General features: G+C 37.0%; 1 long non-coding RNA gene across 1 annotated transcript; it reads right to left on the bottom strand.

The window, feature by feature from the left end:
- Nucleotides 1-38,574: 38,574 nt before the first annotated feature.
- Nucleotides 38,575-40,586, bottom strand: LOC139723089 (uncharacterized). The gene is made up of 3 exons (XR_011710321.1): nucleotides 40,155-40,586; nucleotides 39,559-39,703; nucleotides 38,575-38,783 (listed from the first exon to the last, which is right to left on the bottom strand). It is a non-coding gene; the product is annotated as an uncharacterized lncRNA (long non-coding RNA).
- Between the last annotated feature and the right edge of the window lie 31,503 nt (nucleotides 40,587-72,089).

The following is a 72,089-nucleotide window of genomic DNA, read 5'->3' as shown; positions in this document are numbered from 1 at the left end:
TAGATTTACATCACCTACCGCGGCGAGTATTGTTAATAACTGTAGGACTTTAATACGAAGTAAACTAGCATGTTGAAAGGAAGGGATAGACTGGAGTCGTTTATTTTTCAGTAAAAACAAAAGGCTCAATGGAAGAATTCTTAATAACTGCCTTTTTGAAAATACTCAGTTCTTCAACGGGCTGCCGATCGCCTATGAAAGACACAGCAGGTATTAAGTTGATGGTACGTATACTCACACTATTGACCTATTAAATTAGAACCAGATTTTTTTTAATCAATTCGTTTAAATCATTAGTTCATACTTTTCCATAACCAATGATACAAAGAAGGGGAAAAAACACCTAAATATGTACACTATTAAAACATCCGAGTCAGAACTGACCCGGAACTGGGTTCGTTGGGATCACACACCGTTCCGGGTCAGAAATGACAAGGAATGGGGTCAGATATGACCCATTCAGAGTCATGAATTGGGTCGTGGTGACCCCATTCGGGGTCTTCATGACCAAATTCCTAGTCATTTTTGACTCGGAACGGTGCATGACCACAACGGGCCCATTCCCGGGTCAGTTCTGACAAGGATTTTTTTTTTCAGAGTGTATATTTGATTTATATCTGTCGTGTTAATAGAATCTGCACTAGGTGATCAACAGATAAATCATTAAATTCCTTCAGGTTTTTGACAATAGTAAGCAGCAAACTTGAGTAAGGACTGCTCTTTTGATTGTTTACAAACTAATTGATGAAGACAAGTGATTTCGCACAGCGATGTTTTGTCTCTTCTAAAGAAACCTATTCATACACAAATACAACCAGGATATTCGTAGTTCATTATACTCACCTAATGTTCTGTCTATTATTTCAATCAAATTCATGTCAATCATCTCTGCAGCTGAATACCTTAATCGTGATGATTGTGTACACAGCAAAATGACTAGGCCTTTTCAGTCAATTACAACAACAACAAAAATGAAATAAGCATTATATTAAATGAGAAATAAATGATACGTACATGTCGTATTGCTTTCCGGATTTGAGGAAATGAGTAACGGCTGGTAGAGCAAGCAAGAAATCAATAGAACCACTGGAGGCATTTTTCAGAAATTCTTGTTTCATGACACGCACACTAAAAGCAAAACTGTATCAGTCTCTCATAAGGCTTAGAATCAGAGGGTAACTCCAACTCGATGAGAAATGCCTCTAGCAGATTGATACACTTCGTTTAACCTACAGGTTTGAAAAATAGATGAGATAATAATTATACGTCCAGTTTTAAATGTGGTGTGACTGAAGTTCAGAGTCACTGTGAGGTTCTCCAATGCCACGTGGAAAAAAAAAGTTGATAAACGCTGGCCTGCTGGTGCAAACTAGAGAAAAAGCGTCAGGGCTTGCGTGCGGATCTTCTTCTAAACTCTTTAGCTGCTTGCTGCTGTGTGAAACTAAGAGTTGGTGTAAGATGTAACGCCTGTCAAATTTCCTACGGCTTCAAAAATCAAGTAAGACATGACCGATACAGAGTAGGCAGGAATGTAATTAATTCGTTCAGTTTAAAAGTAGACGTCCTCCCAGTCTCTTACTTATTTTGATCGATTGCTTCATTGTCATCTTTTCTGGGATCACGTTTGTTCATTTTTCGTGTTCATACAACAATCTTCATTAGAGATTCACATTAGCGCTTTGTTGGTCCCCTCATTACTCTACACTGTTTCAGTTTTGAACAGGACAATCTTTCTCCTTACGGACAATATGCAAACGTGAAATCAAAAGAAGTTTGTAAGCTGACAAAGCTATCTGTAAACAAAGGAATAAATAAATTACCTCATTTTCCTAGTAATGTAAATAAAACGTATAGTCATTTGCAAATAGAAGTGATATTGGATTCCACCTTTACGTGCGTGTTTGTGTGTGTGTCTGTCTGTCTGTCCTTGAGCGTCTTTGTGTCCGTCCCTTTAGGTGTCATGGAGCCCTACTCTATGCATGCACGTGTAATACTATCATTGAGCTATAAAAGGACCCATTCTTGTAATTCTTTAACATGTGACTATCCATCATGTTATCAATTGAATTGATACTCATGATATAAGACAAAATTGAGTACTATAATGTTTATGTACATACTTTAACGGCCTTCAATATAGGTTAAAGTCGCACTCCATCTGCCCACTGTGAAACATCAACTTGTTTGCCTTTTTTAGATGGTTGCGTTACACACCAGAGTTTTTTTTTTTTTTTTTTTTTAGGTCGTGTTTTTTTTTTCATCTTACAAGATGGCTGGACAGCCCAAAGTCAGCCAGACCATAGCTGCATGCAATGGTCATCCATGGGGTCCAGTAGTAGCCTACTTGTATATAGGCCTATCGTCAGTTATCGTACACCGCCTCACCAGCGTCATGCTCCCTAGTCTTTACGATGAATGTGAGTGAAGCGGGATCTTTTACGTGGGTGGGTTGTGATCCGAATCTCAGAGGATTTTATGAATAGTGGACTCAGTTGACTTTTAAAAATCTGCTTTCTGTTGCATGCACATATCTTTGAACTAGTTTAAAACTTGGCTTCGGATACCGTCTTCTGTTTAACTTGCACAACAAAATGTCATGATCTATGGTAATGGTTGCCTTACTAAAATGAATAAAAGAATAAAAATAATAAAACAATTACCAGTAGCTTCATTTGTATAGTGATGCAACAATTATACCATATAACTTGATAATAGCATGAAGAGGTCAGTGTTATTTCCTAATATCAAATGTTTTAGGGACTACTAATTCATTATCTTTAAAAAAATGTATATTTTTCAGTTCTTTTCGCTTTAATACTTCTTAAATCATTTTTAATCAAATTGTGAACCTGAAGTGATGCTTCGTTTTATAACTCTCCGAGAACTATGCGACATGACGCATTCCTCTGCTTCTATTCTTGTGTGTGTGTGGGGGGGGGGGGTTCAGTGTCGTGACGATTGTTTTTCATTTAATGTGATACCCTTTACTTCAATAGAATATTCAAAACAGTATCAATTACGACACTTTATCCTGGGATTAGATAATTTTCCGAAGCATCGTCAAATACAATGGCTTCTATACATATACTGCATGTGTATGCATACATAGTTTAAATCTATTGAGTTTACATGGGTTGGGGAATTTTTAATTGGTCCATCTCACAACAATCTTTATGACTGATGGATAGTGCAACTCACTGTGTTGGTTTCAGTTTTGAAAATGCAATCTAGAGTTAACTGTCAAGAGGCTTTTAAGAGACAGCGGTGTTGTGGAGGGCTGCCTCCGGCCCCTTGAACAGGCTTTCGAAATGTCCAAACGATGTATTTCATATTCTTTGAAGATAGATGAAGACATGCGCTAGATAAGCAAGTAAGATTCATATATTACTGCTAATTGACTAGTGGTACAAGCACTATTATAATAAATATTATGCAAAACCTGCAAAGATATAGTATAGTTCACATCGTTATGGCAGTATGGAGGGCAAGGAAAGATTACACTTAATACTTCCTTGCTACGTAGTTACTTGTGACAGAAAAAAAGTGTTTCGTCTAATCCAAATTAGTTTATTGCGATCTATTGTTTATAATATAAACAATAGATCGCATTATATTCAAATGATACAAATAAGTGGATCTATATGGACTTTGTTCTGTCGTCATGTCAACACGAATGGACCCCTTTGGCCTGAAGGTCGCCTAATACATCTCATTGTCTTCTGTCAAATCAACTGCGCCGTCATTGGCTCCTCCAACATGGCAGACGGTAAGGAAACCAAACCTTGCATTTTTTGTCGTTGTTGTTGTTTGTATTGTTTTTCTAACGAGTCAGAGTGTCTGAGCTACACCATAACATACTAGTCGACAGTCTGCACATGACAGGATCTCATTTGGCAAGAAGAGACTGGTACTAATCGTGAAAGTATAGGATTAGGATGGGGACTACAAGCCACGCACGACAGGGAATATTGAATGCAATGAAAAAAAAAAGGAAGAAAAGAAATAAACTCCAAAACAAAAGACTCATTTCTGTACAGAACGCCCCGATAATGACAAAATCGGGTTAGATATAAGGAAGACAGGGCCTCTTTTCTCAATTCACACTTTTCCTGAGTTTGTGCTTTCTTTCCAATATTTAGATACGTAAGGATAGTCCATTTGATTTGAGTTATACATCATTTTAAAGCTAAAAGTCTGCTCTTTCAGAATATGTGACCCGCTACAACAAAATGATCCTAAAGTCGGGCGAGGTCGATTATTTGAAAATTGCATGATATAATCCCCTAATCTTTCTGCTTTAAATTGATATATAACACATTTTGTAAAAATAATCGGCTGCGGAGATATCGATGTTTAAAAGAGAGCATGTCGAGACGTCTGGGAAATCGCTGTTTCGAGAAAAGCGCCCAAAAAGTCTTCCTTTCGACGCAATCGCGATCAAGGGACACGCAATTCAGTTTTTACCTCTGGACAATAGAAGGTAAGCCCTAGCAACCCTCGAAGAGTTCAATCAAGCACATCAGCGCCGGCGGTCTCCTCACCAACCAATCAGTGACCAGGATGTGAGAAGCGGCTGAGCATAGCGCACCCCGCCCGCACGCACCAGTAGACTGGGCAGTGTGCGAGCTTCACGCTTCGTTTAGCAGCAAGCAGCAAACTGACCAATGAGATCACTCTGGTCGTTGTTAGGGGCGGAACCTATCTGAGGCGCTCAATCCAAATTTTCAAACCAGTTTCTGCTTCGTTGAAACGCCAAAAAACATGGCTCAGAAAAACGCTGTTTTTGGTCTTTCCTTTGATCATTTTGCTTCAAAATTTCGACAGATGATAGAAGACATGTTAGACTCCAATAATCTATCAAAATCAGAAAATCGTAAGTTTTGACCAGTTTTAATGCTCTGACTTCAAACACGATTTTCACGGCCTCGACCATGCGCGACTTTAGGACCTTTTTGTTGTAGCGGGTCACATATGGTCTTAACTAAAAATTCATGTCTGGCGACTTTTTGTTTGTTTTGAGGTCCAGGGTCACATATTTAGTACCGTCTGCCTAGACATTCCAACATACTCAGTAACAAGCAGCGCTTAAACTGAAGGAGGAACATAAGATGTAATTTCATTGCTTTCAATTCCCAAACTCTACTCAAGATCCTAAAGGGTTCCAAATTGATGTTTACAATAATTGACCAAACTTTTAAAGATATAATGATACACATAATGATTGCGTCCGTATAAGATCGTTATCCACAACATTTTTCTTTCTTTCTTTTTCAGATAATCGTTCATATGCCTGCGACATTCACGAACATTTCTTTATTCAATGCTGTGAGAAATCTTGTCAGGAATGGACGATTTCCTCGTTTTGTCCACGCTTGCATACAGCCCTTCGCATATTATTGTTTGACTGGCTAGCAAAGCTGTTCCCAATGTTTTATTCACCCGGGGGTACAGTCCCTCGCTAATGGTGATTTTGGTATCGTGGAGGTCGCTGATGTTATCAAGGTCTCCACCATCATTGCAATCTTTTCCAAGGTTCAGAGAACGACATTCGGTAGTGTTGGAAAGTGCAATGATTGAAAAGTATAATGCTAACGTCGGTTAAGTGTTTGATGAGTGATACGATGTTATGTTCAGGCCTACATCTACGGCAATATCACCTCGTTCATCTGATATCCCCTCATTAGAAGCAATTTTAGAATCTATACCTAACAAACGCTGCCTAAAATTAGGAAGCGCTTAAAGGCAGCCGATCGCCATCCCTAATGGTACGTAAACTCCGAACGACCGAAGTTTGTGCATGCAATTGCGCAATGCTACCACTGAGACAAGTGTGTGTGTGTGTGTGTGTGTGTGTGCGTGTGTGTGTACGCATCATACACAAACATTGTCACCGCGAGCAACGGTGATTGGAGGAGAGAGGCCAGAAGACGCTGCGGCGTGTGTGTGTGTGTGTGTATGTGTGTGTGTGTGCGTGTACGTATCATACACAAATATTGTTACCGCGAGCTGCGGTGATTGGAGGAGAGAGGCCTCTCTTCATGTGCATGCGCACTGAGAGTGTGCGTCCATTCGGAAGCTCTCGTGGCTCGCTTTGACAGCCATTTTGGGTTAGGAGATAAGCACAGGGAGCTCTCTTGTAGCCTACCGTACTTTCGCTGACCCATTGAGCCAGCGCTATTCTCATTCGGGGGTCACTACATTTGATACAGAATGGGGGAGGCAGCGTGTTGCGCTCGTCTCCGTGCCGCACAAACCACTCGCCACGACTGAGTGTCTTTAAAGTAGATAATTGCTTCTGGAAAACAATCACATTTTCGAAGTTATCAAAAAAAATCTGAAATGTCTGTGAAATTCATATACATTTCCTCATCTAACGAGTCAGCTGTTTCGTCCACACGGCATATAACCCTTCGCACACCGCCAGGTTTGCTAAGGGAGAGTGTCCTTTTGTTTCCTTCAATAAGCCAATTCGGGGTTCCACTTTGAGCATGAGCAGAAAAAAGGTCATCTATACCGGCAGAGCATGTTTGCTTTTTCATTCACTGAAATAAGCATCTGTTATGTCAGGATGTAATGATTATTCTAGTGATCATTATGAGTGGTACTTGCCAGCGCATCCACCTGACAGCAAAAGTGGTATTAGACATTATCAATAGAAAAAGATTGTTAATACATTCAATGCAAAATAATGAAATAGATGCTTTCAAAGTGCTAACTGATGGATCATTCTGGTCACCTGGTCTACGCAAGTTCATTCTTTGTTTGAACATGACTGATGAATTCCATAAATTGTTGATCGGGTAAGCTGAAACACCTTCTCTCGCTTGAAAACTCGTGGAGTGCCTAATCAACTGAGAAAGTCCTAGGAGAAAGGTCATTTGTACCGATGTGCCCAAAAGCTAAACCCCGAACTGGCTTATTCTGCGCACAAGCCATCGGGTAATGCTGTTTTAGCGTCAACACTGCATGCTTTTCGACTTTTGTCCACTTTAGCATACAAATCTTCGCAAATTACTGGTTCCGGTGGCAAAGCTGTTCCCGTTGTTTTATTCACACGTGCGTACAGTTCCACTCCGATCGGGATCTTGGTGTCGCGGCTCTCAGAGAAGTGATCAAATTCTCTCACATCAGGGAGAAGGCTACTTATTGAATCTTTTCCAGGATTCAGAAAACTATGTTCACTCGAGTTGAAAACGTCAGGTTGATATGACCTGTTAGTGGATTCAATTTCCTCAGGTACATGCGGATCCAGCGTAAAGTAATACACGTCTTCAGAAGGCATGACTGTTCGGGGACCTGTATTGGAACATTTACTCTCTTTTCTGTTCGAGCAAAGATAAGGCTGAGAAGTCGGAGAGATAGCTGGATGAGCTGGGTGGTGTACTTGTGCTCTGACTTCGGGGGAGACATGATTGATGTGATCGCAGTCATCGTCTCTATTTCTAGACTTAGCGAAATCTCCAGCTTTGCATGATTCTGCACATTCGTTTTCCAATTCCCCTTTCCATTGAAAAGACATAGAGGCAATTATGGGATCTTGCCTTTGAGTACAAACACCGTCAGATCTTTTGGCGACGTTTAGTGAATTGTAACCTTTTTCGGTAGCTGTAGTGTTCGACGTAATATGGTCGGTCGAGCTCGGATTTTGGTCGGACGTGGCCACATGATACATTTGTACTTGCTGTTTCGAAGCTCGTGATAGTCTACGTCTGTTACACATGGAATGATATAAACAAATAATGGCTATTAATGTAATAATTACAATTAAAGACATCTGTTGGAAAATACAAAATTTTTTGTTAATAGAGATTTTTGTATTATATGTTAGAGCTAATATGAACCGAAACAATCTATTAGTAATATATATACTCACAATCATTTCATATTAAATATTACTTTACAGTACACCGAAGCGCGAACGAAATATTCGTTGAACATAAGTATAGGCACATTGTAGATCTGTGAGTTTATTGTGCATTTTTCGATTAAAAAAAATCACGAAAAATGTGAATATCACAGAAGCTTATACTTCCTTGCTGAGGTTCCTTTTCCCTCCACTCCTTACACACAGAAATAAACGATACTTCGTTGCGCAAAATCTCACCTTTTTTTTATGATAGATGCACCAAGCCACTGAAAGAATGGCAAGTAATACGAGAACGGCAAACAGACAGGTCCCAAGGATGTAACTTATAGTAATATTCTTGTCCTGATCTCCAGAAACTAAAATATATAGCAAAAATTAGATCCCCATCACATTAAGTAAGAACCATATACCACGGAAAATGTGTACAGATTTTACAGCAGTGTGATATGTCATTTTCTATTCATGATTTTACCTTTTATGATCATGACACAAGAGACAATATGAGACATATGATCATTATTATTTACCACTGAATTCCAAGACAGGATGAGAAACCTTTCTTCGTCATACAGGTCAGCCTATTTGTGTAAGTGTACGTACTATAATGTATATGTATATGGGTCAGAATTTTGAACGATGTACAAATGAGCCAAAACAAGGCAAAATTCAAACAGTAGGAAATTCTCCAAATCATTTGTCTTACCGGAAAGAGTATACCTCAAGCGTATTATGAACCCAATTATACTAGGATTTTCCCAGAGGAACAAGTTTTAATTCACCGCGGAAGATAACCATGTCTAAAGCAGCGAACGTCCGTGAGGAATAGTACAGCACATACATTTGAATACCATTTAACATAGTTTGCCAAGATCTGATTCAGTTCAAAATCGTAACGAAATATCTTAAGGGACATGAGTACGTGTCGGCAGAATATCAAACTTGTACTCTTAACCTGTACGTAATGGTAGACAACTGATGATTTAACCAAATTCGTAATTTCTGTTGAAATATTGCTCCTCCGCTAAACACTTTCTCCACGTTACACGCATTTTACGGAAACTCAATTATGTTGACCTCTTATTTCACTATCCCATACTTTAATCCTCACTCCCAAGTAATAACATAGCTTTTTAAGATGTATCTGATCTAGGCAGTCTCTATAACCCAACAAACATAGCATAGTTTTCATCACGGAGGTTCGCATATAGCTCACGGACGTTGGAAACAAACAAGATATTGAACAGTGCAGCTGTTTTGAGTTGGAAACGCATTCTATTCACAACAAACAGCAATTTCTTGTCGAGAACAAACTCCTCTGCAAAATCCTGAATAGATATTACCAATTCTCAATTATAAAAGCTTGTTCATCTTCTCATACTGAGGAATAAAAAAAAAAACAAGTTTTCCATCTCTCGTAAATGAACGTACAAACGTACGTGTAATCTCAGTGACATAGTCCATCCTTGAGAACGAATATATTTAGCAAAATTTCGTTATCACGAAGTAAAGATTCAGGTCCTAGATTTATTATCTGAGGTCTACAATGCAAAATTTGCTTTTAACGAACATGGTCACAGCTAAATATGACAAAGAATTAACATAGAAAAACAACAGAAATGTGCTCCGTTATAGAAATATGAAGTTTAGCTGGGGAGGGCAAACGAATACATTTGGGGAAAAAATCCCTCTGCGTTTTCTCCTTGTGTTATACACTGTTACCGAGAAGAATTTGTGTTATTATATTAGTCAGAAATGATATTAGGTTCGATACTGCGAAGTTTCGTCATAACAAGCCACAATAAGTCCACATAACTTGGATGGATGTTTGTGACTTCGATATTATACAATATGGTTTGTTATAACAAACATTTTGTAGCGCGTCATTTTGGAGGCTCGTTATTCACACAGTTTGTCAATCCGAAAATTGATAGAGTTCGTATAATCATGAAGCTTTTTTTATTCGGCAAATGATAGGAATCTCCGAAGGTTAATCGAAAGGTTTATAATTGGAACATGAAAAATCAGGTTCGCTTATCCAAATGTGGAGAAACAAGTTAACAACCAAATCCTCCAAATTTCAAAACCTCATGATAACCGTTTTCACCTAAACGAATATCAGGCCCATTCCACTTTTAGAAGAACGGACCTAAAAATAATGAACCTTAATACTGAATTTTCGGACTAACAAACTTTCGAAATAAGAATATTTTTTATATGAAACCTCCTGAATTAACTAAGAACATTATTTTATTTTCATTTTCGGAATGACAAACCTTTGGACATTCGGAATCTTTGGAAGAGCGAACGTATCAAAGTGCAACCTTAAACCTATTCTTAATCATTACTTTTTTAGCATGTGTTTTAAAAGTCATCACAAAAGCACAAAAAAATTGACGATCTCTTTATCTCTGAAATGTAAAATTAAAAAAAAATCTTGGAAAGAATTACAAATTAACATTTCTTTTCATTGATGAGTATAAAAAAGCACACCATCTTATGATAAACGGAGGATTTGCGTGTTTACATCAGACAATAATTGTATACTGCATTATTTTTGTTCGCTTGTGACGGCATTTCGATGAATAAAAAATAAACAACAACAACAACAAAAAACTTCTCCAGACGAATTTGGTATGACGGGACTGCACTGGCAATTCTTTTCTCTGTGTGTTGGAGCTCGATCCCTTGTTTGTTTCTTCTCATTTTCATTCAACTGCTTCCACGTCCTTTTGAAACTTTTCCGTTTCTTCTTCAACACGTGCCCATTACAGACTTCTTCCGTCATTATCCTGAATGTGATTGCGAAGCACTTTTCGGATTTGTTTTGTTTTGTTCTGTTCTGTTTTTGTTTTCTGTTTAGTCGCAGCATGTTCAGACTACTTAGGGAATGAGAGAAAAATCGTCGTGAAGAGAAAAATAAGAATGAATTAAGGCATTTGATATCATGATAATTACAGCGAACGTCCGTTATGGAGACCCAAACTGGATCTTTTCTGTTTGAGACGGCAGCTACCATACTCAAAAGATAAACACTTGGAGCATCTATCACTAAAAAGTGGCACTGTTGTTCTTTCTCCTACTATGTAATCCATTGATTTATTCTACCAACGAACATCCGTGACCAATACGTTTTCCGTTTGTTATTACATGTAAATTGAGTGCTGAACGTTATTCACTTTTGGGTATGACCGAGCGGGTGATTTGGTAATTTCAATTTCAATTTCAATTTCAATTTATTCGGCAACTGATTGATACAACATAAAAAAGTGCACATTATAAAAGACATAATATTCAAAGGCCGGGACCCCTTGTAAGCAACTAGTGCTTGTTATGGGGCCCCTTTGCAGCAATCAAACAATCAATAACAAAAATGCAATTAAGCATATATCGAAATTTCTGTCATAAGTAGTAAATTAGAAAATACAGAATTACGTTACAATATACACATAGACATACGCAAGCATACACTCAGTAAAAAATGCAATGCAAGAGATTGGTAAGAGGGTGAAGAAACGAAGATAAAGAAAGAAGAAAAAGTACAGCTGTTGAAGTCTACTCAGTCAAGGATGATAGTTTTTTAAATGTAACACGTTTGAATAGGGTTCTGAAACGAGTAAGTGTAGTACTGGATTTAAGATCAGAAGAAATTAAATTCCATTCATGAGCCCCTGTGAATCGAATAGAATGAGACCTTGCTGTTAAGCGACAACTTGGAACTCGAAGATTATCTTTAGAACGGGTTGAGTATGCATGGAATGACGAATTTGTTCTAAACATGTTTTGAAAAATGGAAGGGAGTATCCCTTTATGATACTTAAACATGAATACCAATACATTAAGTTGCACAAGTTCAAATATAGGAATGATTTTATTTTTAATGAAAAGAGGTAGACTCGGACTTCGAAAATCACTTTTTGTTACAAGCCGTACCGCACGTTTTTGTAATCTGAACAGTTTGTCAATATGAACTTTGTATGTCTTGCCCCAAATTTCACTGCAATAGTTAAGGTGAGGTAATATTAAAGCATTGTAAATAAAAAGCAATATTTTTCTTGGTAAAAAAGATTTAAGTTTAGATAGAATTCCTATACTTCTCGATATTTTAGCGGTGATGTTTGTAATGTGACACTTCCAATCGAGAGACTCATGGATTAAAATACCTAAAAAATTCATTGATTCAGTTCTATCTATAACAGCACTTTCTATTTGTATTGGAGAAAGATTTTGTGGTACTTTCTTTCTTTTGGAATGGAACAAAACATACTTTGTTTTCTTTAAATTCAAAAACAATTTATTGCATTTAAACCACTCATTTAACATACAAAGTTCTTTATTCAATGTAAGTACAAGTGAAGTAACATTTTCATGAGAGTAAAATACCACAGTATCATCTGCAAAAAGTGAAAATCTCAAAATTTTTGAACAATTGATTATGTCATTTACATATACAAGGAATAAAAGGGGCCCAAGTACAGAACCTTGCGGTACGCCAAGAGTTACATCTAATTGAGTGGATTCGACACCATCGACCACCACATACTGCCGTCTATTTGATAAATAACTACCAAACCATTGCAGAGGTAAACCTCTTATTCCGTAGAGATGTAGTTTCGTTAGCAGGATGTGGTGGTCGATGGTGTCGAGCGCCTTTGAGAGATCCATAAATACACCACAGCAATAATTACCTCTGTCAATTTCTTGAAGAATGTAGTCAGTAAAACAAATAACACTGAGTGAAGTAGAATAATTTTTACGAAAACCGAATTGCTCAGAAATTAATATATTATTTTTAGTAAGGAACTCATAGAGCCTGTCATACATAAGTCTTTCTAGAAGTTTAGAAAAAATTGAAAAAAGAGCAACAGGTCTATAATTATCAATATATTTTGGATCATCTTTTTTATGCAAAGGTACAATCTTCGCTGTCTTTAATTTTTCAGGTACAAAACCAGTGCTTAAAGATTTATTAAAAATATCACATAAGGGGTCAACTATGTAATGTATACAATCCTTAACAACACGAGGGGATATATCATCAGGCCCACTTGCCTTTGAAATTTTTATAAAAGAAAACAATTTTAACAATTCATAAATAGTGGTGGGTTTAACAAAAAATGATTCAGCGTTCTCACATGAAACAAACTCTTGGAATGAATGTGATGGGCTGCATACCGATTTTAACAACTTTTGGCCAACATTAATGAAATAAGAGTTAAATTGATTCACAATATCTTGCTTTGAGGAAAACTTACAATTATCAAAATACATATTGTTTGGCATTAAATTATGTTTTTTTCTTACCTAAGATACTATTTATATAACACCATGTTTTCTTTAAGTCACCTTTTACAGACAAGAACAATTCATTATAATATCTATATTTAGAATAACGAATGGTGTTTGTAAGTTTGTTTTTATAATCTTTATAAGCAGTCTTATGTTTTGTGTCTGGATTCTTTAAACTTGCCTTATATAATCTGTTTTTACGATTTATAGACTTAAGAATACCTTTAGTAATCCAAGGTTTCTTACACTTATCCACCTTATTCACATGAATAGTCTTAAAAGGAAAACAGTCATCATATATATCATAAAATTTTTCAAAAAATGTGTTATAACACTCATCAACATTTATACATTCTTTTACATTTGACCAATCGACATTTTTTAGTTTCTCACGAAATGACAAAAGGTTTGTATCATTGATAATTCTTTTACGTACTTCTTTTTTCTTTGAAATGTTATGTTTAATACTTGTTCTGTTTTTTACTATGCCAAATACTGGAAAGTGATCAGAAAGGTCATCATAGATGATTCCGCTGTAAATTTTTTTTTTCAGGGGTGTTAGAATATATGTTGTCAATTAAAGGCTCTATTTGCTGAGATGCGAGTTGGTTTTGTGATCATTGGAAAAAAATGAAAAGAATACATCATGTCTAAGAATTCATTTGTTTTGTGATGGGAACCAGAATTTAGTAAGTCGATATTGAAGTCGCCCAGGAGATAGATTTCTTTCTTTTCATTTTCCAGTATTTCAAAAATATCGTTAATTCTGGAAGTAAAATCTGATATGTCAGTGTTTGGTGGACGATAAATACATGCAACAACAATAGATTTGTCATTAAGGCTAACTTCTATAAAGAGCATTTCATAATTGTTTGATATACATGATAAGTCGGTTCGTAATACAAACTGATATTCATTTCTTACATAAAGGGCTACACCACCGCCAACCTTTCCAGCTGGTCTACAAATATGAACAAGAGAATAATTATCAATATCATACAAACCTAAATTCACTTTTGTGTTAAACCATGTTTCAGAAACTGCTATAACACTGAAATTAAAATCAAGGGAGGATAAAAGTGTGTTAAAAGAATCAAAATTTTTCTGAAGGCTTCTTGCGTTTATATGGAAAAGGGAAAAATCCGAACACTTATTTGCATATTTTGTATGAAAGTCTTCAGTAAACATATATTCACAATTATTTTCGAAATAGTTCTGTGCGTCAGCAGTTTCATTATTGTCTGTATGATGTACGGAATTAATAGTAAAAGGGTTAATCTTTAATGACTGTATTTTGCTGATATCAATCTCAGTAGACAAGTGAAAAAAGCTGCGTAAAGATAGAGAGAATTCATTATCATCGGAAATATGGTTAAATGGCAGGGCATCTGAAACACAGTTTACACACAACCATGACTGAGTAGAGGAAGAAGCATTGCAATTCACACACGCATACATTCACGTACAGAAAAACCTACTGTTAACTAAAGTATACAAATATATATTATCAAGCTGGTACGAGGAATAAATTGTAAAAATGAATGCTGGGATAACTGTTGTAGTGCCCAGCAATGTAGCCTTATTTCTTCCCAGGCAGTAACAATTTCAGACTTCTGATTGCAAAAAAGAAAAAATACAATATGAATTATCTTTAACGTAAATGACAGATCTGCATTCGGCAGAATCAAGCTTCGTCTATATAACGAAAATCAAATTAGAACAACAACAACGAAAAACTTTAAGCAATTCAAGTGATTAAAAAGGAGAAAAAAATCCTATTGAAGGGGTAAAAATTATAACAGTCACTTTTTTACCTTTGCTCTGTAAAAAAAATACTACGTTCGCCAATAATTACGTTTAGAATTATGTAAAAAGTTGATATTGCATTTAGAGCATTGAGTATCATGATTGCACAATTAAGTACACTGGAGAAGTAGATTAAGATATCCGCGATGAGTTGGCAAAGTAAATTAAGGTCGGAAATGCAACAGCGCCGAGGATAAAGAGAAGGCATTTCCTTGCCGAACAGATGATAGCATGATATAACATTTAGTGGCCAGGTTTTTGTGTACTCAGCAGGGGGGGGGGGGGGGGGAGGGGTTCCAATCCAGGCGAGTGCACTGCTGTATGTTAAACCATATGGGGAGTAGGCTGACGAGCGAAAGCCCGCGCGTTTATGATCACGTGGTCACAAAAAGCGGCATCTCGCTGGCATCCAAGGGTTCCGCGTAATCTGGCGTCCTCCACACACATACTATACGCACACACACACACACACACACACACAAAATCCTTGATGCCCTTGACTAAGTGGGTAATAGCTTTTGCTTGAACATAATGTGAAGAAGGTTCCACTGGCAGAGCTCAATGGACGAGAACAACTCGTCGAAGGATCGACCGTGACACCGGAATGAGGGGGGGGGGGGGGGGGGGTGCGATCCACTCGAGTGCACCGCTGTTAGCATCCAAGCCATACATGGACTGACGAGCGAACATGGTTGACTGAGCAAGTAATAGCTCCTGGGCTGGACAACAATGTGAAAAAGGTTCACTGGCAGGGCCCAGTGGATGAGCAAGAACCGTAATTAAGGATGACTTTCCATGCCAACAATAACCCAAGATAGGCTGCAATATATAAACAATGACGTGAAAAAGGAATCGCTTAGTGAGCTCCATCTCAGAATCAATGACACGTTGCGTTCTCATTTCAACTTTAACGGACTTGCACAGCCTTAGGAATTTCCCATTAGGTTCCTGAGGTCGTCTTTGCTCTTAATGGCGACCCTTCTCTCCCCCTGTTTAAGCAGTGCATAGATTCGGCCATCTTGGGTCCAAGCGACCTTTACAGCTTCTGATGATTTGACTGCCCAGAAAAGCTCACTTCTCGTTTTGGTGAGGCTTTCATGAATGAAAACAGGGGTCCCTTGGCTATTCCGGAGCACTTTCCTTGCCCGGTAGATTCTGTCACGAGAGTTGTAGGTCGCAAATTTAGCTATGATCCCCCTGGGTTTTCCGCCATTTCGGCGTCCTAGTCTGTGGCTCCTATCAAGATCTTTACAATCAACTTGTAGATTCATCTTTTCCCTGCATAGCTTTATAATAGTTTCATCAGTATTTTCTCCTTCTGTCTCGGGTATGCCATGAAAAATTATGCAATTTCTCCTAGAATATTGTTCTGCTTCCTCATTTTGTTGGCTCACTGATTTAAGTTTGTTTTCAAGAACAGCAATTCGGTCGTCACGTAGCTTTAATTCATGTTCGAGAGTTGCGTTAAAAGATTCAGCCACTTTATCAGTTATGATTGGTGTTAGTTCAGAAATTACTGCTTCTTTGATGGCACTCACCAGTTTATTAATAGTTTCGTCGTCTTCGATGGCTTTGTGTAATTCCTCGCGTACGGTGCTCGTCAGGCACTGGGGCGCCGGGTTTTCCGCTTGGAGTTTTGTGTTCTGTCCGCGAGTCGGCATGGTATCCGCAGAGCATTAATTCAACTTGTGTTACAAAAATGAGTAAAATCCGATGTCCAGGATCATGAATTGATAAAATCAGAGATATGTAGACGTAGATGACTATAATGATACTCGTAAGGAAAAAAAGTTACACGGAGAATGATGTGCAAAATTGGTGACTAGGCGAAGTAGCAAGCATAAAAGAGGAGCTCACGCAAAAACACGTCCGTTCATGACCACGGTCTTCTGCAATTTTCAGGTATCACTAACTTAATGTGCAGTGGTGTATTTGTAATTATCAGAAATTTCCTTTCTCGGACAGAACGTCCGTGAGTGAAACTTTCAGAACCTGTAACAGTACAAATTGTCTCCAGAACCTCATTAGAAAGAAATGTAAATGCACAGAAATTACAGATTACGCAAAATTCCATTTTCCTATAACTTTGTTTTCAGTGTTAAGCTGTTTTTGTATGATTTGAGAGAAAACAAGGGTAAAATTGCGAGTAAATTTTCAACTGTTTGTTCATCATGATCACATAACGCCTTAAAAATTCAGAAACTACGGCTCTAAACTCATTGTTTACTTTGTAAAACTTTATTTGTCGCTATTGGAGCCAAAAGTTTTAAAGAATACAGGACACTTTCGGGACAAGTTATCCCTATCGGTGGGATTGCATACGTCACGGACGTTCGCTGGAATTGTCACGGACGTTCGTTCTTCTGTTAGGGTCATGTTCCAGGACGCATAAATAATCGGCAGAGAATACCTAGCCTTCCTAACTCTTTCAAAAATTTGAGAAGGTATTGTCCATGCAAATTATAAGAAATTTGGCATCCTTCCAACATATGTATTGCTCAGAGGGGGATGTGGAGGTGAATTTTCAGAGAAAATATTAATTATTTGCTTGGTTTTCGGTAAATTGCATGATCCAAAAACTGCGGACGAGCCTCAGTCCGCTCCAAAAATGACATGCAGCTCCTCGGCTAGAGAGCCAAAGGTAAAATGTACCTTCACCATTAAAGCAAGATGGTGTCCCACTCGAAAACGTTTCAATCATCACGGACGTTTTTTTTTTTTTTTTTTTTTTTTTTTTTTCTCGGAGGTTCGTCTAAAAATATAATTTCGGTTCTTAACTGACAAAGGATGGACAGGAACTCAAAACAAACATATCATCGTGTGGCTAGATCTTAGTTGATTACGACTAAGAACAATATCGCCAATAACGTTTAATGGGCTACGATCTTTATTAGAAAACAGCGGAAGCACGTCCGTGAAGAAAACTGAGTATAATTTTGCATAAAAGAATGTTACGTCCCATGTACAGCCAGCTGACATACAATTTTTGCAGGATATGTTCATTAGGTGGAACACCAAATTTTCGCGTACATTACAGTTGGGACAACAAAGTAGAATTTGCAGCAGCGATAGAAATAAAAGCATCACGGACGTTCGTCTGTTTAGAGCTTTGATATTTCAATTGTTCTCTGTAATTTTATACGCGCTCATAAAGTTCTTATAATTTTGTGGTACATACCCATGATATGTCAGTTCCAGAACATGGTCAGATATTAGATGCCACGTACCATAAACAAGGCAGATCATTAGTTTGAAAAACAAAAATTATTGTGAAAATTGCGTTTTTACCGTATTTTTACGCTTTAAGTCCTTGTGAAATGAAAAATATCAGGCAAAAGTCAACCAAACCATACATTTCCTGAAAGGAAATTTACCAATCTTTGAGATGACGTGAACAAATCAGGTTTTTTAGATCATTCTGGCGTGTTCTGAGGGAAAGAATGTCATAAGGTGCGAAAATTGGCAATTGTACATCGTTAAAAATTCTCACCAATATAATACATACAACAATATACGATACATGTAGGTCTATAATACATAGACTAAACGTCTATTACGAAATCCGTCACAATAGCAGTGCAGAAAATGGTCTATGCGAATGGTGTTGTCGTCTCACAGCTACAGGAATTCTGCTGTCTTCATTATCTTATATGTACTATCCTCGGTCAATCATTCAGGGTGCTAAATATCGGGTCTGGGGCAATATCCCGTGGGCAATTATCCCGAACCTCTCCCCTGACCCTAACCCTATTCTTGAACTCAACCCTAACCCTAACCCAAACTCTAAACCTAAACCTAAACCTTACCTCCAATCTTTACTCTAACCTTACTAGCTAATATTTACGGGGGAGAGGGAGTAATTTCCCTAATACGTTAAATATCAACTGTACTTTATAGCGTGAACACTGTGTACGTGGCTGACCTCAGCTCACATGCAGGTAAAGTAAGGGAGGACAAAACATCTATGTCACGATCAGTGCATAATGTCTGCAATAACCATTGGATTTACAGACAATAATCAGAGGGAAAATATTGGAGAAATTGACTGGACGCATTTATTCTATAAAAAAGACACAATAAGCTAACCGGAAAGAGTAGTGATAACAGCTGGCTTTTGAAATGTCGTTAGTTCTTCAATGGGCCGCTGATTGCCTATGGAAGACACAACAAAATTGGTTTTACGTACACACTGTACAAATTGATCAAGATGTGACAACTGCTTTATCCATCGAGCTTCAACAACATAGAAGGCCCATAGTTTAAAACCATTTTGAGGCCACTTCTCAACCCAGACTTCTCATTACCCATTAAGCTACTGTAATCATAGAAAAATAATTGCTCATTTTATTCTAGGCCTATACCTGTCCGCTCCATAGCTGTGGTGTATAAAGCCACAATCTGTTACTTCCTGATTAGTGTATCAGGCTGATGATGTTGTAATCGTATCTATAGGCTTCTTTAATAATGCACGACTTCCGTTTTCAATTACTTACACATTAATGAAGACAAGCAATGCCACATATGTAGAGTGTGTGTGTGTGTGTGTATGTGTGTGTGTTTCTGAACAAAAACCCTACATATACAACTTGAATACACTAGTTCAAAAACATACCAACTGTGCACTTTGTAATACTCACTTGAGGTCCTGTCTACAATATGTGATGGTGTCGTACTGATTCCAGCGTGAGGCCTCCCATAATCTGAAAAAAAAAGTTAAGGGGTACCAATGAAACTGATGCAACAATAACCAAATACATGTAATACAATGTTTCTGATCAACCACTGATATCCGAAACAACACTATCACAACATCGGTAAGATTCGTTCTATTGCTTGAAGGGGAAGGATGCCTTTCTCGATTAGTTTGAACGTGTACAAGCTGAACATCGCACATTCATCTTTTGTGTCAACCCATCGTGGTAAGGAAAAGTTATCCTTTAAGGGACATTAAACAACAATGCAATGAAATGTACGGTACTGGTTGAGGTGAAAATTCAGCTCGTAACGTTTTGCAAGATATTTAGAATTATATTTAGCATTATCTCACAAAAGTAAATGTTAAAAACCTGAATCCTCACCTCAACCAGAACTGAACAGGCCATTTGTGACAGTGCACCTCAAAACGAACATAAAGTCGCACACACTGATTTTGCGTGAGGACTGAAAATAAGTGAAATGGGTCAACCTAGCCGAACTTGACTTTTTCATATTTTCTGAAAGAGCGGGTCTTCTTTTACATTGTGCTAAAATTTGGTATCATAAAACGGGCAGGAAAGTGTGTTTTTTTAGCAGTTTATCTCGAACATTTTTGGTAGAATAGTGTGATTAGGTGTGTCTTTAGAACCCCTTTTTCATTTCTGAAAAACCTTGTCTACACTCTTCACTTTCAGCTCTAATAACTTTTGAAAGGATAATGCTACTGCTTTGAAAGTTGGCATTAATTATGGACAGAGTGTGTTAATGAGGCATGCTTAATTTCAGTTTAATCTGATAATCCTTTCATTGTTGTTACTCTGGTGGTTTACTTCCTGTTTTTTGTCCCATTCATTGCACAGCCAGCACGGTTTGGTAAAGATTAAGCGCTTGAATAGACACTGTACTTCGGAGCCTCTTTTCTCAGTTCACACTTTTCCTGAGTTTGTGCTTTCTTTCCAATATTTAGATAGGTTAGGAGAGTCCATTTGATTTGAGTTATACATCATTTTAAAGCTTAAAGTCTGCTCTTTCAGAATATTGTCTTAACTAAAAATTCATGTCTGGCGACTTTTTGTTTGTTTTGAGGTGCAGGGTCACATTTAAGATCCAGTTCCTCCTCACTCATGAATGTATGGAAAAAAGGCGCATATTTCATTATAGCAAAATCATGGTCACGATTTTACAAGTGTATAATCAATCCTCTCTGTTTTGACAGCTTCTATATGATCTAGATACGTCAGACATCACGGAAAATGCAATGAATTATTTCAAAAGATAATGAATGAAGCAGCGATTGAAAGAAAATAAGTCGTGCGCCAATTGTTGAGCAAGCGAAACAATGCCCTGAAAGAGGTGAAGTCCCCAATGTTGCCCCATCTTCATTTCCTAATGCTCTATCAAAGTTTGAAGAGATGTTATTCATTTGATTTTCTTTAGTTGTAGTCGTTGTTAGTTCGGAGAGGGGAGATGGAACGAGGGGTGCCTTCTTCTAGAAGACAGATTCATGATATAATAATTTATCACAATATTTGCTCTTCTTAGGCATTAAGATGAATAACTTCCTCATTTCTCTACTCACACTTATAAACTTACTAGGATTACTAGATTTACTAGTACTTCTAGCTTCATTTGTAAATATTGTGTCACAATGAAAGATGAATTTGTACGACAGACCATTTGTTCCATTTTCGACTGCCCTGCAAGACGGAACTGACGCGTTCCAAACAGGGAAGTAAGTCGACCATCCAGGTAGTCCCACACACTGCAATGCCGCGCTGCCATTTAGAAGGAAACCTTCGTCACAAGTAAGAGTCATCCTGGATCCAAAGCTGGTGATATTAGAGTCCCAATAACCATCAGACACAGGACCAGGATGCTTGCAAAACCCTACAGAAACTTTTGAGAAGAAAGAACAGTTTCCATATCACTATAAGCCCTATAAAAAATAACCGAAAACAACTTTACGCAAAAAAGAACTATCGGATCAAAGAAAAAACAAAGAGCAAATGATATGGTATAGCTAGAACCAATTATTTCAGTTTTTTTTTTATCTTTTTCATTGTCATTTCCGACTTGACCGTTGACGCTAGCTGACTTTTAACTAATATCATGTGATATTGTATTTTTGTTTCCTGATGATAAAAAAGTCCCCCATGAAAAAAAAGAACAACAACAACAAACCAACGAATATTCAACTAAAGAAGTGATAAATGCTTGTAAACTATATAAAAAAATCAAATAATTGTGCAAAGCTCAAAGCCAACATTGTACTTAAAGATGCATATGAAGAAAACATGTTGGAATTCAAATTTTTGCATAATATTTCTACCATATTCAAGATTGTTATCACCGCTATTACGGGAATTTTTGACTTTTGTGTATATAACGTTACTGCAGACAATTAGTGCAATAAAGTATCCCAAAATCATTAGTGTTGTAGTACAAAGTCTGAAATCAGATCCACTTTCTGTAATTATGTTCCCAACATGATCAAGCATATTGCCATTTAGAGAGAATAACGAGAATAGAAAAATGTCCTTACTGTAACGAACACACGCTTTTGATACTCACGGTTAAACATACAATGGAGTTGATTTCCTGCCTTAGGATTCCAATAATGAGTAGGTATATGCGTCATGCCAGAAATGAAGTGGGCATACATTTCTGATTGATAACACTCGCAGTTTCTTTCATTAACAATAGCAATGTCATGATTTCCATGTTTTTGTCTGCAGATGGACACACATTCTCCGTCAGAATTAACGTTACGTCTAGAAACATACAGATCCTGAAAAGTGCTACGATCGCCCTTGTAGCATCCAAGAAATCCAGGTTCTGCGTGCACACAGAATGACATATCGGTAAAACTTCATGACATTTCGTTTATGCTGCAAATAGTTATAAAATCACGGAAAACACAAAGTGAACACTTTTTTCCAGTTCATGTATATCATAGAAGATTTTGACAAAAAAAAAATCATATCATAGGCAATTTAATAGGCTGTCAAATGCCCTTTGTAGGTCAAACACAAAGGTAAATTTACGGGTGGGTAATCATTCATTCTTGTCCTCCAAGGCACGAAAGTCAAAATTGTAAAAATTGACATGTTGGCCTTCATATGCAAATGCCCTGCATGGCAATGATGATAATAAAAGACCAATAGTAAATACAATGAGAGACATAAATTAATAGCAAAAGAAAGCGTTTTTTGTTGTTTTGTATGTCATTTTAGCCTCAAGAAACAAACTTGGGAAACTAATAATGTTCTCAATTTCTTTCTTTGAAATAACAATTCTAATTTCTACCATGTTTGTTAAAGGACCTAACTTTAGGTTCCTAAAATTTCTGGTGAGATAATGAGATACGTCTTCTGAAATATGAAAGAGCATGTTATTCCACCAGGAATTCAACCTTTATTTGATGAAAATCGGTTTGGAAATGGCTGAGCCATCCAAGACCAGATGATCGTAATAATAGGTGGGCCCTACCTTTTACAACGATCGCTTTTTCCTTGTTTTTGCATGTCCGAGCCTTTACAAAACTAATCTTTATCTTAAAAAAAAAAATGAATTCCTCTTAAAATGGTACGCTCTGTATTATTTCATAAGTGTTCTTGGCATCTCGCATAAAGTTGAAAGCCAATCCTCACGTCCACCAATATAAAATACTGTACCATCCCTTTAATATTGCTTCGTGATGTCATTGGATTTGACAAAATATTCTTGATTAAGATCATTTTTAACTTTTCTTTATCTTTCGGCCTGCCAAAATCGCAGAGGTTTGGGGTTTATTTTACAGAATATTTCATCGACATAATCAAATGTGACCCTGCACCATAAAACCAACAAAAATTCCCCAGACAAGGAATTTTAGTTAAGGGCAGATTCTGAAAGAGCAGACCCTCATCTTTAACATGATGTATAGCTCAATTCAATAGGCTTCCCTAATCTAAATCACAGAAGAAAAACGGACACTCTGTAGAAGTGTGAACTGAGAAAAGAGGATTTGAAGTACAGAGTCTATTCAAGCGCTTTATCTTTTACAAGCTGTGCGCGATGAAAGGGACAAAACACAGGATGTAAACCACCGGAGCAACAATGATAAGGGAATTGTTATATTGAAGCGAAAATTGGGCAAATGTTTTATTGTCACATTCTGTCCGCGATTACTTCCAAACCTCAAAGCAGTAGCGTTATCCTTTCAAAAGTTTGAAAGTGACTTCAAAGGTATGAACCTTTCCTTTTTTGCAAGTATCAATGCATTATTTTTCAGCCATCTCGCCCTTTTTTTCCCCCAATTTTCCCATACTTTAGTATCTCCGAATTTATCGGAATAATATGGTAGTAAGTGATATGTGATATTTCAATACATATCAACGAAAATGTATATTCCCTTCAAAAGCATATGTGTCTATGGCATAGATTTGTAATAGATCGCTTGCATATTTTTTTTTTTTTTTTTGGTTTAATCTTACCTCGGCATCTGACTATCACAGGTTTATTGGAGGGACACCCAGGTCGTTGTGATAGACAATCCTTTACTCTTGAACGCTGGCAACCTGTGCATTGATATGTTTTAGATCATGTACGATTTGTATCGATATTTGATAAATTCATGAATCATTAGAATGTGGTAATGATGAATGTTTCATTATATCTCTGTAAATTCGGCACATCAACGTGGAAATTGGATTTCCAGCAATAGCGTAACATTGATATAACTCAGAAATTTCTAGATTTCTGACTCAAATATTTCTAAGCTTCCTAATTGTGCAAATCTACTTTTAGATTGAAGTAGATCTTTGTGGTTAGATTCACAAGATACAGAGGACATAATCCACATTACAGTCATACCCTCTTAATTTATACACAAAAGACAGTAGTTACCTGTATAGTATGAACGCCATTGTGTCATGTTCGATGTTGCTGCACTTGGAATAGGCTGAGAGGAAATATTCTTTACCGCTGGGAAGCCGAGCTCCCTGCAGACTGAATCACCAGCTCTGATGTTAACCCTATCATAAGATTTGTTATAGCACACAAATCTGTCTGACTCCAGGACCACTAAGCCATCCAGGGGGGAGGGTCCGTCAACCAGCTTTAGCGATGACATTTCTTGTTACAGAATGAATGTAGATACTTAATATTGCATATATGAATTGCTGACTTTTAGATGAGATTTTGATAATATTGGTCAAATAGACAGATGATTTTACCGTATCGATAATGATCGCTTTCTAAGACAGCTTTTAGCACGAAAACTGATGACCCAACAGAGATAAGATTATGATAGTATCTGTCTCTGCGTAGTCAAAATGTCATTCAGATGACAGTAAGCATTAGTTCAGTTTCTCTTTGGTATCAGACATGGACTGTCATGACTATGGTCGTCGACAATTTCTTCTTTATTTTAGATCTGTACTTTAATTCGTATTCTAATTGATAATCTGTCAAAAGCTACAGTTATACATTAAGAATAATGTGCCTAGAAACAACAATATTGACTATTGTATGAGAGAGAGAGAGAGAGAGAGAGAGAGATAGCCGTTGAGAAAATAAAAAAAGGCATTGCACTACTAACAAAAAAGCCACTATGTTTGCCGGAGTTCCATAGTACGTGACAAGAACACGAAGGAGAACAAAAGTTTGATCATATTTTCCCTCGAATTTCGCACATTCTTTGCACATGCATACAACTCTTTGTCGAAAGAAAAGAAACTTTAATCATGGGGAAAGTACATAAACACTTAGAACAACAATGTTTACAAAGTGAAGACTTATACTTACCCTCGTAACACTTCGCAATCATCTGGAAATTCGCTGGATAACTATATTCCTCTCTTTCGGGTACACGCAGCGTTATCTGATGTGTCAGTGATAAAACAGAGGATATCTCATTCTGAATCAAAATCTCAAATGATCTGTTAGATATTACATCCAATGTATGAAATCTCATCCATTCATTGCTGATAGATTGAATGTCAATGAGAACTCGGCGCCCTAAAGGTGCCTGTATAACCCAACTGCTGTTGGCGATGTATTCTCTGTCACACGATATGTTGAGGTCTAGTGGCTTCCCGAAGCAATTGAGGGTGAAATCTGCAGGCAAATGGAAATAACCACAAAAAGAGAATTGTAACTTGCTTACATCAGGTGAAAAGGGAATAAATGATTGACATTGTTCAGCATTTATGATCGGATAGCGTTTTGCCATTCACAGTAATAATACATTGATACGGAACAATTAAATGCTTCCTGTTACCTAAACTTTATATTTCTAAGTTCATTTTAAAACTTTTATCCATTCCAATTTTTGAAAGGGGTACTAATAATACGTCGGACAAGTCGGAAATATGGCTCAGTTGAATGAAACGTCAATTACTGATTACGTAGTAGGCCTACTCAGTCTTGATTACTACAAATATGATAACAAAATAAGAAAAAGACCAAAAAAATAGAACTTCCAAGCTGTTATCTTTTTATGTAAATGCGAGTATAGCCCACCCCCCCCCCCAAAAAAAGGGGGGGGGAACAAAAATGATACGTACATTTTGTGTCTCTATTTGATGTTGAGGAAGTGAGTAACGGCTGGTAGAGCAAGAGACAGGCAATTGACAAGACAACTGAATACATTCTTGGTCTTTGTTTCACGACGAAAAATTAATTCTATATCAGTTCCTCTTCAGCCGTAGAATTAAACAGTGACTTCAATTCGATGAGGAATACCGGTACCAAAAAGAGAAAACTTGACTTCAAGTCCGGATGGGAAAACATGAAAAAGTGCGTCCAGCCTTGAAAATGGTGTTGAGATGATAGGATCTCAGGTAAGTCTTCCAATGCGCTTTCAAAAACTTAAGAATGACCAATGCCGATAAGACTGGGCTGTTCATGTCAGGAAAAGGCCTCCTGAGTTGCGTGCGCATCTACTTGGCATTTCCGTAGCAGCTGCTGTGTGTAGGTGTGTGAAACTAAGAGTTGGTCCAAGATTTACATGTATTATAAAGTCTTTCGCAGTCCCTCTCTCTTCAGTCACACTCACTGGTGTGTGCGAGGTGTGGACAAGAAAGAGGTACATGATTGTATTGTGGGGGTTCCATCTTATGTTTCGCTTTATTTAGTCAGGCACTGTGGGGTTAAAATGGCATTGTTGGAGTATATGCCTGTGGGAGAAAACAACGGGGTACTCCCACAATGTCCCTAGTCCAGTGCCTATGTGTGTGAGTGAGTGTGTGTGTCTGTTTTTGTGTGTGCCTATATTTTCGTGTCTGTCTTTCAAGTAGGACCACTCTATGCATGTTCTCCTATCACTGAGATTTTGAAAAGATCGTTCTCACGGCTCTTATATTATATGGCATGAAAAAAGAGAAAGTAATTTAATTCTCAGTTGTTTCGCTTCCTTATTGAGGGCATTGTTCCTAACAAAACATTCAAAACGTATGGGCTCCAATATAAAATGACGATCCTCAAATAGCGACGTTTGACCAATAGGTCCTTTATGCATTGGTTGCATGGCTGCTTCAGATTTAAAGGTTTATTTCCCTAATCATTATTTTGATTTCGTCCTGTTTTTTATAGTTTGTATTAAGTCGAATTTAAAGGGGACCTTTAAATGATTGTCCGATTTTTACATTTGAACAACTAAAAATTAGTTATACTTTGTACAAGTTTCAGTTTCAGTTTCATTTATAGTAATTGGGATGGGATATAAGAATGCTTTCAAAATTTATAACAAATTACAATGAACAAGGATGATGACTTAAATGGAAACCTCACCATACGAATTCATGAGTTGGGGCTCATGCCAACAGAACAAAAGAAGAAGGTATGCATACATTCTACACATTTGAACATGTTGAGAAAGCTTGCAGTATCGTAATGGAATTACACTGCTACATTCCTGAAATACATGCGGCTCCTACGTCATCAACACTGTTCAGTGTAATTTGTTAAGGATTTTCACGGTATAGGTATCTCTGCTCAAAGACCACAATAAATTTCACAAAATAAATCTATTCATGCAGCTGTCAATTTATGTATTACATGGTGTGAACGTATGAACATTCTCTGGAATGCCCTTTTCATTTGTAAAATAAACCTTGGCTTTTCATATTAGTCTAATCATTCATCAGTCTGTTAACAATAATACTTCCCTTTAATACAAAGCTCCGAGAACTGTATGAGACGGTTCGATCTTCTACTTCTGTTCTTGAAGTGTTTACCTCTTTTTTTTTCTTTGTCTCCTTTTCCATTTCATTCTTCATGTTATTACCGTTAATAATACATACCTGTTTGAAATAAAGTGATAGTTCTGTTTCTATTCATATGTGTTTACATACAATAACAGAAACACATCTTCTCTATTATTTTATGTATACTAACATAAATAATAATGGTTTCGATAATTATTTCCATCCACACTTGTGAAGATAAATGCAGGTCGAGAATATAATGAGTCCTTCATGTTTTTAGTAACAGGACAATAACATTGTCACGCAAAGATAAAGTGCCACTTCATTGGTTTCAGTTTTTACATTTGAAATAAAATCTGAATTGTTCTGATCGTTTAACCCTCAATAGATCTTAAGGAGGCTGGGGTGTTATGAGGACTAATTCCTGAACGAGCCTTTCAAAAGACTTTCGTTTATCCAAACAATGGATTTTGTGTGTTTGGGCAAGCTTACATTTTGGAGAACCGATGTTACTACTTGATGACTCTTTCCATTATTACTCGTTGAATGAGCAAATGATGCAAAAGTATTTATTTTCAATAAGATTTATTTGTTTTATTTTTGTGCAAATTTCTACAATATTAATATGACGGCCAAAGAAAAGTTCAACTTACTTCCTTGAGATGCAGCTATTGGTGACAGACGAAAGACACGATTAACCACGACATTCTTCTTTATAAACTTAATCATTATGGTATACGTGGGAAGGCCTTGGAGTGGTTCAGAAGCTATTTGAAAGACAGAAAACAATTTATTTGTATAAACAATGAAAAATCTTCTTTGCGCTCAGTTGATTGTGGAGTTCCACAAGGAAGTATACTAGGGCCGTTACTTTTTATTATCTACATCAATGGTTTTCCAAAATCTGTAATGTTCTTTCTTTTATGTTATTTGCAGATGATTCTAATCTTTTCTTTTCTCATTCAAATCCTCATACATTAGTTGATGTCATGAATATAGAATTGAACATGATAATGCAATGGCTAAGAGCAAATAGATTATCGCTTAATTTGCAGAAAACAAATGTGATGTTGTTTAGTAATACCCTTGATAAATTGCCACATGATATAATTTTTGAAAATGAAGTGATAAAACAGGTTTATTCGGTTATTCTGTAACTGTAGACAGTAGGCTTTCTTGGACACAGCATACAGATAGTATATGCCGCACTATTTCCAGTAACATAGGTGTAATTAATAAAGTAAAGTTTTGTTTTTCTGTTAAAAAGTTGCTAATGTTATATTCAACGTTAATTTTACCTTATTTAACGTATGGAATTATAGTATGGGGAAATACACATTCAACTTATTTGGATAGATTATTTTTGTTACAAAAAAAAAGCACTTCGAGTAATATGTAATACCTCCAAATATTCCCATACTGACGGATTATTTGTGGAGAACAAGGTTTTGAAAGTAAGGGATTTGTATTATTATTACCTTGGTCAATTTATGTACAGTTTGTATAATAAGTCACTTCCTTCAGTTTTTTGAAAATATGTTTAATAAGAATAAAAATATTCATAAATACCCCACTCGTCAAACAGATGAATATCATTTGCCCCTTACCCGAACTCTATTTACAAAATCCACGTTTATTTACAGTGGCCCAAAATTTTGGAATTCCCTTGAGAAAAATATAAAAGATTCCATTAGTTTGAAATCATTCTCTAGTAATTTAAAGAAATATTTGATTAGCTCGTATGTACCCCATGATTAGTTTGACTGTTTGGAATTGTTGTTCTTTTTTCTTCACCCTGTATCGAGAATGTTGACTTGCCCTTCGCTCTCTCTACTCCCCCTCTCCCCCTCCCGCCCTCTCTTTCCCTACTCTCTTCTGTGTGTGCACAATGTATGTGGATGCATACATGTGTGTGTACGTGCGTGTGTGTGCTTATGTGTATGTGGGTACGTGTGTGTGCTTGTGCGTATGTGTGTGTGTATGTGTATGTGTGTGTGTGTGTGTGTGTGTGTATGTGTATGTGTATCTCTATGTGTATGTGTATACATGTGAAAGCGTATACACTGTACTTCATGTAACTATCCGATTCGATTGAATGAAAACTATATACTTTAAATGATTAGCTTGTACGGTACATGTATCGTTGTATTGTGTTATAAAGTCATATATAATTAATGTATTGTAGTAATGTAACGTAAGTGAGGGGACTGCAATCTACAAGTTCGCTTTTTAGCAGCCCCTCAATTTCCATTTCCATGAAATTCTTTTAAGAACCAATATGTATTATTATGTTCCAATATATGTAATCATGTCAAAGTGTATTACCTGTGTTTGATTGGAAATGAAAATAAAAAAACATGCATGTGAACATGCATGTGTGAAATGAAAAATGAAAATGAAAGACCTGCTTATCTTACAGAAATATTTTTCTTTCATATGATTTAAACAACAAATCGCAATAAACTAATGAGGTCAGCTTTAGTGACTCCTTTCCACAATATGTTGTTATATGGCAACATGGTGTTCTCTGAAACGAGTCACCCAGAGTGTCGGAGCGTGCTACTCTATAGCAAGATAGCAGACTGCCTGTTTTTCGTAGGATCTCATCTGACAAAAACAGACTGGTACTTTGACGTCGTCATTAAAGTAGCAGAAGGACTCCAAACCATGTTCGACAGGGAACATTCAATGCAATGGACTCACAGATGACACCTACCTTATAAACAGGACGACGAGCTTCTGGAGGAAAATGAAGGCGCTGGAGAGTCAGGACACATTCCCCTTTCCTGCGTTGGAAGGGAAACCATCCTCGACGTCCATTGACTTATTTGCATGGGGAGTACAAGCCAGTTGATAGCTTTAGCTCATGTGCACATGGGTGCAAATTACCTTTCTTTTTTCTGTCATTTGGTTAAGCACTTCACTCATTTTAAAAGCGACATAATAAACCTTCCCTACGTAACAATTTATGAAATTCATCAATCATGACCCCCCCCCCCCAAAAAAAAATAAAAAAATAAAAAAATAAAAAATGAATAAAAAATAAGGATGTACGTGCGTAGCCTAAGTGACAAGAATGGTCAGCAAGTAATGCCTGGGAAAGCATCTATTCCATTATTATGCATTAAATGTCTTACAGTAACAGTGTCTTTCTATGGATGTAACCAAATTCCACTTTTGCTGTCAGATTGTTGTGATGGCAAGCAACATTTATGAGGATTACTTGCATAATCAATAGGCCAACATTCCAGATGCTTTTCTCAGTGAATTTAAAAATCAACATGCCTTGTTGGTACATAAGACTTTTTTTCCCCGCTCATTGTTGATGATCATTGGGCAAGAGAGGGCGCATATTTAATTCACTCTGCTGACAAGATAGAGATCTGTGCCATTGATTAGAACCAAAGACTTCAGGTACTCTGGTAGCTGTCATCACAAAGCCTAAAGGAGGCCTCCAGATGATTTTCGGTCATTTGCATTAGAACATCTATAATTTCATATTCTTGGTACAGAGGAGAGTGATTTGAATAAGGAATACTTTTTTTTTTTGCATTTAAGAAAGAGTGGTAAAATTCAACACAAATGAAATTGTTAAGTAGGCCTTTAGATTGTGGTAATAAAATGGAATTACGTTGGTACATTATTGGAATATGTGATCCTCCTGTGTCATCATCCTTGTTTGGTCTAAAATATTGTGGGTTTTGGTCTCGGTTTGTCTGTACATCGACCACAATGAATGCAACAAATCTGTACATGGCACAATCAATTTATGCAGGGGCTACTACATAATGTGAAATCACTTAAATCGTCTGGACTTTCCCTTTAAGCATTCTCCGGCTACTCTATGGAGAAGAGGATAACTCCAAACCTCCTGTCGAAACATTCATGTACAATTTACAATTGAATCATCAAGACAAAATAATACCCCTGTCTCTAGCATGATTTGGCCCTACATTTAGTTATTAAAGTAACCCGTTCCTTCCGCAATTCTCTGAGTGCCTTTTAATGCCCTCAAACGAGATTCTCTTTGCCCGTCGACAAGGGGCAGACAGGTTGGTAATCCACCTGTGTGAAGGCAGTCAAGCGGTTCATTGTGTCCCCCTTTCCACGGTCAACTACATGTGCCAGTGAACAATGGAAATATCGATCGGGTGCGAGGTATGAATAGAGCGTGTGCTGATGAGCTCTCAGAATCTTTTGTTCTACACAAAACCAGGTACCTGAATGAGGTGACCGGGGTCAGCGAACCCGCATTTCTAACTGATCTCAGCCTTGATCGCTATGTACATGCTCGTACGAGTTTACAGTAGAACAAGCAAAAAAAAAACAAAATCACGAAAAGGTACGTAATACTGTAAAACACGCATTTTCCAAACAGAAGGAGATCAAATCTTGACAGAGTAAACACTGATATTTTTATCAAACCCACTTTTCTGAGCATTTTAACACAAAGAAACATGAATTTAGGCCACTGAAACAGGCACCCTTGTCTTCATTTTGGGAACCTGGTAAACCAGGTTCCCGTATATCAGTTGCTCCCACGGGAACCTGGTAAACCAGGTTCCCGTAAGGAACGGGGTAATAGATCTAACTATCCGTTACTTACAATGACTGTTATAACATGATCCAAATTATCGCACCCAGAGATTTCGAGTTTTTGAATTGCACCGAGATAAGAAAAGTATATCATGCATGTATAACTATACCGACATGTACTTCATGCAATATATTGGGTAAACAGTAAGTTAACAAAAATCTAACTATTGATGTTCGGCAATTATTTACCGTGTAAATTCAGACGATGGTTCCACTAAATAACTCTGGAAGATAACATTTTGAACTCATGTCGTGTTTCACTTGTTTAACACACTTTCAGGAACTATAGCTTCAAGACGCTTTTACACTGTTTTAATGTTTACGTTTTCACTGTGATATGAAAATATGAATAAATCAAGCCTTAAACTTTTTTCTTTTTTTCTCTCCAGAATTTAGAGCCTGCTGCCAGCGGTGCAAAATGTGGACATCCAAGACACGGGAACAGTTTACATTTTCTTGCCTTGTTTACTTATCATATGATCCCCTAACTAGTAATTCCATTACCTTACTACATCATATTTCCAACACATAATGGTATCTACATGCATACTCAAACATGTATGAAAATGTATATATTATATATACATGATGCGTCATAGCGACCACCGTAAAATTATCACAATGTAGAAAAACATAATAATTTTTGGTATTTGACAGATATCGCTTTTCAACATTTCGACACACAAATCTATAAATAGGTATGTGATTATACCTGGAGTGGTTTGTTTTGCAGTCTTCATAACAGTTTGACAGTCAATTAAGATATCTGTGTTGTGTGTGTGTGTGTGTTTTACAAATAGAAGATACCCTTGAACTATAGTTTGGCGATGTTTGTCGTTCGGGTTTTCTTTTTTTAGATGATTTTTAGGTCCTGCATTTTGTACGGTTACACCTCAGTAGAATATTCAGAAACTACACACAACATAAAAAAGAAATCATGTTGATATCTTTGAGGCTGAATTTTCATCTATGTTTAATAATTCATTTATTGTCTCCATAGGGTAATCATAAAATCCGTTTCCTTTTAGCTACTAAAAGAAAGTGATGTAATTCCAACGCCAGAAATCTACGAACTCTGCTAAGATTATGAAGGGTTCTAAATAATGAATGTTTGCTTCCATATGAGATTACTCTTTCGACTCTAGACGAGTCCCGAGTATACTCAGGCAGGTGTCTATGGGAAATTCGTGTTGTAGCAAAATCAAACCGTCTTCAACGGGTTAAGGTAATATCTTGTATGTTTGTGATATTCATGTACATTTCCTCATGGAACACTGGTTTTGTGTCAGCAGTGCAAGAGTCGCTGGCTTTGTCCACATTTGTACTCTCTAAAAAAGAAAGAGTGAATTTTCACTCGATTTTCACTCCCCTTGGTAGTGACGTCAAGGATCACTAGAAGTGGAGTGAATTTCGAGTGAACAGAAATTTCACTCCAAAAGAGAGTGAAAAAAGACGGAAATGTTTTTGGTGGGATGTTCACTCCTTTCTCACTCTTTATTCACTCCTGACGTATTTCACTCTTTTGTCAGTCGTTTTTCACTCCTTTCTCACTCTCAATTCACTCCTATTCATTTCACTCTTCTTTAACTCCGGAGGTTTTTCACTCCTTTTTCAATCTTTTTTCAATCCTTTTTCAATCTTCTTTCAATCCCAAACAGAATTACACTCTACATGAGCACATATCTCTATCACAGCACTCAGTGCACTAGTTATTCAACCCTGGAAGAAAAAGTGACAATGGTGATGAATTTGGGAATAATGTAGGTGGTCTGGAGCCATTTCTGGAATAATGAATACCAATCAAACTAATACAAACAAAAACAGCAAGCAACGTTCATAATATAGATATTTGTTAATATTAATGCATTTATTTTGAAGCCAACGATCCACCACTGGTAGCCCAGTGCATTGCCAACTTTGTGTTCCAGTTTTGAAAGTCATTCCTACCCGAGCTGGATCAATACATGAAACTGAATAAATATAAGCTAGTAATCCAGTTGGCTGTTGTTTCATTCTTTCTTATTAATTTATTCTTTCTTTAAGTAGCATTGAGGGGGATATAAGAAGATAATGTACTAAATGCTACGCATGATATGTTTTTTTTATGAGCTGATTCTCTATATTAAATAAATGTGTGATGTCCACTGGATCACCTGAAATTTAAAAAAAAAAGGAATACACCTCTTTATATACCTAAACTTCAACTACAGAGCAGTACACCGTTACAAACAGTCTTCATGTGCTGAGTATCTGGTTTTCCATGAATTATGTGGCCAATAATAATTATACATATTTTTATCATTTAAGAACAACTGTCACCATAATCATCACAAGGTCCTTGTAAATATGCTATTTTAGCTGTCATTCCCAAAGCTCTACAAATGAAGAGTTGGTTTGCAAAAACTGATAAGTCCATATGTGCCAAATGGAGATATTTGCGATTAAAGGTCAAGAAAAATACAGAGAATAATAAGAAAATGTTTGCTTCTTTTGATCATAACTTCAAAAATGTACCTTTATATGTAGTGACCAATATATAATTCAAAAGGTATTATTTTGTACTTTATGACAGAGACCGTACTTCAAAATCTTCAAAAATGGACATATCGGTTTTTGCAAACAAACTCTTCAAATATTAGCATCACACATTTCCCCGAAAATATGCCAAATTCATAAAGTTTGTGCAAAAGTGAAAAATTTTACAAGTACCCTTCCTGAACATGTTTAATTTTCGACTACAAGTGAATATAATTATTGCATGTTCAATGATAAGCTACAAAACACTTGCAAAGTATAGTCACCATTATCTATATTATAATACAAAAACAATTACACATGTACCAGGAATTGTGGTTACTTTGAAAAATTGACAAAAATACAGAAATTTTCAATACTGCATGGTCAATCAAGTTTGGGTCCTCTGTCATATAACACAGTGATGCTCTACAAGTACATTGCACAAATACCTAAACATACTCGATCAGAGAAGCATGGTCTTGACTTTAAGTAGGCTTTAGGTGGGGTATTTATGTAGATGATAGAGCCAGAGGGGGGCCTCCCTGAAACCCCCCAGACCTCGGCCATCAACCGTGCGATCATTACAAAATCCACACACAAATTACCTGTGACATAATCTATAAAACGGTAATGTTGATTTTCAACAACAAAAAAAGTCACTTGGCTAAATTATGCTAATTTGAGCATGAAATCAGACCATTTGCCATAACTAAAGTTCCAAAAAGGCACATTTTTTGTTTTTTGTGTAAATATTCTTTCTAGCGTCCATAGCAAATGAAAGAGAAAAAAACTGTGCCATCAAAAAATACTGAAGTATCTATTTTTTCTATTTACTCATGTATTTCTTTGATTCTTACTTTTTGTTTTTCATTGCCTTTTCAATGAAATTTGTCAGCGACACGTCCAGCATGAAAATATTTATGTTATTGATTTCAATCAATAACCCCCCAAAATAATCATGCCTTCATGAAATTTGGCATGGAATGTCAAAGGGGAGGAGGGCTCGTAGCCCCCCCCCCCCCCCCCCCCCCCTCAACCGGGCTTACTATTTATGGAAAAAGAATTGCAATCAATACAGTTGACACAACATGTATCATATCATTGATCTTCTTCACCTAAATAAGGCATCATTGTACAATATTGAACACTTGTAATCCTTCCGAGTTTTGCCAGATGTAGCAACAACTAATGCATGCAAACTGAATTTCTTATAGAGTACTGATTTCATGCGACGTCATGTTGGCCACCATAATGGTGGCTTTCATAGCAAAGGCGATCAATATTCATTCATGCATGCCTCTCTAACAAAGGTGTTCTTTAGCCTTAGGTTTCCCTGAAGTAAACATTGCTGCAGCTTTTGTATGCAGTTTTGATTTCTAGTCAGTTTAGGCAATTGACTTCATTAGGCTGCGTTCACATAGAAGTATACGGTATACGGTATTCGCTATTCGCTATTCGGGCACCCAGTACACCATCACCCTCACCGTCAACTTGCCATCCCATGCAGTGAGGATTTCTTCCTCCTACATCCCAGCAAATTTTATTAACAATTTCTAAACTGCATCAGAATGTCAGTCTACATGCTTATTTTTGCTAAAGGGCAAATCCAGACCAAAATTGTCATTATTTCATAAACGTGAGACGGTATACGCTGCAGGAAAATCGAACAAGTTCGATTCCCACTTTGCTACACTATTCTATGCTATTCGGTACATTCAAATAGTGCCCTCTTATGTGAACCGGTGTTAGGAAATCCTATCGTTCGATTCAAGCTATTCGCGTGCCCTCGAAAACGAGCCCCGAATACCCAAATAGTATACTTCTATGTGAACGCAGCCTTATGGTGGGCAATTGTGACATCACTGCTAACACTCTATAACAAAATATGATTGTCAGTTGCAGGTTATCTTAATAATTTGTTATGAGGTCAAGGGAAGAATTATCCATAAGTTTGACTTGGCACATTAGTGAACTAATCTATTTGGTCCATCTACTCTAATGCCGTGGGTTTATCAATGATGGGCTGCAGATGTTTCGTGGAAAAAGAAGTTGAACCAATTGAGCTTCTACCCACAAGTTTTTCAAAGTACAGTACATCAATTACATAAAGGTGAAAATGTACAAAATAACTCTGGGTCCCGTAACCCTAGGGATCAATGATTCCCATCAATTTTGTTTTATTTTTTTTTAAAGATTTTTCCCTCTACTCCAAAGAAGATGGATGCAATAAATTTGAGCACATGCATATTGTACTGCATCACTGTTAATCAAAGGGGTGGCAAATGTATGTGGTACATGTAACTTAATCACAACATGGAGACATGATCTTCATCCCAAGAGCATGGATGGCCATTGGAAGATTCTACTATTTAGCTGCTATTTGTAGCATTCCCTCCCCCCCCCCCAAAAAAAAATACATACGAGTGTCTGTCAACAGTTTTCTCTCTTGAATATTAGACCATAAAAAGGTTTTATTAAAGCAAGTCAGAATTGCCTGGAGAGAAGGGGGTGCTTAATCATGAGCGCAGCCAGACTCGTATCATGCGGAATGCCAAGCTGTGTGTGGCCAAACATTCTTTCATATGCTTGGAACACCATACAGATGAATGTATTGATTAACATGTGGCCATGAAGAGGAGATTTTTTCTTGACTATATAAGTCAAAACTATTTTCAGTTACTAGTATATACAACAATCAACAATTTAAAGCATTAACAATCACACATTCTATGCAACAAACTCTTTTCATCGGCGAGCCCTGTTCTACTTTTAATGTTGAAGTGCTGCAGTACATCCTGGTAACAGCTTCATGCTAAACTACCGCTGAGCCTGATGAGGCTGACTCTTCAACAAGAATGTAAGTTCCAAAGTCAGAGGAGCATATACTGTATCTCAAAAGAGGAAAAGCAAGGGTATTTAAACCTATACACCGATGGTAGCTGTCTCTTCTCATTGGGCTTCTAATCTAACGATGGAATGGTGCTCGGTCAGGGGCTTGGTGGGAGCTGCAACTACTCTCTCTCTCTCTGCCTGAGGTGATGAGTGGTGTCATAGCTCCTCAAGGTCTTCAAACGATACTCAATGAATCCATGATCCTTTCCATACAGGTATACTCCTGAAATATAAGAATGCATTGTAAGTCAAAGCTTTTTCTTGAGTCTCAACAAATTTGACTTTGGCACAGAGTTGACTATAACTGATGAAGATCTGATAGCAGTAGAAATACATGTAGTGGCATTTTTATGGAAGAAAACGAGAATAGGTTTATTATAAATGAACGGCGCAACTGGCATGTTGGAACTTAAGTTACATTACGTTACGTTGAAGTTAACGTTTATCGAACCTAAGTCATGGAATCAGGCCAATCTGCACACAACTTTATTACACATCTATGAGAAGGTACATCAAAGATTATAAAAAGTCCCCACATTGCCTGTATATTTGCACAATGAATTAATTAAGAAATAGATGCAATTTTCCTGTAAAGGGGGGGGGGGGGGTCATGCCCATAACCTGAAAAACTTTGGGTCCTTGCCCCCTAACTAAACAAGGATGATCAACTCCTCGTTTGGTTGCTTAATTCTGTCCACTAGCTCTTGAGAAAAGTTGAAAATGTTGAAGTTTTTGCAAGCTAGATGAATAAGATACCATGTTACAAGGTATGTCACTTAAGCTTTCTGCTAAAGAGGGCTAAAAAAAGTTGTAGATCACATAAACTTACGAGTATAAACTTACATGTCCTTTTGCACCTTGTGTGGTGTCTCACAAAGTGGGGTACTGCATCGCAACAGCCTTGGCTACAACATCCTTTGCTCACTACTTGGTATCTGAATTTAAAAAGAAAGCAAGAAGCATGTTAATCATATTCTAGGACGCAAATATATAACATCAAAAATTTGGCTCTCTTTTTAATCTTTTAAGGGGCTGAACTATTTTTGTTTTTTTTTCTTGGCATTAATTTCTATTGCTATTCAGTACCACTGTTTCAAGTACATTTATTGCTACTTGAGCCAGATATCAGTTAATACATATGAAAATTTCATGCAGATAGGTTAAGTGTGAATGTGCACAGTTAGTAGAAAAATTTATACAAGATGTGATTATCCATTGAACTTCATGGCACATCAACTCCCACTTTTTTATTAATCATTGTGTTGATTAAATCATAAGTATTAGGACTATTATCAAATCAATATACATGTGGCCTGATGGGGCTACCAAGAAAATAAGTCAGCGTGGAGTCTTGTACGTACACTCTGATTACATGTCTCATACAAGTACACCAGGCTTTATTTTTAAATCTGTAACCATCACTTCATTAACAATGTTATACTTACCAGTCCCTTCTACTTTCTTTCTTTCTTTCTTTCTTTTTTTTTTTTTTTGGGGGGGGGGGGCAAATTTTAGTCTGCTTTTCTCTATACCGGTACTTGAGAAGACCAAAAAAAAAAGAGAAATGAACAGGCAAATTACATGGTTATATAATGGATGGAAATGTAGTACAAGACATGACAATGGGAAACTGGTATTCCAGACCAATTTTCAATAATTATGATAATATAATATATGAATAATAATAATATTTTAAATAATTGAACTTACGCTGTACAGTTTTCTGCTTCCATTTTCAACAACAAATATGCTGCAATGATCTGGGTGTGCAGATGTCTCCTCGGAACAGTCAGAACTCCTTCCCTCAGCTTTTGAAGTATCTCTTCCCCCTTGAAGTGATGTGTGTGTTGAATTCCTGGGCAAATAAGTAAAATTTAATGGTTTTATGAATAATACAAATGGCATGAGGATAGTAGGTTCCTCCAGTTTACATTATAAACTTGAAGAGCAAAATCATTTAACATACATATTTGACATAAGCAACAGCTCTACTTACACAACTCAAGACTGACCATAACATGGTTTTCACTTCTGTCGATACGGCAAGTACACGGTACACATTTTTCTTAAATACAAGTACTAACCTGTCAAGACATTCATTTTCAGAGGGAAGGACAGCTCCAAAACTGCTCCATGAAGTATCTTGAAAATCATTTCTTCAAACAAAATAAAACCAACCAAGCATTCAGTCTCTTAATGTAGCCTCTTATGTAATTACTAAGACTCCAGAATGTAAAATAAATATAAATCAATTTCAAACTAGTCTCCCTTCATTAATCATAGTGGAAAACAACAGAATAGCTTACAGCAGGGTTAATGCAATGGAAGTCCATATCTCAGAGGCTCCTTCGCTGATGTTGGCCCGGTGTTTCCAGCATTCCTCAACCCTGAATTCAATGGCTAGTCGTAGACCACATCTGGTACTTTGCAATCTGGTGATCTGCACCCTCTTCGTGTGACAGAGACTGTACAGCTATCAATATCTGTCTTTGTTCTCCAAATGATGACCCCTACACCGAGTTCCTTTAAATCACCATCACTCCCAAAGGGCTGTCATGTCTACGTCTTTCCTGGAGGAAAGTACGAAAACACAAGGTTCAGAAATGTATTTAGAACTCATTTCCACAAGACAATAATTATGCAGTTGTTTTGTCCTCACAAATACTAAGTGAGCACCAATACAAAAGCTAGTAGGCCTAATTACTTTTTTAGCTACATCAGCATATTTAATGTTAGAATTAAAGACCCAAAGATGATTTCTGCCAAATTTCAATACCGGTACCTAAGGTCACCTGTACCTTTCATTAAAAAAAAAATGTTGAAAATAGTACCAGTCATCGTCTGCTACAAGGGGGATCGATCTCCATGATGTGTGAGCACACTGATCTTCAGCTAGAAGTGTGATGTCACAGTGAACCAACACTTAACACGAACAGTACACGCATCATATTTCTTACCTAGTACAGTAGTAGATGATCACGACACATGACGTGGGAGCTAGTGTACGTGGTATTCTCCCAGCTGTTTGGATGCTCGAATGTAGCGGCAAATAAAAGTCCTTTTTACTACATACAGTGTTTAATGAACAATAATCATAAATCACCAAATTTCACCATTCTTTATTACCGTACTGATCGAGATCACCATCTCATCTGGCAACACAGACCAGTGTCAGTGATTCGGCTGTCAACTCAACAATAGCAATGTAGAGTATGTGTCTGGCGCTAGGCGCTTCTAATCTATTGCTTTAATTAGCACAGCTTAGTAACAGTTAAAGTTCGATCTCTACACTCGACCACAGTAATCTCTGTGTGATGATTAACTATACACAGCCCAGTCGCTGTACATTAAGACGTACCTACGTACAGCGACTGGGCTGTGTATAGTTATGTGATGATGTTATGCTTACGAATGTCAATTCAATGGCTAACGACCAACGTTTCATTCATCACTCATTTTGTTTTGTTTTGAATAGTTCAAGCCCTAGATCCCAACGTGTACAATTAAACTAAAGTCTAAAGACTCAACGTATTATTAGATCCCAACACCTAGTGTGAGCCAGTTGAGTTTCGGCCTCGGGTTCTAGCTGTTCGTAAGGTGTTCTATGATATGACCAGCCCCATATAGCTAACTGTGCCACGGGCGGCCCGGGGTTATTCGTATAGAACCCTAAAGGTAACTTACTTATGGTCGTTTACGGAGAGGTATAACGTACGTTAGACTAGCCCGTAATGCTGAAAAAAACTCAACAAGTTATAATTAGATCGATCTATGGTTTGCTTACCTTCAAAAATGTGAATAATATCTCCGCCCCACTCAATTTGAAGACAGACATTTGCTCACGTCCATCACGACATCCAGGCTCAGATTCTCACGATTGCACTTACACGCACGTAAATTTGTGATCCTATGCATAATACACGCACAGCTAGCACACAGTACGCAATTGCACACAGTCCACGCACAGCTAGCTAGGCGACGCGTCGCTGTTCAGGTAAACCTGCTCGCGCCCAAGCCAGGGGAAATTGCGGCTGGTGATTGGCTTAGAGTAAACACATGACAGGGGAATTCTCAATTTCTATTGGCCTAGCCAAATGCGTTTAATTATGTATTCACTCGGAATTCACTCGGCTTAATTTTCACTCGGAATTCACTCGGCGAATGGGTTTCACACAAATTTCACTCGTTACAAGAGTGAAATTCACTCGACAACGAGTGAAAGTCACTCTTAATTGAGTGAAATTTTATTCACTCCTTCCGAGGAGTGAATTATTCACTCGAAATTTTTTAGAGAGTACGAAGCTTTTCGCACATCAATTGGTCCGCTGACATACATGATTGTGTAGATGGTCCTTTCGTTTCATTTACCCGTGCGCACAATTCCTTAGTAGGGGATGTTGTCTTTGCTTCAACATTGCAGGCTTTTGGAGTTTTGTCCACCTTTGCATGCAACCCTTCGCACTTTCTTGGTTTCGCTGGCAAATCTTTTCCCCTTGTTTTATTCACCCGTGCGTACAGTTCCTCGATGTCGTGGCGCTCACTGACGTCATCAAATTCCGTAACACAAGGGAGAAGGCTATCGATGGAATTTATTGCAGGATTTAGTAAACTATATCAACTCTAGTCGAAAATGTCAGGGCGATTGGGCTTGTAAAGGTTTTCTATGCCCTCAGCTATTTCAGGATCTAGCTGATGGTAAAAATTGATTTTAGAAGGCGTATCTGTTGTGGAAGCTATATTGGAACAAGTCGTACCTTGTTTTCTGTTAGAGTGATGGTCAGGCTGAGAAATCGAGGACTTAGATGGATGAGATGACTTGGGAACTTGTGCTCTGCCGTCATGGAAGGCATGATTGATGTGATCGTAGTCATTGTTCCTTAAGATATTTCTACACTTGGAAAAATCGCCAAATTGGCCTGACTTTGTATAATCCTTTTCCAGCTCCCCTTTCGCACTAGACACAGTGGCAATGCTGGCATCCTGTATTTGACAACAAACACCATCAGATTCACCGGCAAAGTTTAGTTTGTTGTAACATGTGTCATCATACAGGCGCGCTCCACTAGGGGATCTTGTACCTCATTGGTTCTATCAAGGTCTACATCTTGGTAGGCACAGTCCTCATGGGTGCTGTTCGTTATTCCGAATGTTCGTTATTCCGAAGGTTCGTTGATCCGAAATACACAAATTTCCTATACCTAGAGGTTCGTTAATCCGAAAATGAATAAGGGTTCTTTAAATCCGAACATTTGTGGCGTTATTCTGAAGGTTTGTTATTCCGAAGATTCGTTGATCCAAAAGTGTAATAGGGTTTGCTATTCCGAAGGCCCGTTCATCCGAAAATGAAATAGGGCTCGGTTTTCCGAAGGTTCGTTAATCCGAAAATGAAATAAGGTTCGGTATTCCGAAGGTTCGTTAATACGAAAGTGAAATAAGGGTCGCTATTTCGATGGTTCGTTATTCCGAAGGTTCGTTAATCCGAATATTATGATAAGGTTCGTTATTCCGAAGGTTCGTTCATCGGAATATATCATAAGGTTCGTTATACCGAAGGTTTGTTGATCAGAAAATGAAATAGGGTCCGTTATTCCGAAGGTTCCTTAATCCGAAAATGAAATAAGGCACGTTAATCCGAAAATGAAATAATGTTCGTTAATCCGAAAATGAAATGAGGCTCGTTGATCCGAAATTGAAATAAGGCTCGTTGATCCGAAAATGTAATGAGGTTCGTAATTCCGAAAATGAAATAAACTCACTGTGATAATAAAGCAAGTTGTCGTAATCAGGAAAAAAAAATGCTTGGATATTACGCAATGAAAATTCGATATTGTCTTTGGGAGGATGATACACGTGTATATTTTCAGCTAAAGCACGTCGTGTTGCGTGAATAAGTGGCGTAAACAAGAATCTTGCTTTTAATTCAGTCTGAACAATTATTTACCTGAGCAACGATCCAGAGCATATGGGGCTGTGTGATTTTTTCTTTATCCTATCTTCAGACACCTTCACATTTTTAATGATAATAACAGTAACGACGATAAGACTAATACAGAGAATGATTAATACGCATTGACAAGACTAAAAAGTATCATTGATAGTAGTAATGGCTATAATTATCGATGGTTACAATGATGATAACGCAGGGCAACTTTGATTATTACTAGATTCACAGTGAAAAGTGTTGTTGCCGCGGTGTCAGCATTTCATATCAATCCGATAATGAAATGACCTGCGGCAGGGCAATTACCCCGGACCCTTCCCCTTCCCCCTAACCCTAATCCTAATTCTGACCCTAATCCTATAACCCTATAAACCCAACCCTAACCCTAACCTTTACTCTAATCTTACCACTAACAAGTAACTAGCCGGGGGTAGTTGTCGGAAGGGGAGGGGGGATTGCCCTGATGCACACTGCGGCAGAGCCAAGAGGAACTGGCAGTGGGAGGGGAAGTGGAAAGGAACGTGATCTTGTAAGGATGGTACAGTTTCGGTTGAGATGGGGCTCCAAGTTTCCAACGTGTTTTCGATGATGATGATGATGATGATGTGTGTGTGTGTGTGTGTGTGTGTGTGTGTGTGTGTGTGTGATGAGAAACCTCTTATGAAATATGGAAGAGCATATAATATTTGTAGGAGGAATTCAAAGTTTATTTCATAAAAAATTAGTGATGAAAATGGCTGAGATATTCAAAAATGTATGAGACAATCCTGATAAAAGGTGGCTGGGACCCACCTTTTACTGAGATCGCTTTGTTTTACTTTGTTTTGCGATATACTCAGCCATTTCAAACCCGATTTTTTTTTAATCAGATAAACTTTGAACTCCCCGTAGAATTGTATGCTCTTTATCATTTCATAAAGCAGTTTCTAAGTATCTCGCAAATGTTAAATGCTGAATCCTCACCTCAACCAGTACTATACTACCCTTTAACCATGTGCGCTGCAGCATTCTCTTCAAAGGGATGTATGACGCTGCACATTGTATTCGTCCATAATTATTACTGAGAAAGGTTGATTCTTAGGTTGATATTCTTTATTATTTGAAGATGGAAGTTCAAATTATAGGTCATTCCATCAAATAAGATGCACAATTATTTTATCCGTCATGCAAGCGCATTACAGCTTGGGGTTCGGGGCTAGGACGACGTCCCAGCCTACTCCCAGGCCTATGAAAATAGTTTCCTTTCATACAGTAATTATTGTTCTTATATTAGTTATTGTATATACATCGTTTGAACGTTCAGTGGATGTTCAACCGAGTATGGACAAATATTTGGAGCTTCGTGGTTGCTAAACGGGCATCATAGTAAACGCTAGACCACTAAGTTTTAGTTTCAGTGAGCCATAGTTGGAGCATTGTGTATTTAGTGGTATAAGTTATGGTTGATGCCAGTGCTCTTGTTCTATCAATATTTCTGTAAAGTCGTTGCTATATCAATTACCATGCTCGGGGAAATGTGACTTTGTATAACCAAGGTGATAATGGCAAACAAAGCTTTAAACTGAAAGAGATATTTTCAGACACTTATTTCAAGTTTTTACATTATTTCATTATAAATATACATGGTAGTTTCCGGGACTTTTAAGTGTTACCATAGCAACAGAGATTGTTTATCATCCCCATTTCGATTACATTTGAACAGGTGGCTGTAAGTCAATATTTTTAGTCACATTTGGCACCTTTGATACTGTAAAATGAGTAAAGGTGTATTTTTTCAAAAACAATGTGTTACCATGGCAACATGAGAAGAAATAAGGGAATAATTTGGACTTTTATTGCAATAGAATAAGTAATTCCAGTACTAAGAAGTTTTTTTTACTTTTTAAGATGGTGACCGCGGCCACCCCCCCCCCCCCCAAAAAAAAAAAAATCTTATGTTTAAAGAAATTGAAATGCATGCAACCTTTACTGACAGCTCTGTTATATACACTTCTAACAATATATACCATAACTTGAATATCCAAACAGTAGGCATCCTACACCTAACTATGTGTCCAAAATCGGGTTTTACACAGAAAAGTTGTAGTTTCTTTTCGTACACACGAAGTTTATACATACATGTAGGCCTATATACATGCATTTCCTCCTAGAAAATGAGTAATTTAACGTACATGTAAAAGGCGTCGAGCTACTAAAGTCAAGGGTATAATATATAGAAATTGAAAGAGATAAGAAATGAAAGAAATTCACTTGTTGTAGCAAGAAATGACGGGGAACAAGCTGAAATGCAATGTTGGCCTACGTTTAATTCCACTCTTTACAAGAGATTTACTGTTTCTGATGGATGTAATAGCACAAGAGCGCAGATAGCAATTATTATCCTGGGCTTGAACCGAATGCAAACATGTCTATGTAACTTTTTTCAGAATCCTGCGAATGTAATACGACTAGTGACATGGCAAAGGCTACCATTATGGAGTGTTTAAACGCAATTTACTTAACTTTACTTGAGCTAGAAAATATACATACACTGGCTTACATTTTGTCATTTACCATAACGACATGAATTCCATGTGTTACCATGTCACACAAGAAAGTGGAGAACTGCATCTAACTTCTCACTTTTCATCTAACTTCTTCACAATTCATATAACTTCTTCACAATTCATGCAAAAGTAATTTCCTACCTATTGACTGATCGGTAGGACAAGTTCGATTACATTCTACTCTTCACAGTGAAGCTTATTGAAAGCGATGTACTATTTGAAATCTGCCTGTTGAGTATATTTCATTGTTTATTTGTTTAATAGCCTTTATTCTTAAGACCACGCATGTGTGTGTGTTTTTTTTTTTCCTGCTTGAGACATGTTAGAATGGCCGAATATGGTAATCATTTTAAATAATGAATGTATTTTCCTGACGATGATGAAGAAGTGAAGAAGGAGTCGGAGGGGACGAGCTCATCCTCCTGAGGAGAAAATACCTCTACTTCCATCATAAGTATACATGTACAGATGAAATTACAAATTACGACGCTTTCTACGTCGTTGAAAAAGGTTTGTATGGAATCGCGTGTGTTTGTGTAATTGCCTGTTTGCATGTGTGTGTGTGTGCGTATGTGTTTATGTGTCAAAAGAGAGTTTGAGTATGCTGGCATCCTCTTTTCATAATGAACATGCCTCTCCTGAATTGTTATGATGATGATGATGATGAATTTAGACTACCGATAAACGATTGCTATAAGGCGACGATAATGGTGGTGAAGGCGGATAAGATGGACATTCAAACAGTTATTTCAAAGGTTTTATGTACTTTACCTCAATACACACAGTCACACATGATGTGCACAGGTGTCAACGAACACATAAGACAGTATTCTAATTAAAACACAATATTTTGTCACGACAAGAATTTTACTCCTTTGTTCGGAATTTAAGAGCCATATTCTATTTTCGGATTAACGAACCTTCGGAATAACGATCCTATCTTTATTTTCGGATCAATGAACCTTCGGAATGACGAGACTTGTTTCATTTTCGGATTAACGAACCTTCGGAATAACGATCCTATTATTATTTTCGGATCAACGAACCTTCGGAATAACGAACCTTATTTCATTTTCGGATTAACAAACCTTCGGAATTACGAACCCTATTTTGTTTTCGGATTTAACGAACCTTCGGAATGAAGAACCCTATTACATTTTCAAATCAACGTACCTTATTTCGTTTTCGGATTAACAAACCTTCGGAACAGCAGACCTTATTTCATTTTCGGATTAACGAAGCTTCGGAACAACGAACCTTGTATCATTTTCGGATTAATGAACCTTCGGAATAACGAATCTTATTTCATTTTCGGATTAACGAACCTTCGGAATAACGAATCTTCGGAATAAAGAACCTTCGGAATAACGAGCTGTAACCGTCCTCGTAGCCGTTTTCCGTTTGATCTAGCGATATTCCCTCCATGCCTTTGCCGTTATGAATATTCGGGATATTCACTGAGGTCAATGACGTGGTGATGGTGTTATCGATGTTATTCTGCGGGGAAAATGCACAAGGGGAGATTTGCACCACTCCCGAAGGATAGAAAGCCGCCTTGGGTACCTCCGCAGCTTCCTGGTAGATGTGGTATGGGTCCACTTTATGAGCCGTGACATCTCTGAATGTGTTGTCTGGGTGGTTTTGGAAAGGATGACCCTCTGCTCCGGAGTCAGTACCTCCAGTAGTGTTCGATAGAATACGATCGGCCGAGCTCGGATTTTGGTTGTAAGCGTCTACAGGATACATTTGCAGTTGGCTGTCGTTTGGCTGGTACGAAGCCTGTGAAGGACTTCGTCTGTTACCCAAAGAAAAAGAAGACGATTCCGATAAAAATAGCTGTAATTTGGTAATTATGGTTAAAATTCTCATGATCTGTAGGAATCGATTTTCGTAAACTAGTTCATTAGGCCCAACATGTACGGATACCGTAGCGATCTAATGGTAAAAAAAAGAATACCACTCAAAACCATTTACATTTTCATGCATTACAACACAAGAAATCATATTTTGTGAACATAGTAGATATACTTTATAAGTATGTCACACATTTTAGTATGAAAATGTCAAAAGAAAAATTGCAAATGCCAACAAGACACACACACACACGCACACACACACACACACACACACACATATATATATATATATATATATATATATATATATAAAACTATATATATATATATATATATATATATATATATATATATATACATATATATATATATATATGTGACCGTGCACCTCAAAACGAACATAAAGTCGCACACACTGATTTTGCGTGAGGACTGAAAATAAGTGAAATGGGTCAACCTAGCCGAACTTGACTTTTTCACATTTTCTAAAAGAGTGGATCTTCCTTTACATTATGCTGAAATTTGGTATCATAAAACAGGCAGGAAAGTGTGTTTTTTAGCAGTTTATTTCTAACATTTTTGGTAGAATAGTGTAATTAGGTGTGTCTTTAGAGTCCCTTTTTCATTTCTGAAAAACCTCTTCCACACTCTTCACTTTCAACTCTAATAACTTTTGAAAGGATAGGGCTACTGCTTTGAAAGTTATAATTAATAATGGACAGAATGTGTTGATGACGCATGCTTAATTTCAGTTTAATTTGATAATCCCTTCATTGTTGTTACTCTGGTGGTTTACTTCTTGTTTTTTGTCCCATTCATCGCACAGCCAGCACGGTTTGGTAAACATTAAGCGCTTGAATAGACACTGTACTTCAGAGCCTCTTTTCTCAGTTCACACTTTTCCTGAGTTTGTGCTTTCTTTTCACTATTTTGATAGGTTAGGAGAGTCCATTTTATTTGAATTATACATCATTTTAAAGCTTAAAGTTTGCTCTTTCAGAATATGGTCTTAACTAAAAATTCATGTCTGGCGACTTTTTGTTTGTTTTGAGGTGCAGGGTCACATATATACAGGGTGGCCCAAAAACAACGGAACGTCTAAGATCTTTAATTTAAGCAATATTGTTGCTGATATGTCATCATTTTACATACTATTGGAAAGGTCATTCTTTTTCCAATAGAATGACACCGAGTTCTTTAATTTTGGTTAATGCGTAATGATTTTAACACCATTTTCGTCAACCCTTGCAATTTTCAAAATGTGATCATTTTGCACTCTCAGAGATACCGAAACCAGCAAGAATTCGGCTTGCCATAGAACCAGTAACGTTCACAATGTGCGGAATGTGGGACGGACGGTGTTATTGTGGTCAGGTCGTCTCCTTCACAATGGTAACGGACAATGACAATCGCATTCCACACATTGTGAACGTTACTGGTTCTATGGCAAGCCAAGTTCTCGCTGGTTTTGGTGTCTCTGAGATTGCAAAATGATCACATTTTGGAAATTGCAAGGGTTGACAAAAACGGTCCTAAAATCATAACACATTAACCAAAATTAAAGAACTTGGTGTCATTCTATTGGAAAAAGAATGACCTTTTCAATAGTATGCAAAATGATGATATATTAGCAACAATATTGCTAGAATTAAAGATCTTAGACGTTCCGTTGTTTTTGGGCCACCCTGTATATATATAACTATATATATATATATATATATATATATATACATACATATACATTCATACATACACGCATACATCATTTTGAAGGCGTGTCAAGGTATGAGACGAATGAAAGGAGACCGATTAATTTCAATATCCTTTTTTGCAGACGGTCTTGTTTATAACAGATCCTTTTATATTTTGATATAGAGAAATCAACATCGCGCGTGGACCCGAAAAAGAAAATAATGAACAACAGAAACTATTCAAACTACCCAGTGTATCGAGGGTAAAGTTAGATATAATATACGCCAACGTTTTCCAATTGGGATCGTGTTCTTCACTGGAGTTTCAGAGTGCGAGTGTGCATTAATTGCTATTTTTTCCTTGTATTGTATCGGGCGTATCAAATTGCTATGGACTGCTTTTGGGGGCATTGCTGATATTATAGCCCAGCGGGTCACAACATGTTCGAGTATATTTTCATGGGGTTGAGGTCCTGAGTAGTATAAGCAGTTCGTATCTGTTTTATATACAGTACCGAATAAAGTAAAACAAAATTTCTTTGTCGAACGATCACAATCTATATATAGGTACAAAAATGTGTACCAGAACAAGTTGGTTCTGATATGTGAAGTGGTTATACGGGTGACTATACATATCTTTCTTCTTTCCTTCTTTATAATGATATCAATTATTTTTACGAAGAGAAATAGGCCGTACGCAGAAACGTTTCTATTGCAAATGGAAATATTGTCATGTGACCCAGGTGATAACTGGATGGTAACCAATTTACTGTTAGGCCTATAACATACTATGGTCATGGGTTCCTTGAATTATTGTCATATCATCACATACCGGAAGTGAAACGTTCAGAATTATTACCATGATCCCAATTGTCTGTGCCATTTAAAGTGTATGATTGTTTGTTTGTTTGCTTTTATTTCTGCATTCAATCAGATGCAATTTGAATGCAAACTTCAAAAAGTACAAAGACAAAGAATAACAAGTGCAGTGAAATAAATCGATAACAGTACATAAATAGATTCACATAGGTGATTGCATTGAGCAATGTAGATACACAGAAACATTCAAATTCAAATTCAAATTCAAATTTATTTCACATGCTAAAAAGAAAACATCACGTTCACAATAAAACAGAAGAGAAAAATATTCAAACAGACATAGCACGTGAGGGATCAGTAAAGGCCATATGAAGCCTATCGAGGCCGATTCCCTTACAAACAATAAATAGTACGCAATTTCCAACAAATGTACATCAAGGAACAAAAACAACAAAGAAACATCACAACAATAAAAAAAGAAAAGAAAAAAAAAAGTGGCAAAATTATTACAATAATTACTCAATTGCACTTTGTATTAATGACATTTTATATTTACGTTTAAAAGAGGACAGTGTTGGACTCTCTTTAATAAAAGTTGGCAACTCATTCCAGCATTTTGCTCCAGTGTATCTAATTGTAGTCTTAGAGAACTTATATCTGTAAAAAGGTAAACATATCTCATTGGCACGTCTAGTGTTGTAGGCATGGATTGCACTATTTGGGGTAAACGAATTATGGAACGTGACAGGTAAGACACCTTTAAAGTATGAAAACATAAATGTAGCCACTTGAAATTGCACAATTTGATCAATTTTCAAAATTTTCAATTTCTTAAACAGTACTGCAGTGTGTGCAAACGGATCTACATTACAGAGTATTCTTATTGCACGCTTTTGTAATATCAAGACACGATTCAATAAATATAATGAACTATGACCCCATATTATTGCACAATACGTTAAATGTGGGGAGATCATTGTATGATACATAGTTAATAGAATTTTTGAAGGAAATATATGTTTCAGATAATTCATAACACCAACAATTCTACTTATTTTGATACAAATATCATCAAAATGACCTTTCCATGTTAATCCATCATCAATTGTAACACCAAGAAATTTTACTCTGTTAACCTGCTTGATTTTGACATTACCTATATATATTTGTAAAACATCTTCATCTATTACCTTATTTTTTGTCTTAAATACCATGTAACATGTTTTATCAATATTTATAACCAAACGATTTGCAGTAAACCAAGAATACACTTTCTGCATTTCTGAATTTATCATATTATTAACTTCATGCACATCCCGGCCTGAAAAAAATAGGTTTGTATCATCTGCAAATAATATGGAATATAAATTAGGGCTTACAAACTGCAAATCATTAACAAAAAGCAAAAAGAGAAGAGGACCCAGTACAGAACCTTGTGGAACGCCTGTATTCACATGGCACAATTCTGATTTTTTATTATTTACAACTGTATATTGTACACGATTTGATAAATAACTTTTAAACCAGTTCAAAACATTTCCTCTTATTCCATAATATTCTAATTTCATAATAAGTATTCTATGATCTATACAATCAAATGCTTTTGTTAAATCTAAGAATATTCCGACCAAAAATTCATGATTTTCAAATGCATTTGATATTCTTTCCATCAATTTAAGTAGTGCCATATATGTAGAATAACCTTGTCTAAACCCAAACTGCTGATAATACAAAATATTATTGCTGTCAATAAATGATATCAATCGAGCATAAACTAATTTTTCAAACAATTTAGTAAAAACTGACAACAATGATATTGGCCTATAATTTTGTAGCTGGTGTTTGTCCCCCTTCTTAAAAACTGGAATTACTTTTGCTACTTTAAGTTGTCGTGGGAATATCCCACTTTCCAAAGATGAATTCAATATTGCACACAGGGGTTCCATTATAAAACATATTGATTTCTTGAGTACATTGACGTGAATATCGTCATCACCAGGACTCTTATTTACTTTCAAATCATTGACAATAGCTAGCATTTCCGATATAGTAATAGGCTTAAAAAACATAGATTGGCTATAGGAATTGCGCAGGTAAGTATAAGCAGAAGCAGATGCATTGGACACTTCTGATACGATATTTCTACCTATTGCACAAAAATACTCATTAAAATGTGTTGCTACAGACTCTGCAGAATCGATACACTGATCATTGACTTGCAATGATTCAATATGATTATTCTGCCTTTGTTTATTCATAACATCATTAATAAGAGACCATGTTTTCTTTAAATTCCCACGCACACAACTAAATTTCCTGTAATAATACTCACGCTTCCTTTTACGTATTTCCTTATTAACTAAATTCCTATACTGTTTAAATTTCTGTTCATTGGTGGCTGTACGATTCCTGAGATACTTACGATATAATAAATACTTCTTTTTACACATTTTTCTAAGCGTGCTATTAAACCATGGTTTGTCATTCCTTCTCACTCTGTGCACACATGTTTGTAGCGGAAAACACTTATTATAGAACAGGAGATATTTGGCAAGAAAGGCATCGAATTTATCATAACATAAAATAAAATATACAGTATTTTTCAGTAAACAACAGAGATAAATGAATTAAAGTGTATGATCGATGACATACGATGATAATAACCAGTTTACACTAATATAACTCAATTGTTGATACAAATCAAAACCGTTTCGGTGTCGGAATGGACTTAATGATAATGTTAACCATCAAATATCAACATTAGTTTCTTGTCGTGATTGCCTTCTATCCTTCTTCTTAACGTTCTATAGAAGCGTAAGAAGCGCAGATGGTTTTCTGACAGATAAAAGATGCTTCGGACGAGCAAGGTGCATCGTTCCAGTCACGTGTCACGTCAGTTTGTGCGTCACGGTACCACACATGGCCACAGTCTTCGTTCCCTCCATAGTTGGTGGGCTGGCCTGGGATCCACTTGGTGTAGTCCACCGGAGATCCATCGGACCAGACGAAGGTTCCTTCCCTGTTTATGTCATTCAGTCCGAACCAGAGCCCCTTTGGTACATAATTACAAAAGTGGAGGGAAAACAGAAAAGGGGAAGTGGATTTGCAATAGTAATTGTTACTGTTGCAGCAATCCTACAATCAATACGAACAACTAAACACAACACACTCATGAACTCACGCACACATACTCTCTCCCTCTCACAAGACTTTGGTCTATTATTATTATTAGAGCAGGGGTGGCGGATTTTCTTGTTTTTTTTTGCGGGGGTATAAGGATTGCGCCCTGAGAAGTTTATGTTTTTGTTGTGTTGTTTTTTATTTCTTTACTTTTTTTATTTTAACTAATTTCACGCTTGCATGATTCAAATGATCCAAACTTTATTTTCACTCTTCTTTTTTTTTTCCTTTTTATATTCCTTCGACGCTAGTCACTCTGGTGATCACCCGGAAGATTCAACGGGGAATCAGACAGAGAACAACAGCGAGATTTTTTTCATACTTATACTGCTAACGAATGAGCCCCGCTTTAATTTCTCTCGCCCGCTCTTCTGCAGTGCAATTTAGTACACGCTATGACGCATAATATTAGGGAGCTTTAGATTTTGACGCGCGGACGTTTGAGCCGACGCTTGCGCTGGACGTTCTCCTCTCCCTGCGTCGTGTGGAAAAGTAGCTTTAGATTACGCTGGGACGCAACGTATAAAAAAATAAAATCGCGCCCCCATATGATCAGTGCATGAAGAAGCTCTCTACGTCGCAAACTGTGCGGACGTGAAAATAGCCCAGTACGCGTAGTAAACAACTCAGGCGACGCAAGCTAAAAATAGATTGACTTTACGCGCGCTACTGCGCAAGCTCAGAACATGTTTTTTTCCTTTGAACGTCCGCGCGTCTAAAATCTAAAGCTCCCTAATATTATACAGTACGCGCTTGGCCTGCGAGATGTTGGTATGCTGACCTTCGTTATTCATCCGCGATAGTTTAGCCTTTCACGCTTCACCGTCAACCGGGAATTCGCTGGGACAGCTGCGAGTTTACCTGAGACGGTTCGCGGGTAAGATTTCAAAAAAGTCGCCCGGCAATTTACCCGAGAGTTTACCCGCGATGTATTTCATGCTACAGCGTCACCCGCGTGCTCCCGGGAAATTTTGGGTGAAATATTTGCTAAGCATGAAATGGATATAGGGCCTACTATTGTCGTTTCGCGCAAGCACACATGCACTGCACAAGAGCGGTCGGGAGAATTTCAAGCAGGTGTTCCCCATTTGATTCTCCGTTTAATTTCCCGGGTGGTCATCCGAGTGACTAGTATCATTACATATCGTGAAAGGGGTGAAAAAAAAAATAGTGGATTGGTCGCAGCCCACAACCCCACCTCCCCAGCCCCGGTTCTGCGACTCCTGTAAAGCAAGGTTTGATGTATCCAAGAAATGAGACTAAAACGTTTAAACGTTTTAAGAGTCGCTATGTACTGATGTACTTTTCGAGTCACATCCGTATGCGTTCGGCTGCTATGTATGGGAGTTATAATTATCCCGGGAGATATAGCCTACAAAGCTCCTAATTATTGTATTGTTACTTATTATTAACTAACACAAAACGAAGCTAAAGCTGCACAACCATTGATGGCAGTGTTTCTTACCTCGTCTCCAACAGCATGTTTAAGTCGGCACAAGTATATAGAAGCATAATAATGCCCTCCATCTCTCATGTCAAAGTGGACAGCTCCCACACCATGTTTATTCCGACTTTAAATTGTTGACAAACAGGGTAATATAAGACAATCATATTTTACAAATTTCCTCAAAACCGGCCATTAAAATTTGACAGATTTTTGTAATGAATTTTACAATTCTACTAATCGTAATGGTATCAGTTCACGTTCGCGGTCACAGACGCAGACGCAAATTTGACCAAGTTTTATAGGAATAGGATTTCGCCATTCAACTACTCTGCCAGTCTTATTTTGCTGGGAATGCATTGATTAAAACCAACCTTGGACTTACCCAAGCTGGGGTAGGAACAGCTGATCGCCACAGTTGGTACAAGAAGTCATTTTCTCCCTCGCTGTGCACTGACGCCAGGTTTCCCCCATGGTTCAGGCAATGGTCCCTCGCAGCAGTCCATGTCTTTCCTGCACCGAACATTCGGTAGCAGTAGTCCCCGTACTGCGTCCAGAGACTCTCGCAACGCATGGACAACTGCGTCGACAACTGCACTTGCGTTAGTGCGGCAAGGACTAGCGTAAGGGTAGCTGCAGCTGCATGCATGGTCGTCACTCTAGTTTAATGATCCCTTTATTCTATTATGTGAATTCTACTGATGGATGAAGCAGAATCAGAATACAGTATAGGAGGTTTGTAATGTATAAGGGTTGAAAGGTTTAGATCGACTGATGCTGAACGAACTTTCACAATAAACATCGTTGTAGGAAATGTAGTCCAACTGATAGCTCCCAAAAGATAACGTTATTTCATGGAAGTTTAGGGTTTGTTATCACTGGGCTTTAATGGGCATGTCAAAACTTAATATATGATTCAATAGAAAATTGATTCACTCATATTTTATTGTTTTCATACCAAAATAGATGTACATGAAAGTAGAAGAGGTGTGGTGGGAACATTTTGTTTGTAGTAATGCATGTTATTCCAATAACAGTCTATGACACATAGGCAATTTTGTGATTTGGGGATCTTAACTTATTTCATAATCAATATCTAAATTTTCCATGTTCTTCTAACCTGACTGCAAGCTTTTAATTTACAAAGTAAACGACATACTGTAATTAAATGCATTTTATTTATAATTATTACAATAAAATATCACATTTTTATTCTATTCAAAAAAAAAAAAACATTGTAGGTGGTTTAAAAAAAGAACTAGCAAGAGCAAGCAGACTAGTCGCGGCCAGTTCTTTGATAACACAAGTTGTGTTAGTAGGTATATTATTTGCAATACTTACAAAGGTGATTTTTTTTAAAAATATAAATATTTACAGGTTTTTATGGGGAATCGATAAAACATTATTCGCTAAAAGACATGTTCGAATGATTTGCAAAAGGTTTTATGTGATGTTGTATACTTTAGATCATTTGGGAGGCTTCTCCGAATCATATTACCCGAATGAAATTATACAGGGATTGTTTACCAATGTCAGATATTTGCTGGCTTATAAATTAAATTTTGTGTTAGTCTTACGCCTATATCATAACCATGCTCAAATTTAAAACAACAACTTCAACAATCACGCACATCGTTGGGCAAACTGTGATGAATTAGATCAAACATTACAAATCCAATTACAAATTTATGCGATGTATGAATATCTTCCGTTTGAAAATGTAATGAATAAAAAAAAGTGCCAGTATGTTTCCTATATAGGTTCTCTGAATCAAATTGCACGTACTTATTTCTTTTTTAACAAAAATGCAAATTGTAGATGTGAATGCAATGTACACCCCCAAACCTCTAGATCAGTAAGTCATATACGCATAATAAAAAAAAAGTATCATACGTGTATAAGAATAATTGTGAAGATTCGTCTAGTCACACCTTGTCTAATTCAAAATATAATTCCAAGTGTATCCCTCATTGAGGAAGAGACACAATCAATATCTTTTGTCATGATATATTTTCGTCTATATCAACTCCTAGAAAATAAAAGCCAAGGAAGTAGACAAGAAACCATTGTTTTCAAAAAGTTAAGACGAGTTGAAACGAGCGGGACATTGAATTCAAAACATCAGCAAAGGAAAATGCTTCAAAAAAAAAAACCGAAGAAGGAGAAAGATATGAAGACGATAGTTATATGCGCGATGTCCAGTTATCAGCGAGAATTCAGCCTCGGGATTCACCCTGTGTACCTATAATGATTGGTGATATTATGACGAACATAACGATCTATTCTGTATCACGTTACAGGTGATATGTTCGTTATTCCAAAGGTTCGCCGTTAATCTGAAATTGAAATAAGGTTCGTTATTCAGAAGGTTTGTCAAACTGAAAATGGAAAAAAGGGGTTCCTTATTCCCAAGGTTTGTTTATCCGGCAATGAAATAAGGTTCGTTATTCAAAAAAGAAATGAAAAGTACAAGCGAAGAAGGTGCGTACTAAGAATTATTAAGACCCTTAAATCATTTTCGGATTAACGAATAACCTTCGGAAAGACTAAACTTTTTTTTTAAATTCGGAATGACAAGCCTTCAGAATAACGAACCTTATTTCACTTTTGGATAAACGAACCTTTGGAACAACTGGAATAACACACTGTAACCCCATGTTATGCTCCATATACTTGACCAACAAGATTCTTGTGTTTTTTTAAAGAGATGTTGTAAGTAAAAAGCTATACTTACCCTCTGAGAACTAATCGACCCTTCTTCGTTAGCTGGAATCGTTTTATGAGCAAGGGTCGTGGAAGCTTGCAGTCTTTTATTGACCTCCTGCACGCACTACCCTGGATTCAGTCTACGTCATTGAATAATCAAGGTCATCAAAATCAGTGTTTGCCACTCTACTTCCGTGTTGGTACATTCTATCAACTATCATAATAGGGTGTATATTGGTATATCCAATCAGCTGGCGCGATGGCATACCCATGCGGTCAGCTTGCGTGTTCGTGTCTCAATGCTTCATTGAACTAATGTTTCGCTGTAATTATTGGGATATAGATATTAAAGTAATATTGTGCTCCCCTTGCTCTAGGAAAACAAAAACAAAAACAAAAGAGGTATTCTCAAGCGAGCTTGCAAAAGGTCGAATTCGAAACACCAACAGCTTAAAAAAACCAAAACAACAAAAGTTTTGTGGCTCAACACTCCAAAATTTTGAAACTAAGCCATGCAGGATGGGTCTGTTGCTCTGAGCAAAATTAATAATTATTTGGGAATCTCAACATTTGTTTGTTTTATTCATTTTTCGTATTCTACTTTGATAGACCGTATATTATGCAAGTTAATGCAATGTCATAAAAAGTAAGCAGACACGAGTGTACGAACACAAAATGTTATCCGAACAAGAAAGCTGTGTAAACGAGACATTACAGACAGGCAAGTATTATAATGATCAAGATAAGAGAAAACGGCCGTTCACACCGGAATCCGCGCTCGATCAAAGTTATGGGTAAAGAAAAGTTTCGCAAGAAGATTTTCTCAACACAACGTGTGAGAGGAGATGGTGCTCCGTCACCGTTCTGCGTGTAACGATGCACTCATATGAATAATAAATCTCCTGTTCCATTTTTGTAGGTTTTTTTTTTTTAGTTTTCGTGTGTGTGTGTGTGTGGGTGTGTGTGTGTGTATGTGTGCGTGTGCGTGCGTGTGTGTATTTTTCATGCCTGTGCGCCTGACTCTTCTCTTTTAACTTGACAATACATTTTACTCATTTTGATAAACTTTTAAGACTGTTGGTTACATGGTGTATATGGCCTTAGCTCTATTGGAAGAATACTGAGAAGCTAACGCGGCGAAGTTCAAGCCGAAACGCTCATCAACCCTTTGAACGCTCATTATTTTGATGAAAGCACACAGTGTACATACTGGAACAACACACTATAACCAATACGTGGATGGTGCAAAGTTTCCTGAAATGGTTGGGACACGTGTTATACAACAACAGAAGACAATTTCTTTTAACACTTTACATGTTTGTTTTTTTAAGACATTATTAATGAGATTTGTGTGTTTTTTTATTGTATATTTTCAACCCACAACGTTACTGAAAGTGTAGAGATCTTGTAGTCTATTCTTGAAAAATAGATTTTTGATGACAAACCTACAGGGAAAATGATAAGTTAATCAACACTGAAAATAATAATGGCGGATATCATGTACCAGTATTATACTTCAAGAGACGATCGGATTCTTACTATGAATATCTGTTAACAAGGTTAAAAGCACTACATGACTGCCAGTATCCTGTTTAGGTTCCACTTCATTTTTTGTTGCTCAGCGAATTTATCGCCTTGTTCTGGTCTTCATAGCTCTCTGTCTATCTATCTATCTATCTATCTATCTATCTATCTATCTATATACCCATCCATCTTTGAAGATAAAGGGAGAGAGAAAGAAAGAGAGATCGTACACTGTAAAAAACATCGGTGTATATAGATTTAACACCACGGGTGTTAAATCTAACACCGATTAAACTTCAATAAAGGACCACACCCACAGGTGTTAAAAGTATACTGTGATGGTGTTGAAAAGTGTTCACCTGACACTTCGTGGTGTTAATTTGACACTGTACCTGGTGTTATTTTGATACTGTACTGGTGTTAATTCAAAAATGACACCACATGGTGTTGATTTGATATTTGTTGGTGTTAATATCAATGGTTTAACACCCGTCCAGCTTCAATAAGAGACCACACCAACTGGTGTTGCTTTGGTGTATATTTATTTTCACATTTTTTACAAAATCTAGTATTTTAATGTAAAATTCTTGATCGTCTTGTTTAAATGTGACACTGCACCTCAAAACAAACAAAAAGTCGCCAGACATGAATTTTTAGTTAAGACAATATTCTGAAAGAGCAGACTTTAAGCTTTAAAATGATGTATAACTCAAATCAAAAGTGACTCTCCTAACCTATCAAAATATTGGAAAGAAAGCACAAACTCAGGAAAAGTGTGAACTGAGAAAAGAGGCTCTGAAGTACAGTGTCTATTCAAGCGCTTAATCTTTACCAAACCGTGCTGGCTGTGCGATGAATGGGACAAAAAACAGGAAGTAAACCACCAGAGTGACAACAATGAAGGGATTATTAGATTAAACTAAAATTTAGCATGCCTCATTAACACATTCTGTCCATAATTAATGCCAACTTTCAAAGTAGTAGCACTATCCTTTCAAAAGTTATTAGAGTTGAAAGTGAAGACTGTGGACAAAGTTTTTTTTTTCAGAAATGGAAAAGGGATTCTAAAGACACACCTAATCACACTATTCTACCAAACATGCTTGAGATAAACTGCTAAAAAACACACTTTTCTGCCCGTTTTATGATACCAAATTTTAGCATAATATAAAAGAAGACCTGCTCTTTCAGAAGATATGAAAAAGTCAAGTTCGGCTAGGTTGACCCATTTCACTTATTTTCAGTCCTCACGCAAAATCAGTGTGTGCGACTTTATGTTCGTTTTGAGGTGCACGGTCACAAATTAAAAATCAACAAGAAGTGCAGTTACTAAGAAACTCTTCAAAAAACAGTTTAAAATTTGGAAATGACACCCGGAGGTGTTAATTTAACACCATAAATGAGCACCGAAAATTTAACACCAGCTCGTAGTTCACTATTTAACACCGGACTTTTTGCAGTGTAGGGAGAATGGGGGAGGGAGGGAGGGAGGGAGAGAGAAAAACACTACACACACGCAGAGAGAATGGAGGCGCATTGACGGTGCAGCCTGTCTTGACATGCGCTTAAAAGTGTAAGATGTTACTTCCAAAACATGATTTTCAAAGAGGAAACAATAATGTCTCGTTGGATATAGGTCCGGTTGAAACGGTCTTGTTAAAACCTTCCAGTTCGTACATTATGGTATCTTGGTGCATGCATAAAGAATGTTATTCGCATCAATGATAATAGCATCGTCCACATGATGGATTACTTTCTCCCACCCGCACTCTCTCTCTCTCTCTCTCTCTCTCTCTCTTATATAGATATGAAAGAGGTTTAGTTTGAGTTCCAACCACACAAGAAGAAAGGAAGGGGGGCGGGCTAAGACAAAATAACGCATGTAATGGTCGAGACGCTCCCGATGAGTTGTCTTCATGTAATATCAAAGTATACATTTCACATAAAATCGTCTTTTTCCATAGAAATCCTTTTGATGTAAGTTATTAACTCCCGCAGTGATGACTTCAAATTTGAAAAAAAGTATTAAACGCCAATTCTCTTAAAAATTATATTTTTGCAGGTGTGCTGCTCTTTTAAATTGTGGTTGTGCGCAAATAGTTTACTGATAATAAGTTTCTTGTTAAGATTGATAAGTTTCAAGTTCAAGTTTATTTAACCAATTCATTAAACATTTGACATTTTACAAAAGGATACAGCATTAAGAATAATGAATGGTTTGGGACCCCAAAAGAAGCAGAGCTTGTAAAAAAGGGGTCCCGGATAAACATATAAAACAAAGCAAAACATACTAAAGTTTTAAACATATTAACAAGAAGTATAATAGTAACATATTTACATAGGACAGATGCAACACAAGCACACGCACACACACACGCGCACACACACACATTCAATCACACAAACACGTGTCACAAAAACGCTCATGCACATACATATAATTCACCTGAAATTGCAGAAATATACTTTCTATTTTGCTATACTTTTAAATTCAGCTTCCCTGATCAATTCTTGTTTTACAAATTTCCCTCAAGATAGATGCGACATGTACGTTTAAAGTTGGATAGTGATGAGGCTGACCTAATTCTCAATGGCAAATTATTCCATTCTCTAATACAAACATATACAAATGAATTTTGGGCAGTTTGAGTTCTTGCAAAGGGTTGATGAATGAGATTACTTTTACGCGTATTATAAGCATGAACGGTAGAATTTAACACAAACGCATCCTTCATGAAAGATTTCGGGTCACCTTGTGTCTTAAACATAAAAATCAAGCAACTCAAGATAACTAATTTTTCAAATGGCAAAATATGAAGTTGAATAAACAATGGCAAACTTGGACTTCTATAGTTTGAATTTGTAATCAGCTTTTTCCTGAAGAACAATCAACTTATCTATATGAGTCTTATAAGCATTTCCCCAAGCTACATTACAGTACATTAAATGAGGCATAACTATGGCATTATACAGAGTAATTAAGGTTTCTTTTGGTAAATAGAGACGTAACTTGGATATGATACCAACACTACGAGAAACTTTAGTACAGACGTAACTGACGTGGTCTTTCCACGATAAATATTCATCGACTATAACGCCTAGGAATCGTACATTTTGGCTTCGATCAATCTGGTTACCGCCTATAACCAGTGGAACAATGTCATTTTGGATTCTTTTCCCTCTTAATCTAAATACAACATATTGAGATTTGCTAGTATTCAATAATAGTTTATTACAACAAAACCGTTCAAATATATTACCAATTTCATCATTTACAAAGTTTATTAAGGGTAACAAATAGTTGTGGTGGGCAAGTAAGCAAGTGTCATCTGCAAAAAGCGAATAAGTAAACAAGCTAGATGAATTGATAATGTTCATCTAGAGAGAGAGAAAAAAACACCACACACATGCGGAGAGAATGGAGGCGCATTGACTGTGCAGCCTGTCTTGACATGCGCTTAAAAGTGTACGTTACGTCCAAAACATGATTTTCAAAGAGGAAACAATAATGTCTCGTTGGATAAAGGTCGGGTTGAAACGGTCATGTAGAAATCTTCCAGTTCGTATACATTATCGTATCTTGGTGCATACATAAAGAATGTTATTCGCATCAAAGATAAAAGCATCGTCCACATGATGGATTACTTTCTCCCACCCGCACTCTCTCTCTCTCTCTCTCTCTCTCTCTCTCTCTCTTTCTCTCTTATATAGATATGAAAGAGGTTTAGTTTGAGTTCCAACCACACAAGAAGAAAGGAAGGGGGGGTGCAAAGACAAAATCACGCATGTAATGGGCGAGACGATCCCGATGAGTTGTCTTCATGTAATATCAAAATATATATTTTACATAAAAATCATCTTTTTCCATAGAACTCCTTTTGATGTAAGTTATTAATTCCCGCAGTGATGACTTCAAATTTGAAATAAAACTATTAAACGCCAATTCTCTTAAAAATTATATTTTAGCAGGTGTGCTGCTCTTCTAAATTGTGGTTGTGCGCAAATAGTTTCCTGATAATAAATTTCTTGTTATGATTGATAGTGTGCACTGTTCGCTCTGTTTTGTTTGTGTCTTTCTATCAAACGGAAGAGTTAAGGTTGTAAGCCCGTACATCATGACTGATTATGATAAATATAACGAAAATATTATACCGATAGTCTTGCCTTAATTAAATACACACACACACACACACACACACACACACACACACATTTTGACCAGGCATTAATTTTAATTATTGGGACTATCCTCACGTGTTTTTACAGCAATTAGAAAGCAATTTTAGATTGTGAAACATTATATCGATGATGACTGGCGGGTGAGGGAACATACCGAATGTTCCACCCGAAGGGTTTGAAATGCTATTGAGGGAGGTTGTAAGTCCCGAGACGAAGTCGAGGGACTTATATATAGCCTCCCGAAATAGCATTGCAAACCCTGAGTGTGGAACGTTTGGTACATGTTCCCGACAGCAAAGTCATCATCTGTTATATGGGTTAGTCAAATACGTCAAATACGTCAATATCAAACACTGTACCAGCCCAATGCACTCGATCGCTCGCTCGCTCGCGCAGAGCCAAATTCACTGTGCGCGCGCGGTCCTAGGCCTTCTGTCATTTTCTTACGGGAAAATGTTTTCCCATGGGGAGAACATTACAAAAATGTTCGCCCATAATTTGCCTCCATCACGTGACTGTGTTTAGCCAATCACTAACCGGTATTTGACCAACCCATTTAATATCATTATTATAGTCGTATAAAATCTAGTGTTACTGCATGGCCAAAGTCGAGCTAGTTTCTTGATGCATACCAGTGATTCCCTATGAGGAGACCTATCATCGCAACACTTTACGTAAAAGATAATTGTCAATATTCACACAAACACACACACAAACACACATACGCACACACACACACACACGCACACATACTTTTCGTGTTTTTCATTAATCTTTATTTTATTTCAATTATAACACATGACAAAACGTTCATCTCGAATGTGTGCACACAATGTACAATCAAAAATGATTGATCAACGAAAAAAAAAATCGTTGCGTGACCCGAAAGACATGTATTGCAGCTGACATTTTGTACACAAACTGACATGTGACTATACAAAAAGATACCTTTCCTACCTATCTCCTTACCCGTCCCCCCCCCCCCCCCATGCACTTCTACACTGTAAAAACATCGGTGTTAGATTTAACACCACGGGTGTTAAATCTAACACCAATCAAACTTCAATAAAGGACCACACCCACAGGTGTTAAAAATGCACTGTGATGGTGTTCAAAAGTGTTCACCTGACACTTCGTGGTGTTAATTTGACACTGTACCTGGTGTTATTTTGACACTGTACTGGTGTTACTTCAAAAATGACACCACATGGTGTTGATTTGATATTTGCTGGTGTTAATATCAATGGTTTAACACCCGTCCAGCTTCAATAAGGGACCACACCAGCTGGTGTTACTTTGGTGTAAATTTATTTTCACATTTTTTCAAAAATCTAGTATTTCAATGTAAAATTCTTGATCGTCTTGTTTAAATTAAAAATCAACAAGAAGTGCAGTTACTAAGAAACTCTTCAAAAAACAGTTTAAAATTTGGAAATGACACCCGTAGGTGTTAATTTAACACCATAAATGAGCACCGAAAATTTAACACCAGCTCGGTGTTCACTATTTAACACCGGACTTTTTGCAGTGTAGGGTCCCCGCTCACATCCCAATCCTACACTTCAGTGAATTATATTTAATCATACAAATTCCATACTATTCACGCCCTGTACTAATAAATGTAATTACAAATCATAGGCATTAGCCGTAAGTAGCAGAAAAATACAGGCGTTAAAGGATGGTATATATCTTTTTTTTTTGTAGAAATGGGAATTCAGTTTTCAACTCTTTACGAAATGATTAGAAACCACTTATATGAAATAGGAAAGAGCATACAAAATTCCAAGAGGAAGGAAAAGTTTCTTTTTTTGATGAAATCCGTTTTGTAATGGCTGATATATAAAAAACAAAGTAACACAAAGTGGTCATGATTTAAAAAATGGGACCCACCTTTTATCAAGACACAGTGGATATCTCAGCCATTTCAAAACCGGTTTTTATCAAGTACACTTTGAATCCCTCTTAGAATTGTATGCTCTTTAATATTTCATATAAGAAGTTTCTAATTATCTTGAAAATAGCTAAAACCAGAATCCCCATCTCAACCAGAACTACACAATCCCTCTAACAGCAAGCCACAGAGAAAAGAAAAATACAGAAGTCTGAACCCTTACAAAACTAACCCATCTCCTCACAAACACCGATCGCATCCTTTTATGTACTACATGTAGTAAATGAATGCAAACCTAATTTCCCTTTCGCAATTGTCAATATTTATTTTCCCTCTTCAATAATTTTCACTCTATACATCTTTTCTGAATTATGTTAAAATATGGTAAACACACACACACACACATTCGCACACATACACACACACATACAGATGGTAGATATTTATCTTGAAATGGGAAAGACAGATTGTACTGTATGAAAAGGAGATGCAATCCCGTGGCCGTACACCCCAATAATCATCATCTACGTCATTACCGGAGAAAGTAGGCCTTGCGATTTAAAATTCCTAGTATATAGTGTTACGGAGGTTAACTTGGACTAACGAACCATCATAACCACCAAAAAATACCCAGACTCTCAAACAAGGTGTTTGGTAGATGTCGGTCATCTTGTCCAACTCTTTATTTACAGATATTCCTCCGCGGAACAATAAAGTGCCCAGAAATGATAGTACAATGCACATATGCTTTCACATTCAAATCACCTCCAACAAAATTGTACACTATTCAGCTATTACTCATATCAATGACAGCTTTATCGGATGAATAGTTTTTGAACTATTAATGATCAAAAGTGGATATTTTTTTTTTAAAACCTAGTATATATATATATATATATATATATATATATATACATGAAGAGTTTGTTCGCAAAAACCGATAAGTTCATTTTTGAAGATTTTGAAGTACTACAGTCTCTGTCATAGAGTACAAAATAACACCTTTTAAATGATATATCGGTCACTACATATAAAGGTACATTTTTGAAGTAATGGTCAGAAGAAGCGAACATTTTCTTATTATCCTCTTTATTTTTCTTGACCTTTAATCGCAAATTTCTCCATTTGGCAAATATGGACTTATCGGTTTTTGCAAACAAACTCTTTATATTATGTACAACGTATTACGTATAACGAACGCACGTGGTATATTTACATAGAATAAGACTGTATAAAGCCACTGTACATTTAAGCATAATGTGTATTTATATGTATGTATACTTCTAAAGATAACATAATTATGCAATAGCTCACGATCCGCGAAAAAGAACTCATTGCACAACCGCCCCCCCCCCCAACACACACACACACTCACCCAGACGCAATTTTCCGGCCCCTAATTATTGGGAGAGGACTGGAGGACAAAAAAGAAAGTAAACATCCTTTTTTATCCAATTCATATTCTTCTCCCTCTTTTCTTCTTTTTTTTTTTTTGGTAATGAAGTGTTCTATAATTATCCTCTTCCCATTGTTCGTCTCTCAAGAATAACAATGTACAGCATAATAACGAAACACTGCATAATGTATACAAACATAACAGACGTTCAGTGATTAAATATCTTTATTATTTGATTTTTTATGAATGACTTTTGTCTGGTTAAAGCCAAAACACAATTCTGGTACGCCTGCAAAAGTTGTCAAATTTCGCTCCTAAATGTGAACGTATGTCTAGGAAATGTGCGGAATAACGCTGCAATAACAAGATATTCGATGGGTAACGAAGAAAATGCGAAATATTAACCAAAAAGGTTAAGTCTCAGAGCTTTCACCCGAACGGGGTCAGGCTAAACTCGGTCTCGGGGATAACTCGGCCTCGCTTTGACGGCGGGCTGAGTTGTCTAGGTTGTCGCTCTGGAGTGTACAGTGTTGTACTATGGGAGCTGCGGCCTGTATAGCGCTTCGCGTTCTGGCTACTCGCAGTAATCGTCCGAGTTTTTACAACGCGCGCATCAAAGAAAAAAAAAAAAAAACCTTTTGACGCGCATGCAAAATTAGTGTGCGCCTATCAAGCACGTCTAATAACAATAAAAGACGCTTGATAAACAACAACAAAACTTCAGTAATGACAGTCCGACTTGCAGGCTCAAAATGGGGTGCCAGTGCAACCACTCTCCGCACTAGTGCGCTAGCACTGGTATACAGTGCCGCGGAATACGCCTCACCTGCGTGGTGTAGGAGCTCTCACACCAAGAAACTTGACTCAGTTCTGAATGACACCATGAGATTAATAACAGGATGTCTCCGGCCTACACCAACAGAATTCCTACCTGTTCTCTCAGGCATCGCTCCTGCCCCCATGCGCCGAGAACATCACACACATAGGCTGGTAACCAAGGCCTCCAGCAACCCGGACGACCTCCTCCACGACGTAGTTGAGGGCTCTGTAACTCTGGGTCAGCGGCATCAGCGACTGAAGTCTCGCGGCCCTTTCTCCCGCCATGCAGCAACGCTGAGAGGATCAGACTTCAACATCTGTCAGTCATGGAGAACAAGCTGGGAAGACACCCAACGACCTGCCCAACTCGTTGTCACGCCCGATACATCTGTCCCACCAGGAGCAAACCTCCCAAGGAGTGAGTGGGTGTCTCTAAATCGGATTCGAACGGGAGTTAGGCGTTTCAATGCAGCCATGCATCGTAGGGGGCTACGCCCGTCAGCAGCCTGCCAGTGTGGTGCACCAGAACAGACTGCTCAACACATCTTGAGTGAGTGCCCTGATCTCCGACCTCCTGACAACATGGACCTGACACACCCTACCCCACAGACTGTAACTTGGCTACAACAACTGAGGGACATTACTTAGATGCTGCTGCCTCATAAGCAAGAAGAAGTAATGACAGTAATGACCGTAATTTATTCTCATGTCACCCCATTAGGGTATTGGAGAACGCAAAGACAGCGCGTCTCAGCAACTGAGGTGATGTGCGTATGTGCTTGAGGACCGCGCGCTGTACGTTTGTTTTGTACAGGATTAGCACGCACTTTCCTGTCTGTTCAGTTAGGCGTCGTTTGGTATTATACAATAGAATACAGGGCGATCACGAACTGCGTGTAAATTGTCTGAAATAGGCTCGATTTTTCCCTGAGATCGTCTTTTATTATTTTTCTCAAAATACCTCAAAACGACTCATCATCTCGGCAAATCGCGTCAGCCAGGTAAGTTTCTTTGTACACTCTCTCGATATGTGACTGTGCACCTCAAAACGAACATAAAGTCGCACACACTGAATTTGCGTGAGGACTGAAAATAAGTGAAATGGGTGAACCTAGCCGAACTTGACTTTTAAATATTTTCTGAAAGGACTGGTCTTCTTTTACATTATGCTAAAATTTGGTATCATAAAACGAGCAGGGAAGTGTGTTTTTTAGCAGTTTCTCTCGAACATTTTTGGTAGAATAGTGTGATTAGATGTGTCTGTAGAATCCCTTTTTCATTTCTGAAAAACCTTGTCCACACTCTTCACTTTCAACCCTAATAACTTTTGAAAGGATAGGGCTACTGCTTTGAAAGTTGGCATTAATTATGGACAGAATGTGCTAATGAGGAATGCTTAATTTCAGTTTAATCTGATAATTGCTTCATTGTTGTTAGTCTGGTGATTTACTTTCTATTTTTTGTCCCATTCATCGCACAGCCAGCACGGTTTGGTAAATATTAAGCGCTTCAGAATATGGTCTTAACTAAAAATTCATGTCTGGCGACTCTTTGTTTGTTTTGAGGTGCAGGGTCACATATATTGCAAGCAAACATGAAATGGTGCCAGACAGGTTTTCAAACCCTTACCAAAACTATGTTTTCACTTTAATATAACAACACAACCCTTGTTCAAAATTCAAAATAGTGGTCCTTGAAATTCATTATCATAAAAAAAAACTTACAAAATTGGTGAACGCAATCATTCTTTGAGAGAAAACGAAACATCCGCATACATTTAGAATTCATTCGTCAAGACAGAATAATACTTAGGTCTCTAATCTGACCCTTCATTTACTTATTGAAGTGATAATTCCAATTTACCTTTACTTACAATGATTTGATAACATGATCACATTCAGGAATTTCGAGTTTCTGAATTGTGCCGAGATAAGAAATGTAGATGTTATAACTTTTATTGGAGTAGACATCGATAAATATTTGACATGGAAAAGTCATATTGCCAAAGTAAAAATATGTATACGTAAAAAGGTTGGTATCCTGTACCGATTGCGAAACTTTGTACCACAAAATATTTTGATTTTGCTATATAAGACGTTACAGCCTCATATCACATATGGTATCGAAGTTTGGGGAGGGGGGGGGAGCTAAACAAGTTGATCTAAATTCTATGATTTATTAATTCAAAAAGTTGCCCTACGTGTGATAACACTAAGTACGTTTATGACAAGCTCAAGACCATTATTCAGGGTTATTAAGATACTTGACGTTTATCAACTGTATAGATTATCTATCTGTAGTTTAATGTATGACTTGATTAATGAGAATTTGCCACATTCGCTGTCAGAATATTGTTCATTAATTCAACATGGATATAGTACGAGGAAAAAGAAGATGAGAATCTTTATATACCCAAGATAAAGACGAGCTTGGGAAAAGAGTGTTTATCTTACCTAGGTACAATATTTTGGAATGACCTACCAATCAAAATTAGGAAGAAACCATCAAGGTGAAGTTTTGGAAAAGCTGTCGTAGAACTTTTGTTAGAAAGTTAATGTACTCCTGACATTTTGTTAGCATATATTTTCCCTTTTCAAATGTAAATACCATTTTTTCGCTATATATAGGCATTGTTTATGTTTTTGATATACATGGATTACAGATTATTATCAGTAAATTCATTGCGTCACAAACTGTTCATTTAATCAGATAATTTTTTTTAATTAATAATTGGTAATCGTAGCACATTACTGAACGGTAATAAACTAAGAAATGATTATACTTTATAACTGCATAAATTATAAGGGGCCGTTTTCTGGTTCCTATTATCCTCGCTTTTTAATGTAACTGATACGACTATAAACATGTACAATGATTGTTATTGCATTGTAAATAAATTCATTCATTCAATATACATGCACACGCATATCTATATCAACATGCACTTTATGCAGCATATCGGGCACACATCTCTTTCTCTTTCTCCAGCTCTCTCTTTCTCTCCCTCTCTCCATATGATGCGTCATAGCGACGATATATCATAATGTAGTAGAAAAATGATTTTTTTTTTTTTTGCTATTTGACAGATATCACTTTTGACATTTGGACTCACACAAACACATAAATCTATATAATTATTTGTAAATGTGTACCTCATCTGAATTGTTCTGTACTCTTCTGGGCTTTGATGTTTAACAGTTTATTAAGATATCTGATAGAAATCGAAGATACCCTTGAACTAAAAAGATTATTTCACGATTCCTTATGATTATTTCTCAAAAGATAAGTCTGAGCTCCTGTATTCTATTCTTTGACTGAGTTTCACCTCAAATGATATCTAAAAATTACACACAACAAAATATATCATATTGATGCCTTTGAGGCTGAATTATCTCGGCGTCCAATAATTGATTTCTTGTCTTGTCTCTTCTGGGAAATGATATATGCTTAAATCATAGAATGTCGAGAAAACATCTAACCATCATGACCATGGAAATTTCTTGTTCCCTGATGTATTCATAAATTGGCTTGGCAAACTGTATAATAAGTGAAGGTATTTGCGTATAGCTTCACGCACATCCAATGTTATTATGATGAAATAGAAATATCGGTTTTTGCATTTAAAATCTTTATATTCAAATTCGACAATGAATCACAAAACCCACAAAAGAACCAGTCTTGCGACCTGATTATACTTTCTGAAAGATCAATAATTCTATAAAGTACTACTAATATTTTTATGAAACACCTTTAACTTTCAATTTGTATAACTTTGAAAAGATGGTGCTATTGTTTTCAAAGGTTTTCATTCATGAGTAGATTGTGCTTCCTGAGCGTGCAAACTCTCAAACTTCAGTTTGATAATTTCTTCATAGTGTTGCTATTGTGATTCACATGCTATTCTTTGTTCAAATCATTGCACATAGCACCACATGACTGTGTGATTGAGAAGGCCATCAACCTCACGTCTTTTTCAGTACACTCTTTTCCTAGAATTCGTACTCTGTTTCCATTATCAAGATGCTCTGCTCTTTCAGAATTATATTACGCTCTTAATTATAAAGCAATGTATGCCAACGTTTTCCGGTTTTGTTAGAAAACATGGTGACAAACACAAATACATACATTTATTATATATATTTTGTCTGTGTGTGTGTGTTTGGTTGTCATTATAAACTCTGCCAATGCATCTTGTTTTGCTGCTAAAAGATTTTCAGAAAATACCTATATCAGAACACAGCAATGTGTA

This window comes from Diadema antillarum, unplaced genomic scaffold (genome assembly GCF_040938485.1).
Source record: "Diadema antillarum isolate AM-2024a unplaced genomic scaffold, OU_Dant_1.0 scf00000180, whole genome shotgun sequence".
Classification (NCBI taxonomy): domain Eukaryota; kingdom Metazoa; phylum Echinodermata; class Echinoidea; order Diadematoida; family Diadematidae; genus Diadema; species Diadema antillarum.
Note: the sequence above shows the minus strand (reverse complement) of the source record. Positions and strands in the feature narration are given on the sequence as shown.